Raw genomic sequence first — 70,462 nt, 5'->3', positions numbered from 1 at the left:
CTGATTTTGCACCATGTTTTTGTTACTGTGACCATACAAAAGGAATCTACTAAATATAGCTAAATGATGTTATTGAAATTGTATCTATCCATCATATAGTAACTCTAAGATCACAACCAAGCAAACTTACGGATTGGGGTCTGAAAGTTCAAATTCTGCATGACTGAGTGATTGTGAATGCTCTAGAAAATGTTTGTTGCTTCCTGTCCTCTTCCCATTGAAAATCCTTTGCAATCAGTGACGTTTAAGCTGATCTGAAAGCCTTCACAAGGGAAGTCCGAGAGCTCCAGAAAACTGAGTGTATTCACTCAGTTGTTTAAAATTGCTCTTAACATTGTAATTGGTCTTTTTAAAGGTTCTTAACATTTCCTTTGCAAACCAAATCATTTTGCCTACAGGAAAGAAAACAGCTTACTGTTCCTGGAAATCACAGGCATTGAGGTGGTATTGTAGTTCAGTACTAACAGTCTACTATATTTTGGTTTATCATAGCTGAGTGGAGGAAAACATTATTTGCCAAGTTACTCACCATAAACATGTAAGGCTTCCTCTTTAGAAAGACGTAGATGTGCTAAAGATTTATATATGTCAAGAAGTGAAAACATTTGGACTGGGGTAGAGGTTACTCTATATTATGCCTTGGAATCAACGGCTATGGTGACTTTTTTAATATGTGGAAACATTTGAATGTTGGCTTTTGAAAAGAAGTTGTATTTAAATTAAAGCTCCTTTGACGTGCTCTTCGTATTAAAAAACTTGTTCTGGAAGTGGTTTCTTATCTGCTTGAAGGCTTAAGGGTATTACTAAAAGATATTTAAATGCGAGTGGTTTTTCGTTTGGCTTTCTTTTTCTTTTTTTTTTTTTTTTTTTTAAAGTAAGAGATGTATACAATTGTAATTCTATTTCCACGGTAGCATTTCATTTCTCCTGAGGAAAATGCGTTTCGTATCCAAAAAAATCTGGCTGGCCCCATAATTTAAATTAAAATAAAATTTTGAAGAAAAATGTGTGTTCTTTTACTGTGTTACCGAAGAGGATGAGTTTCTTGTGGATGTGTATCTGTTCTCCTTTATTACCTTAGAGTGGCTCAGCTTTCTCCCTTTTAAATGTGAAATCATTTTAAATCATGAAAAACTCTGGCTTGACAAAACATTTTTAAGGAATTAGGAAAAGGTGCTCTATTAGGGATGTAACCAATTGTTGGTAGCCTCTCTTGCCTGTTTGTAATATTGTTTCTTAATTCTGTTTCTTTTTGGTATGACCAAGGGCAAAGAGAGGAGGTGCTATTTCCTGCATGATGCCCAGAGACAGCAACCCGATAGGGTTAGTGGAAGCAATTCCTTGAAAATTTTTAGCCCTTCACTTTTCTCTAATTTTCAGGAGCTGAAAGTGTTTGCAATTGGTAACTCTTTTTCCTTAGGACATCCCGTGGTCTCTGTGCCTTTGAAGCTGTCTCTACACAGGTAACACCCCAAGTTATGCAACGTGGCAAACATCAGGAGAGGCTGTTATGTTTTAAACAGCGTTCAGGAGCTTTTGATGCAGTTTCTTCAGATGGCTTTTTTTAGCAAAATTACTGAAAAAAAACAGTTTCCCTTCAGGAACATAATTACCTCAAAATATTTGATCTTTGATACCCCCTACAAGAGGCTGCACCTGTGTGAACCTCTGCAGAAAATCTAAGCATTTCTCTTCCTCACTGGCAGTAAAATCACAAGTGAGACAGGGAAGGACAAATTTACACTTGTAGTCAGACAAAGTGCGAATTTTAACTAAGAGTGGTCAGGTTGGGTACTTGTCTGGGTGTTTGAAATGGCCCTGGTGGGAGGAGGCATGGGAAATGCAGGGAGATGTTGCCCTGACTTCTTAAAATTTGTTTTCCTCACAGAGGTGACCAGCAGGACCTGCCTTACAAGCTGCCATCTCTAAGAACGCCAGCAGGAGTTGTCCTTGGAGCCCGTGGGAGCAGGTTGTGGACAAAGCTGCTTTCAGTAAGTTTCCTTCTGTTGGTGGCATCTCAAGTCATTCCTAGCAGGCAACTTCATCAGTTTTCCTTTTTGCTGCTAGCCTATTTTTCCCCCCATTATTCTGGACCTTTGCTGGCTGCTGTGTTGAATTATTTCCCTGTCTGTGTTGCTTCCCCTCCCGTGGTTGTTCACTCGAGCAGGTGCCATCTTGTTGGGTGCAGTGCCTTTATTTTCTGTCATTTTTGTGCTTATTTCTCCAAAGGTTTTGGCCTTTGCAAGGCTGTTTTAAGTGCTGTTCCTTGTCACCATGTTGTAATTCAAGTTGATGGTTAGTATCATAATGAGGAAAAAGTTATCCTGTTCTTTTGCATGTTATCTCTTCAAATCGGTGTTCAGCTTAATCTGAGCACACTGAAATTGTGAAGAGTTGTTTCTGGCATATGGCATCTGTATTTACAAGTGTATTTGGGCAGATCCAGTTTAAATCCCCTGTGACTGGAGACAGGTTAAAACATCCAAAAAAAAAGTCAAAATATGGGAAAAAGTTGAGAGAGAGCAGAGGGCAACATCAATATATTGCATTCTTTGAAGGAAATTGGCTATTTTGTGGGAGAAGAACAATGGAGAGAGAGCGTTTGCAAGAATATGGAGTGACAGGACAATGGGGAATGGCTTTAAACTGACAGAGGCCAGGTTTAAATTAGATATTAGGAAGAAATTCTTCCCTATGAGGGTGGTGAGGCCCTGGAACCGGTTGCCCAGAGAAACTGTAGATGCCCCATCCCTGGAAGTGTCCAAGGCCAAGTTGGACGGGCCTTTGAGCAACCTGGGATAGTGGAAGGTGTCTCTGCCCATGGCAGGGGTTAGGAATGAGATGATCTTTAAGGTCCCTTCCAGCCCAAACCATTCAATGATTTCGTGTTCTGCTTCCTATTTTAAAATATCTGTTGACTCACCTCTATTTAAAAAAACACCACCACAACCCCCCAAGTTATACAGCCAACATATAATCTTTGCTAAGGGTATTGTATTCACAACAGAAAATAAAAAGCAAGCTCTTTTTTAGAGGGCTCACGTTGGAGATTCTGATTCACACAACACAGGTAAGGATATTTTATTTCCTTGCTCAGAAATGCCCTGGCCAAAACAGACTTTCTGCCACTTTCCATAAAGAGACCTTTCAGGCTAAAGGTTTTCTATTGCAGGAGGGTTTTCCAGCTCTCTTGTAGTGGGGCTGTGCATAACTCCAGTATGCAGGATTACATCCACCAAGGAGAGTGTCACGTGGCTGGAGGTGACAGAGGCCTTAGGTGTTCCCAATGATGATAACACTAAAGAATTTATCAAGAGGGAGTGTTCAGAGTGAAGGAAAATAAACAGCATGCTGTAATATATATGTAATATATATAGTTTAGATGTGTTTTAAGAGAGGTGGATCTGTTTGGAAAAAAACAAGATAAATCACTACAACTGGAGTTGTCTGTTCTTCTTGCCTAAAATTAAATCAACCAGTAGATGTTTTTCCATTTCTTCCCTTGCAAATTCCTAGTACTGAGCTGTCATCGAGGATCCCATTAAGAGTTCCCGATTCTTCCTCTTGTGGCAGCTTTTAGGAATGCCTCACATCCCACCAAGGAGAAACTAGGGTGATAAAAATGTGAGTGTTGCTTAACAAGGTTCTGTTAGTGAAACATGTTGAACTGAGTTTATTATTGCATAGTGTTACTCAGAGGCTTGCAGGAAGGATTAGGTTTGCATTTATTTGAGAAAAAAACAAGAATAATTATTTTTTTAGGGCTGTTTTGACAAGTTTAAGAATGTTGTGTATTCTAACATTAATAAATAAGGTTTGAAACTATAATTCAGGGCATCTAAATAAGGGATGCAGTATGTGTTGTACAGTGTTTAAACAGCTGAGGTGTGAACCAGCCAAGCTTTTGGCCTCAGGTCTTTAGCAACCTCACCACATTGTATGGAATTAAAAGAAAAAGTGTCCCTTAAGAGAAATCAGACTGTAACACAGGCTTCTGGGGATCTAGACAGGCTGAGAAATACAGACTGGAGAGACTAAAAGGTGAAAAGGTTCACCTGGCTGTAAAACTTGAGTTGCAGCAGCTGAATTTCCTCATCTACTTCCATCTCTGGAATTAAAGAGTGCTGGGTCAAGCCAACTAATATCCAAATTATATGAAAATAGCATTTAAGGATTTACAATAATATTACATTTTAAAAGCATTTTTTCCCTAAAAATTGTTTCTGAAAGGAGTAGGAGAACAATCCCACAAACCAACCCAGTGTATGGGCAGAGCTGGGTTTTCATGTTTCTTCAGGCTGTTAGAGCAGTAGGGAAGTCCTTTAGGCTGAAGTCTGTGATGGCACACATGCTGCATGTTTGAGAGCACTTAAAACACACAGACATGCAGGGTAGGGCTGAATCTTGGTTGTAAGTCGTATCAGAGTGATGTTCTAGAAAGAAAAGAAACCAAAACAGATAAATCTAACATAGCAGGAATAGTTACAGACCTACAGAGAAGTGTAAGATGAGTTCACTGGAGCTTGTGAATAGCTTGTAAATATCTATTATGGAAGTTAAAAGGTGAATTTTTTTGCCATACTAGGTTGTAGGCCATCAGAGTGCAATACATGTAATATGGTACACACTAAGCAGACAGGCTTGGAATTTTGGCTTCAGCTTATCTAATATAAGAAACAGGTACTTTACAAGGAACAAAGCATGAAAGAGCTGTGACAGGCAGTGGCTGAAAGTATTCTTGCTTCTTGGTGTTATTTGGGAAGCAGGAACCTCAGTGTTCCATCACTAATGCCAGCCTTCCTTTTTCTTGTTCACCATGTTTGGGCGAAACGTGCAGGTGGAAGAGGAGCGACATGGTGACAAAAATGCAAATAGTAAAATATCACACGAGTCATTCCTTACTGCTACTTTGCAATTTTAAAAATGTTACCCCTTTATGTCTTTGATGCGAGAATAACCTTGGGGTAATTTAAACTTTTGTACAGAAACTTTTAAAAGAGCATTAAGTTACAAGTTCATCTCTTTTAGCCGAATGTTTCTTCTGAGCTATGCTTTTTCTTTCAGCCTTGACTGATGTAAACTAAATTTCCCCTGACTACACACTGGGTGTTGGTAATTAGTAACACATGACTGTGATGGCCAGTTGGTGTTGAAGTTTGTGGTGTGCTCTGGTGTAAGGTTCATGTGGGACAATGCAAGTAGGCTAAATTCATGTGCACAGTGAGTTACTGTCAGTTTTAGACATCCCAGTTTCCAAAATAAAGTCCTTCTTTTACTAATAAAGATGCAAAACCCCAGGAATTATTAGTAATTATATTGATATGTTGTCTGATGTTGGCTGATGTCTCTTCACAGTGAGCAGTAAACTGCAGGCTAGTTTTGAAAAGTATCTGCCAGGCAGGTAACAGCCAAGGTGACATATTATCATGTGGCTTGTGGTTTTGGCTCATTTCTGCAGCTCTACAGGCCCTTGTGCCAGCTCCTGGGAGGAGAGTGCTGGCACTGCTGCTGGCACAGCTGCCTCTGGCTGTGCAGGCAGCTTTCTGCAGTCTCCTGTCTGCCCTGGCTCTTCCCTCTTCCCACAGACTTCTTAAAACCTCCAGGAAAAGGAACATGGAGCAGGATAGGACAGTGAAGCAAAGGTTCAGAAAAGATCCAGTTCTGCAGCAGAGCTGTCAGCATTCTTGTGAGGCAGCACTGCTGTGTGAACAGCAGTTTTGTGTTACCTGTCTTTGGCTCGGGTAGCCATGTGTAGTCAGCCTCAGGAGCTGAACTGTTTGTGCTCTGGGGATAGGATGGTTTAAATCTTCTTTATCTCTTCTGGTGCTCCCAATCCTTGCTTCTGAACTTCCAAGTCCATAAAGGATATTTTTTGCAGCTCTGTTTTCTGTTAATCTCTCTCTCACTGAGTCTTCTTCTACACTTAAAAACTCCTGATCCTCTTGGCAAATCACTTCTTTCTACTCTCGTCCTTTGCCTTTTCAGCTCTTTTTCCAAGGGGCTCTTTCGTATATTTAGGGAAATATTCCATAATTGCTGAATCACATCTAAGTGCAGTTATTTATGTCCAAACATTTTTTCTCCAGGTGTAAAGATTTTATCATGCAGTGTCATTGCTGCAGGTAATATTTCCTATGGGAAATACTATTTGTGTGTTATTAGAAAATGTCAAATAGGCAGAGTGAGAGTAGATTATAAGTACTGCACAAGTGAGACTCAGTGCTGTATCTGGCATGAGGATGTTGCTGGTGGTGTGGAGAGGGATGGGAGCAGCGCTAGCACACTTTGACCAGAGTCAAACTTGCTAACAGTTGAGAGGCCACAGGCTTGGCCTGTGGGTTGGCTGACCAGAACCATGTTAGGTGCTATCAACACCCACACACAGCTGCGTGGGGCACTCGGTATCTGGAGCTGGTAACAGATTTATAAAGCAGCCAGTGTTTTACCTCTGCTTTCAAAATGCTGCCCTGTTTGTATAAACACTTAGATTTGGGGTTCTGGTGTCAGGGATGGGCTCTGTCAGTGTGTGAGCTTTGCAGTCTTTCCTGTCACTTCTGGGCTGTGGGTCGGTGACTGGGACAGTCTTCCTCTGATCTCAGGGTAGCTGGCAGGATCAAATGCCATCTGTATCATCCTGGGACTAGACAGCAGTCTGTACTGAATTGTCTGAACTCAGCAGAGGAGATCAGATCCTGGATTTCCTATTCTCTCAGTCCATTAGTCCTAAAAAGACTGTTTCTGCTGCAGCAGTTTGATATGCTGTGCCACCACCAGATGTGACAGGTGTAAGGACCAACCTCTGTCCCTGGTGCCCCAGTTCAGACCGACCCTTTGCAGGCAGTTGTCAGTATATCAGCCAGACTCTTGTTTCCCTCCACTGCTGTCTACCTGGTTCATTAGCACTCTCAGGATAAGAAAAGGCAATTGCAAATTGGACAGTGTTTGGATTGGTACAATGGAGGGACATATGAGCTCCAAACCTTGCCTGAACAACGGTTTTGTGGCCTGGCACGAAGGCTGTTCCCAGAACTGGCCTGGAGCCTCTCCTGGAGGACCCTGGGGGATGATACCCATGTCACTGTTATTTGCTGCTTGATTGAAACTGCTTTTTGTGCCAACATCTCCACACTTCTCCAACCTTATTCTTGGGCAGTTTAGAGCTGTTTGAAGGCTGCTGGAAATAAGTGCTGCCTGGAACACTCTGCTTCCTTCAGATCCTTTGGCCTATAGCTGCTGAGCTTCTGGACATGTGTGGTCTGTTTCTCAGTGGTCTGCAGAGTCTACAGGTTTATCTTCATGGTACAGGGAGGTTTTGCTTTATTTGGAGGGGAACAAAAAAAAAAAAATTCATAGATCAAAAGTCAGAAGTCCTGTGACAGCCAGGTGGTTTTAATTTGAATGTCCTTACGCTGCTGTGTGGCCTTTAACTTCTGTAGGCAGAAGGCAAGTGAGAAGGTATCTATCTCCACCCAGACAGAGTACTGATAGTTCTGATCTGAGGTTCTCCACACCTGAGAGAACACTCCTGTGCTAAAGTGGATGGCTTTTGCCTCCACAGCAGCAGAGGGCACAGAATCAGATCCAGGCCGGACACTGGTTGTTCATGGTGCCATCAGTTTTAGGTTTGGGATCTGGTTTTCTTGGTGTTTATCTGTATATTGTGGCCTGATCCAGAGCCCACTGAAACGTTAAAAATAAAGCTTACTGGTGGCTTAGAGGGTTTAGAGGCCAGACAGTCCAGGTCTCAGGGCATTCCTGATCCGTACTGGGTGGGCAGAGGAGGGGCCTCCTTTTAGCCAAGCGCAAGAGGTTGTGTGTTTGTTTGTTTGTTTTTATAATGCAGAAAGAAATTAATGAAAACCAAGCTTTGGGAATGTTTTCCGCTCTAGGAGAAGCTTTTGCTCAATGAACAAAGGACTGTAGAGAGTCTGCTTTCTAATGGATTTGTCTCCCATCCATGTTTCCAGTGACAGGCTTACAGGTGGGAAGCAGCGTGGAGGTGCCACTGGAGCCCTACGTGTGTGCCTTGCCCAGTTTACTGGTGCCAGGCTAAGTTTGTGCCTCCGTGTGGGTGAAGGCAGCCAGCAAGGGAAGTGGGATGGGGAGGAGGAGACAGCTACAGCTATTTCCAGTGTCAGTGTGGAGCTGCCGAGTGGCAGCAGTCAACAGGGATGTTACTCTGGAGTGGGAGTCAGGATATGAGGAGTGAGGGAGCAGGGATGGAAGCTGAGAGAGAATGGGGATGGGAGAGATGAAGATACTCTCCCTCTCCAGTAGAGGATGTGGTTCCAGCAGAGAGGAAAGGACATGGAGATGGGAGTGCTAGCTGGGAAAGCATCTGGGGATTACTGGGAAGTGCATCCTCCCTCACCAGAAAACCTGTGTTTGGGCCTGTGTCTTGCTGGTGGAGACCCCTGCATGGGGCTGCTGTAACCCTTGCTCTGTAACTGGGGAGGATTATTGACCACACCTCTGCCCTGCACAGCAGTGACCTGTGTCAGAAATGAGCAGTCACACAGGACTGAAAATTAAAGTCACAGCCCCGTCATTGTCTGAGACTGGGTCCTGGCTGGGCTGTCTCCATCCGAAAGAATCTGAAATTCATGTGGATTATCTGGGGCATTGCACAGTTTGGTTAGTCCAGGTCAATTAAAAATTAAATACTGTATTTTGATCCTCTTTACAAACAAACCTTTTAAAATTCTTTTTGGCAAAACCAACTTTTTTCCCCTGCATAGAAAATTCTTATTTTCTCAGAAACAGAATTTTCTTTCTGAAAATCTCCCCTACCGAAAATTTCCAGTGAGCTCCAAATTTTAAACTTTGATGCCAGAAAATATCTAGCAGGCATTAGCAGAGGGTGACTCAGGGTGTAATGTATGATTTAATTCTGACTAGGGCAACATAGCCACATGAATTTGAGCAGGCTCTCAGCATCCCTAACTCAATATGCAGTTGGCAATCCACCAAAACACACATGCAGAACAGGGAAAAAGTGTTATAACTACTTTTCAGTTTTGAAAGTTCAGTTCTACCCTGAGAAAGAAACAGGGAAAATATCATCACATGCACCATATCTGCTTCCTCTTACTGATTTCCAAATCCAACATGTTCGTGTCACAAGAAAATGCTTTTATTTTTTCTGTTTTTACCAGATAGTTTCACCAGCAACCAGTCTGATAGTAAAAGGTTTCCTCCTATTAGAAGCAGTATGCTGCAGAGAAAATGATCCAGCATTTTGCAGACTTGAAGTTTGTTTTGTTGATGCACAAGTAGTAGTCTCCACTCCTCCTCCAACAACTCTGCTGCTGCTTTCCTACTCAGAAGAGAGACCAGCTGGCTTTTCCCTTCAAAAGAAAAAGGATTTGGGATACAAGCCTGTCTCAAAAGGTAACTTAAAGCCTGTTCATGGAAGCATTGCCCAATTTAGCACACATCCTGGGGGGAAAAATAGGCTTCTGGACAGGAAACGTGGCTTTGCAGTGCAAGACAATGTCGTGTTAGCAAGGGAAAAAGATGGAGAAAGGCAGGTGAAGTGCTTCAAGATGTGCCAGCACTTGTGTCCTTCTACAGTGTGTTGATGGGTCTCTCCTTGTTTTCATATGGACTGTACAGGCTCATCTTTAAGGACTGGGGTCACAGGCTGTGATCAGGTATCTCAGACTTTGTGTCCTAAACATTGACTTAGTGTATGTTAAGCCTTCCCAGACACTGGAGTACTTTTCCCTCTCTATCTTCAGTGTGAACTGCTGGCTTGCCTGCCTACCTCTGGTAAGATATGAGCAAAAGGAGAAGCTCTGGTTCAGGTCTGGATACATGGGGTCATGGGGCAGCACTTGCTCAGTAGCAGCAGCCCAGCAGTGCCCCCTCTGCACAGCTTAGGGGCAGAACTTTTGGTTTGAAACCTATGTGGATGCAGGTTTGCTCAAGTCATTGCTTGGAGCCTGAGAACAGTCACTGTTCATTACACAGTCACTGTCCCGCCACTGCTCACTGAAAGTTCACCCCTTACCATCCAGGGGTGAACAAATGGATTACTGCTCTTCTTTAAGAGGAACTTCTTCCAGACACACCTGGAGAGACAGCCAAAATTGGAATAAATATCCAGCCACAGACCCATCAGCATAAATTGCTGTCAAAGGCAATGAAAAGGCATTTTATTTATCATTAATTCCACTTCAAGTAGGAAGGTCAGGTTTCCTCTGCTCAGAGACAGCTGTAAATTTTTGGAGGACTTAATTTTTTTTAAAGCTGAACCATTAGCTATTTAAAGAGATTAATTTTTTCATACCTATAAAAATATTTGTTGCAGCTGAACTAAATTTGTTTGGGTTTGGTTTTTGAATCTTCAAATTCTTTGACTTTCATCTGCAACCTTAAGAATTCAGTGCAAGATGGGCATTAACCAGATGTCCTTACCAATGTACTTGATCCTGACTTGTGCATGTCTTTGATGCTGTTTGCCTCAGAGCCTTCTATTCAAGGCAAGACTTGAATTTTTAATGTAAAAGAGAAGCAGGAACAAAAAAAATCCTTTTGGAATAAGAAAGAACTACTGAAAAACCTTTTTCATGTCCTCTATGCATTATAAAAAGGGGAGAAAAAAAGTAGTCCAAAGGTTCTTTGCCCCCTTTCTTTGAAGGTCTCCTTTCATGATTTGTTCAAGCAATTCTATCCTAGTTTTTTGGGGTTTCTGTAGTGTGAGCCTTCCCCACAAAGAAACAGATCAATAACATTTCTCTTGTTTGTCCTGACATAAAATATGAGGCTTCACATTACTGCCTTTCAGGTGCCATCTTGAGCTGCTCTTTGCACTTTGAAACAACACACAAAATCCTACTTGCTTTTCCTGTTGTTGCAGTCTTGGTTTTGCAGTCTTCATTTTGAGAGTGACAAAAATGAAAGTCAAAGTGGGATGACAGTATTTAGGACCTATTTTGTTTCTCAGAGGTACAAAGTTAGAAACACTCAGCATTTCACTGCTCCTGCAAGAACGACCAACCAGATGCTTCAGGAAGGAAGTTCTGTTTCTGCACAGTTGAGCACAGTTGCAACCTCATAATGGCAAGATTTCCACCTGAGCTGCTGTTGGCAGTTCTGAAATGCTCAGTTAGCCTGTTATCTTTTCTAAATGTATAAATTAGATAGGAATTTAAAAAGAAAAAAGGTAGAAAGTAATAGGAAGTTAAGTCATGCAGGGTGATATGCAAGCTCCAAGTGTTCCTTGTTTATGTTGTATCTTTACACTGAGTGCAGTACTGCATAATGTCACAAGTGCAGAATATTTTCTCTAGCACAGTGATACGTTTTAATTAAATTCACTGCTTAAAGTGCAGTTATTCATTAAAGGTACCCAGTTGTCCTGAAAGGCATGCTGACCTTGGATACACAATCCTCTGAAGAGGACTATTAGGGATATGAACTAGAAAAACTTAATTTCATGTAATTCACAGACAAAAAACCATTTGAGCAGTTGACTGCATCCATGTATACTGTTCACCTCAGCTAGTTCTTCTGACAGTTTCAGAGTGACACTTCACTGTCTCATATCAGCAAATCAAGACATGAATGTCCTTTGGTTTCTCTCTCACAGAATCTGGACTCTGGCTCTTGCAGCTGAGGCTGAGCCTCAGACCCCAGGCAGCTCCACCCTCTCCTTTGGTCAGGGTGAGAACCCTTGGGTGCTCCTGGTTAGTGCCTCACCTCTGAAGGGCGTTTTCATGGTGGGAGCAAGCAGATACAAAAGCTTTGCAAAATTCAAGCTGCATTTATCCACAACAAAGAACATACAGTTCTCAGTTAACAATAAAACATTTATTCATTTCCGTGTTCTTATTTTTTGTTTTTTTTCAGTGCTCAAGTGTTCTCTGTGTTGAGGCTGAATCTTTCAGGGCCCAGTAGCCCTCTGACAGCAGATGTCTTCTTCCCTGGAACAGAGAGGCCCTGTTTTCTCCTAGGATCTTTTGCCCTTGTCTAACCTCAGTGTAAAATATCCTTTGCTGTAGAAATGTGTTTCTTATTTCTCTCATCTGCCCAATGTTCCTTTCTCTCTGAAATTTGTTTCTTCTTTCATCTTCTCAGATCCAGCACTACTAGTTTGATCTTGTTTTCTTTTGCTGGTATTATCCCATTGTCAGCCAATGAGAGACAGACAAGAAAACTGGCTTTATCAGGAAGACAGTTATTCTTTTGTTCTCCAGAATGACAAAGGGCTTGGCTTCTGATGTTCTTTGCTGAACCTGTGTGTGGATAAGCAGGTAGAAGACACCATGGTCTTTACTCAGCGTGAGGAACATGGGGCAATAGGCAGTGAAAGAAGGTAAGAAAGCAAACACTTAGGTTTCTAACAAATAAATTTGATTCAAGGGGTTTCCCCACCTACTGAAAATGTCTATGAAGCTATAACAGCTCACACCACTTTGAAAAGTTAAACTGCAGCCCAAAATCTGGGTGTGCTTCAATGAGGGTAAAGGCTTGAAAAGGTTTTTTGGTTTCATCAAGATAATGTAATCTACTGTCTAGGAAATGGTGATCAACAAAAGGCTGTCTTTGGGGGTTGTAAGTGTCTGCTGGTAAGTAAAGGAAGTGATATTTAAAGGTCAGAGCGCTCTGTTGATAAGAGATGCACTGAAAGGGCAAAAACCACAGAGGACTTCCTGTGTCATTACAGCAGGTGCTGTATGAAGTTGAGGGAATAGCTGAACAAAGCAAACCACAAGGATGACAGGGTATTTAAAGCGAAATGGGGAAATAATGAGTCATCCCTATTTATCAAAGTGGAGGGAAAGAGATTTCTGTCTCAGTTAAATTCTCTGTGGCATATAAAGGCAGCCTTTAACAAAGGGGAGGAAAAAAACCAAATTCCATTTCGTTTCCTTTAGCCCAAGCAACCAAAATCCTTTTAGGCTATGGAAGTAACCAATTATGTAACACTGTTACCAAAAAATCAGTATTTTCCAGAAGTCGGAGGTTTAATCTGCCTCTGTAATCAAAGCAATATGTCGCTTGGTTGTAAACAAATACATCTGTACTCAGGAGCGTTTCTCAGATAGCAGAGTTAAACAGCATTAGTGAAACCCCACAGCTGAGGGCACGTCCTCAGCTCTGTGCAGTGCTGTGTGAGGACACCTGGACTCTGGCAGTTATGTCACCAGCAGTGGCCTCATGCTGCTCTCCTGGTCTGCACAGCTCGTGGGGCAGGGCAGGCTCAGGGGCTGCTCTGCTGTGCCCCACTGTGAAGAACTGCTTGCAAGACCTCGGACAGAGAGCAAGCACAGGTTTATTTGGGATAGATCATCTCCCTTTAATAGGTAATGTATTGATATGGGAATTTACTGGATTTGGTGTTCCATATTGGAAGTTTGACTTCCCAAAAGGAACACTTCTTTGGGGGAAGACCATACCAATGCACTTTCCAAGACATTCTTGTTCTGTGTGGATTTATGCTTCAGACCCTCTGATATGTTAAGTTGACCTTTTGACCTTTTTGACCTCTTTTCCAAAGAGCCTTTAGGCAAGCTCTGTTGCTACTTACTATTCTGGTAGTGAACCAAGTTGTGCCCGGTGGATACCTCAGGTGCCCAGCTCTTACACGGGGGATGCTCTCTGAAATAATCGTTCTTAACAGGGCAGGCTGGTGCTGTGAGGAGAGCTCCCTCCTCGTGGAGACTGTCCACATGGTCTGTTACTGGCCATCTGTTGGTAGGAAGACAATCATCTTGCAAGAAGTGGAGGTCTGATGATGTGCACAGTGTGAGGTGTGTGTAGGGATAGGTTAATGTTGGCATCATTAGCGCTTGGTTACCTAGGTGATGGATCCTGCTGCTATAGTAACCTGCAGGCTACGTTGCTCATCAAAGATGAATTTTAACAAACAGGATTGTTTTAAGGTGTCGGTGCCCTGTCTGTAGCTCTTTTAAAATTTTTACAGATGTTGTAAAATGAGACTTTGGACTACAGGTTTTATTCCCCATTTTTTTTCTTGGAATTGTATCCTGGAAAAGACACGATGTTTATGCCCAATTATTGAGCTGAGGATAGAGACTTTTGAAGAAAAGTAATGCTATTGCTTATCACCTTCTGAACTCTTGCCTCTTAGGACCATCCCTCACTATGGAAGATGATATTTTGATGTGTATCCAGAGAAGTTTGAGCCAACTCTCTCTCTCTCCCTCTCTCTCTAAAAACAGACTGTAGTATGTTCATCCAGGGATACAACCTTATATGCTGCTGGGTGAGAGATTGTCATGGGTTCATACAGCAGCATGTGGTGGTGTGTCTTACTGAGATCTGTGGAAGATGACTCAGAAGTCAGGAGGACACCGAGTAGGAGATCAGCTCATGAGACTACGGGTTTTTCTTTTTGTTGATGATATAAAAGTTGTCCATGTGTTTTTAGGAGCCCCACATTTATGTGCCATCCGTTACCCACATTGTGTTATCTTTTCCACTTGGACAATGTAGATGATAGGAGGTTTTTTATTCTACATGGTGGTACTTAATACAAGAGATTTTTAAGTTCCTTGTGGCAGAGCAGGATGGGACAGAGGGAATAGGTCCTGATGACTTGTGGAGGGACAAAATGTATATCCTTCACAATCTGACCTGACTGAATAGACTTTCTGCTTTTTGGAAGTCTTTACGCAGGAGGAATAAAACTCTGGAAAAACAGGAATGAAATTAAGCCCACAAGTGATTAAAAATGAGACTGCCAGCTTTCTGTCTCACCTATGCAGGGCACTCTAGGCTTACCATGAAGACAGAGCAGGGCCAGTCTGTGCACCCCAGACCCCCATGCACCACCAAGACAAATCTCAGTGTAAATAGGGAGCCACAGAATACAGCAGCCCATTCATCAGAGACAAACCTGTGGAAATACCCCAAAGGGTAACTCCAGTTATACTTGAAATGTCCAGGACAGTGTTCTGATGTCCTACCCTACAGTACTGAAGCTTTGCCTGCTCCTGGCACAGCCAGCTGAGCAACTGTTGATGCAGCTGTGTTAGATGGTTTGAAAAAGCCTGAGAAGAATATATCTTCATGGCACTCCAGCAGTAATATAACATGAAAATATTGCCTCTGGGCATTAACAAGACTTTAAATGCTCTACAGACCAACATCTTCACTGGCAGAACAGGACTAGCTGTGTCCACATGTCTGCTAGCTGATGGTTTCTCATATGTGGGATTAAAGTAGAATACACATTCTTAGGAGCAGTGGTGGTTGGTGGGCAGGGATACAATTTGATAGGCCTTGAAGCCAGAAACACAGGAATGGAGGCTGCCATTAAAGGACGCTCTGTGCATAAAGTCATCTGGATTTGCCATGCACCACTACAGACAGAGAGTGCCTAGAGAAAGATTGCAGTGTAGTTTGGGCATTTTCTGGTGAACTGGGGCATCTGCTTCTAATTTGTGTTGCCCTTATTCCTGGACAGAAAGGTGTCAAGCAGTGTAGGGGACAAGAACAGAGTGTAGGGAGCTTTAGTTGCATGATTATTTGGCCCATGTAATTAGCTGGATTAGAGCTAATCTAAGTATATTTTTCATTGCTTCTCCATTGACACTGTTGGCTTCTAAATGTGTTGGAGTCCAGTTGACCCCATGAGCCTCTTCTAATCAATGAGCAGCTGCCCTCCATGTCATGTGAGATTAGGCCGGTTTTCAGAGAAACGCCACCGTTGAACATCATTGTAGGGGTCATCTTTGCTTCCTCTGTCCCTGGCACCTTCTGAACAGGAGCAGGGCAATTACTACATGTGGTTTAATTTGCTTGCTTTGGCTTTTATTTCATTTGGGCTGCAAAGCAGAGGGTACTTACATGGCAAGGGTGGATCAATTTCTGCCAATTGCTGACTCTGAGCTTGCTTGAACGTGTGCTGATGCTATAAATAAGAGAGGTTCTGTCTCTCACTGAAAGTTCTTTGTCAGCCATACAATACTGAGATTTGTTAGGTATTAACTGAGTTACAGGTACGTACAGGATGCCACGTGTTGCTTGGAGGGTTGGCAGGTTCTTTCCATGTGACCTGATTTGCAGTAGTTTTGGGTACAACAAACCAGATGACCGAACTAAAGGATTATTCGCTGATCATCCTCCCAAAAAGAAGGCAGAACTGAGGGTCTCCAAGCAGTTGTTTGGCTTGGGTTCTCAGTGGCACACTTGTGTCTGCATGTCTATCTAACGTGCTGGCCATGGTTTTGTTGTTCTTGTTTTTTCTCATCATCTTGCTATGTATTTTCAGGAGTGCATTCAAAGGCAAGGCACCAAAGGGAAGTACCAAATCTAAGGAACCAGGGCAAGGAGGAGGGTGCCTGCTGGGCAGATATTTTGGGCAACAATGGGGCATCACATAGAAGTTTCAATAGATAGAAAGGGAGAAAGGGGTAGAAGAGATTCAGGCTCTTTCTTGCTCAGTCCTACACCGTGTTAACATGAAGTCTCCATCTCGTAAGGATTATTAGTATTACTGTGGTGTCCTATGATTCCTCTTGGGTTCAAGATAATGGCAGTTTTCTAAGCGTGCAACATAAAATCCTGAGATGTTCATTAAGATCTGCTAATTAAAAGAGACAACAGATTCATTTGGAGGATGTGGATGTCACGGAACACCACAGCTATTATCTCTGAGCTTTAAAAGCAGTTCTTCAACAGTCAAACTGCTGGAAAGAGATGACATTTTCTTTCCTCCTTCCCAGCCTAAAATCTGCTGGAGAACTGGTACTGGTATTCAGTGTCATGTTCCTTTCCCTTCAGTGTGTTCTCCTCTTGCCAGAGAGCATCTTATTCAGGCTGAGTCAGGTCATTCACTCTCAACAAACCCTGAAGAAGAGGAATACTGATAAATAAGAAAAACATGGGGCCTTTGCTCACAGCAGGTTACTTGCATGATGGATGGGCATGAGCTGGTGAAAACTGGGGGCTGCTGGTGTAAGCTAATACACACCTCCTGAAACTCCCCAGCTCTGCTGTAGCTGACTAAAATAAGCATTTGTGCTCAGAACTGTAATTGCAGTTTCTGAGCACAAATTTCTTGGAGCCAGGCACCTGACACCGGAGAAACTGGAGTCAGTGGTGCTTCACTCCCCACATCTGGGGCTGGTACTGTGTTGTATCTGCAATGAGTGACCTCATGTGATAAGCCTGTTGGTTCAAACACTGCCTTGGCAGAGCTCATTATGAGGGAACTCTTGCCTGGCCCTGCCCAAAGATAGTTTTTGCCATGCCTACTGACTTTGATATATTAGTCCTTATGGCGACAGGGATATCAGCCAGCCTCCCCAGTCCCTTCCCACTCTTTTGGTTTTCAGGCCTCTGGCAAGGAGGAGAGGGCTTTAGTTTGTGCTTTTCCACATCAGCTGGCCTATTTTGATGTCAGACAAGCTGACTGTTTCAAGGTTGGTCCAGGTACAGCAAAAATCCCAGTTCATGAACACAGAACTAGAAATGAGGTGACACAAAGGAAAGGGACAGCAAGAGCTCAGATTAATTCTCTTGTACTTGGGGCTCTTTCCCTCTTTGGGGCTTTTGGGGAACAGGGGAAGAATACAGCTGAATTCTGTGGGGCTGAGACCTCACACCCACTTTCTCCAGCAACTGCTTGAATCTGCTCCCAGCCTTTTATTTTAAACCAGCATCTCCCCTTCATTCCCTTTCTCCTGCTTTTGAGCCTAATCTGTGTTTTTAACACTTGGCATTCATATGTAAAGATAAGGAATAGAGCCCTTCCCACCTCCTGGGCTTTCTTGGCTTACAGGCTTGTATCCTGTTCTTTTCACTAGTGCTTTCCCACCAACTCGAATGCCCTCCCTTCTGATCCCAGCCTTTCCAGAAGCCATACAAAGTCAAAGTATTTCGATTTGTGGAACCCCTAACATGTTTCCAGGTAAACAGTGGATACTGCTACAGTTCTGGTAATTTTGTTATGCCAGTTATGTTCCCTGCTTATCCTATGACACAAAAATCCAGATTGGGTGTTGAGAGTGCTGTCTCCAAGCCACCTTTTCTCTTCTCTTTCTCACTATCCCTCCCCACTTTTTGGCACATCCTGTGAGAGGGTTTTGGTGCCACAGCAGGCAACCAAATGCTAACAAGCCCCCTGGTTCTGGCTTACAGCAGTCCTGCCATCAGCGGTTAACTAAACGTTCAGGTCAAATCCACTGTGCTTCTGGTTTGTGCCTACCTTTTGAAATGTGAATACTTTTTTTAAATACTGACTGAACGGTGCTAAGTGCTGGCCTTTTATAACTGAGGTTACAAAAGAGAGGTAACTGGGATACCTGGAGCTTGCGAGTTTCCAGGAGGGAAGTTAATCCAGGATAATTTTGACTATTAGGAGAAAATTACTTTCTTGTTATTTTTGAAGTACATAATGGTAATAGTTTTCCATTTACTGTCCTAGGTGGCTCAGGGCTTCCTGCTGCTGCCAAACCATCAGGTTTTTTTCAAAGAAGAGAAAAGAGGCAACAAAAGATTCAATCCATGGGAACTGTAGCAGGGATTGACAGGTTACCCCAGCTGGTGCAGCATGAACATCCAGGAGTGACAAGAAATTCAGCTCAGTTCAGCTGGAGATGAAAGCTGTAACTTTCCATGGAAACCACTGGATTGATTTCCTATATTTTGCTACAGGTAATTGCTTTACTTCATGCAATTATGTGTGGTAATTAGAAGTAAATTATAGAAGGAACAGCAGAAACCATGAGTGGCATTCTCCATGTTTGTGGTCTGTTCCTTTAAGAGTGATTATGATTTTTTTTAATTGTTGGGTTGGGTTTTTTTAGCCCAACCTGTCACTTGCTTTCTATTCAGTTGATCAGGCATAAGAAGGGAAAAGTATGTTACAGAGTTCTGGTCTTTTTTTACAGCAGGCTGTCTAATACAAGCCCTTACTGGAACTGCAGTAGAAAAGCAGAATGATTTAAGGACTCTAAAATTCACATTTTCTTCCACTCTGATATAGTGAGGGACTATTAATACACCAGGCAGACCTCTGAAATAGATGCAGCTCAATAAATGACAAACACATTTTGGTTTGCTCTGTCTTTAATATTTGGGTTTTTTCCATAAGGTGCTTTTTTGCAAGGTGAGAAGTGGCAAGGTAGAGGACAGTCTAATAAAGCTTTATAAAGGTCCCAGTGATCCATTATTTGAGAAGTGCTATCGTGCTGCTATACTTAATGAAAGATCAGTCAAGTAAATTGTTCCTGGGGTTCAGCTTAATTACATGCAAGAGATGGAAACTTCGTTGTCAAGGACTAATAAAATATCAGATGGCTTTAAGGAAGTCAGTAAGGTGGCAGTTTTAAACTGAAACCTGCTTGCTTAAAAATAGAAAAGACAGTAAATTTGATCAAGATGTTCTATAAGCAGCGTGTCACTTCACTGCAGGGTAAGAGTTTTAAGCTGTGTTAGAGATAAATGTTGAGTTCATTGTCAGTGTTTATCCTCTAAGCCTCAGACTGAAGGGCCTGTAGCTGGAGGAGATTTCTTATTGAAAAATTCGTTTAGTCTGAAACTTGGCCTATGATGACTTGGGTGATTTTTCTTAATGCTTGCAAAGCCATTTATCCAGCTATGTAATTGAAACCCGGAGATGCCACAGAACGACGTGGCTGACTGATACTGAATCCTGAAACGTAAAATAAGTAAAGGCGCTTAACAGTTTAGACCTTTAATGCTGACCCATTTTATAATTATTTGGATGTTTTCCTGTACTTGTTCTGGGTTCATTGTTACACCGACAATAACCTGCCTTCCTTGTCAGTCCTGCAATTTTTTTTTCATGGTACAGTAAAAGTAATATTCCAGTATTCCAGCTGTATTCACAAATACTGCAAACTGGTAGATTGTTTTGAGGCGCTTGTGCATACTACCATTTATAAAAGAAAAAATAGTTTTAGAAAAGCATTTTTTGAAGTGCATTAACAGCATCCTCTGCAGGTTTCCTGCCCTCAAGAGGAGCAGTTTTTACTCTGCTTTTGGGGCCCAGTTCACGTTTTACAGAACGCTGTTGTTTAAGCTGTGCCCAGGCACGAGTTGCAGAACCAGCAACCAGGGAGGGCCGTGGGCTGTCAGGTGAGGCTTCCTGATGGGGAATAGCCAGGCTGGTCTGAACAGGCTGCTCCTGAGTTGTGAACAGGGGCCTCCCCCAACACCTACCCTTTGATGTCAGTCTTGCATATTTGATCAATACTGCTCTCCACTTAGAACAGTTGTGCTCTGGAGAAGACCCATGTTGATTCAGCAGTTGACAGGCCAGCACCTGAGCCACTGTCACTGCTGCCTGGTGCTGTGCTGCTGCCTTGGCATGGTGTGATGCTGCCTTTCAGTCTATTTGCCTCTGAGAAAATCAATAGACTAGTTCTGTCAGGAGGTCTATGCTTATTTCCCTCAGTCTCTGTCACAAATGACCTAAATATTAGCATAGGATTCTTTGCTCTCCTGACTGCAGGATTGTCCCACCAATCCCACAGACAGACTGATTGGGGATGGAGGGTTGGAGGCATGTTCGCCATAAATGGAAAGAGCAAACCCCAGCTTTATACAACTTCTGCTTGTCAACTGAAGATTTTCGTGTCAGGCTTCTCTACTGTTTATCAGATGTATTGAAAGACTGCATATCACTTTTCCCCAGCTGCATCCTGGCTTTAGATTTCCTCTCTGGGGTGAGAGCTGCCCAGTGGACCACTGGACTGGAGACAAAGGAGGTAACACAGCGTTTCTGGTGCAAAGAGCTGTAGCCAAACCACCTAAAAAGGGCAGGGCCCAGTCTGTGCCTGAGAGTGCCCAAGAGGGTAGAAAACAGGATAACCTGGTGGTTCAAGAGGACTGGGGCACAAGGATTTCTGCCCCTTTGCTCCTGTTCTGGACATTTGGAAATGCAGCCCTTTATCTCTGTGTGAGATAAAACTTGCAATTCCAATGTAACTTTTACCCGCAGGTTGGGATGCTGGGAGGACCACAGGGCTCCAGATATTGAACAGTGGCAAGTCAGCACTATGAGCAATTGTTGTTGTGAGTCAACATTGAATCCCTGCCAGAGATGCCTTTTGCAAATAAAATTTAGCACTAATTTATCAATGGGTAAGTTTAAAACATGATGTAAACTACTCAGTACATAATGAATCCTTCTGGATCAGAAGAAAATGCTCATAATGACTTTATTGAAAATAAATACTATGTTTAAGGGGACCAAATCAATGTAAGGGTATTGCTGTGTTTATCCACTCATAAGCTTGCTCCTTTCCTTACTACCGGTGGCTGATAGAGAGGGTTTTGTTAATGGTTTTTTTTCCCGTTTTGTTACCTTAACAAAACTGTCCACATGTATTCTTTAGCCTTGATTCCTGCTGTTCAGAGAGCCTTCGTGTCCACAGACACAGTTCTGCTTCTCAGCCGGCATCCAGTGGCACAAGACCAGAATCAGTGGCAGAAAAGCAACCCCCCCCAAAATTCCCTTCTGCATGCCACACACTGCTTCTGTCAGACAGGGCGTTTTCTAGAACCCTGTTCCCATGGTGAACGCAGTTCATCTCTTCTGCTGCCCAGAGCTGACCCTGGGGGAGAGACCACCTGAAGCGCTCTCAGATTCTGGTCTTGAGACAAAGAGCAGCTGGGTTTTCGGAGCTTTCCCCAGAGTAACTTCTGCTCTCTGTGTGCACTTCAGCTCCAGGCTGATGCACCTTCAGGCTTGGGGGTGGGGTGGGGGGGGTGTGCTTAGTTTTGTTTTATTTGTTTTACTTGTTTTATTTTGTGGTTTTTTTCCTCTTCGCTGGCGCGATTTCAGCAGTGCCGATGGCAGTACTCTGGTGCCGCACCCACAGCCGTTGTTCGGGGGCTGCCGCTGCACCCGCCGTGTCCCGCACCGAAGGCCGTCCCAGTGAGGACCGGCTGTGGCTCCGGGGGCCGAGGAAGGGGCGGCCCCGGGGGTGCTGCTGGCAAGCAGGTCCTTAAGGTCGGGGTTCGGCCGGGCCGGCCCCGCGGGCGCGGCGGAGCTCAAGGGCCGGGCGGGGCGCGGCTCCTCCCCGGGGCGGGGCCGGGCCGGGGCCAGCGGCGGCGGCGCGGGCGGCGGCGGAGCGGGGCCATGGTGAAGATCGGCGTCCAGCAGCCGCCGGCGGCGCTCAAGCCGGACAAGGAGAAGGAGAAGGCGGCGGGGGGCGATGGGGCGGCGGGCGCGGTGCTGCTGCCCCCGAGTGCCGTGAGTGGGGCGGGGCGGGGGGAAGCGGCGGCGTGTGTGGGGCTGGTGCGGAGAGGCACCGAGACAAGTGGGCGATCCAAGCGGGGGGGTTCGTGGGCAGACGGAGTTTGGAGAAGTGGGGAGCGAATGGGGCAGGGCAGCGGCGCCGCTGCCATCCTTGGGCGCCGGAGGGTGCGGACAGTGGCATCCGAACTCATCCCTCTGGGTGGTTTGGCCTCGAGGAATTATGTTTGGGATTGGGTCATACGTGGGTGGCTTAGGGTTGGCATGGAGAAGAGGCAAGAGGGGCAAAGTGGATGGTGCTGGAGGATGATGAGAAGCAAAGGACTAAGAGCACACACAGCCCCCTAGATGCTTTACAGATGGGAGTTGACATGGTGATGTTGAGCTGCTCTGCTGACTTCAGGTGGTGGATGACAGAGGGGAACAAGCACTCACCTATGCCTGTGGAGGCTGGGATCCTGACAGGCTCAAGGGGAATGAAGGTGCTGGGCATCCCTTGCAGGTGCAGAGCATGGTTGGGGCCTTGGGGTGGAGTTGTGTGAGTCCTGTCCAGACTGTGAGTCATGGGCAGGTGCTGTTGGGCAGGGCTGGACACCTGCCAGGGGTGGTACAGTCAGTGCCCCTCGAAGACTGGAAGGTGAAATGGGCACTGTTATGTTTGGCTGGGAGTTGACTGTTTCTGGAGTCTCTTGTGGCAGAGAACCCCCAGCTTGGCAGCTCTGCTGCCAATGTGGACCCACGGGTAAATACCACACTGTGCAGTGTGAAGGGTGTTGTCCTGAGACAGGCCTGACCCACAGCATAAAGTCTGCCTTGTTATGGTGCTTCCATTTCAGAGGAGGAGACTTAAATGGTGTTTCTGTATTCCTCATAAATGCCTCAGGATGTGTGTGCAGTTTGATCATTTATTGAACCCTACCATCTCCCTGACTCAAAAAATGATGGGGGAGCTGCAGTTCTGCTCTGTTCCTGCAGCAGTGCAGAATGTCCCTCCTCATATGCCTCTCTGAGTGAGTGGGAATTACCAGTCCAGGAGAGCTGCTCTTCAGCAGGGCTTTCTGGAGACTGCTCAGTTCTGCAGAGAGTTCAGGGAATCACATCCTTATGATCTCTCATGTCACGCACAGATGTGCTCACAGCTCTGGCTGTGCTGTCAGGGTCTGAATGTGCTCAGCCCATCATGGTTGCATTATTAATCTAGCACATAGGAGCTGTATAGAGACCTGTAATGGGGGAACGTGGCCAGCTGTGGTCTCCTAGTGATTTCCTGACTTTATGTTGCCTAATTATAAACCAAGGTTTATTCCTGCCTTTGATGTCCAGCCCTGGAAGTTGGCTGTCACACTGGACTTCCAGCTCATTCTGCCATTAAACCATTTCTGCAGCTGGGAACTCAGTTCTTCTGCTGATCCTGCATGAGTTCAGGCAGGATTTGTCTTCTTCTCATGAGCACTGTGAGAAAAGGAGTTTAAAAAGGAATGAAATAAAAGGAACAGAAGCTTATTTCTATCATTAGTGCTGCCAGATCCCAACAATCAAAATTATTCTGATTCAGGTCCTGCCAGATGAATGAAATTGGCTTACATAGCAAATCACGAATTTTGGATTCTTTTTGTTGCCTTGGGCCTTTCTCTGACTCCTGGGAGTCATGGTGGTGTTCTTTTAAGCTCACATGAGCTACAAAAGAACTTAAAAACATGGATTTAGAACAAAGACTCTTCAGCAGTCTCTTAATTCCAGCAGACATGTATGAACATCAACATAAGGCCCATGAAATAAGGGCAGGAGTGGTTTGCAGTAAGTCAGTGCAGCATGAGTGTGTCCAGGGAGCAGCACATCCCCTGACATCAGGTGGCCTTTTCCTGATGCTGTTTTTCAGGTTATGACACTGGATTCTTTGGTGTAGTTTGTACTTAGCTGGACTGAGGGGATGTTTATTAAACACCCAACTTGTGGGGTTGGGTTTTCCATAGCAGGGCTTTCTTGCCATGCTTGCCTTCGTGCTGCCAATAAATTCTGACTGTGTGTGTCTCTAGCTGCCTTGCAGCAAAATGGCATTGGTGACATGTGAGCAAGATGCTCTGCATTCCTTTCCTCTTAACTTCAATCCCAGTGATAGGAGCCAGAGCTGGGAAATGATTCGGGGGCAGCTTCCACAGCCCGTGAATTTTGGCAAGTGCTCCATGAATGCAAAGATGCAGCAGCAGGAAGATGTCTGTGATGCTAATGTGTCCTGAAAAGTAGTAGGTGAGGAGTCCTGACAGCAGGCTTGTATGTGCTGAGCCTTGTTTCTCCCCTGTGCAGCTCAGTTTGAATTGCAAAGAATTTTAGCTCTTGTCATAAAAATCTACATAATTCTGAAGCTGTTGCAACATTTTAAGGGCTTATAAAAGAAACAGTCTTCTTGTTACTATTAGTAGAGCTGCAGGGATGTAGCAGCCTTGAGCAGAAGGCAGTTTGAGGTTATGTAGCCAGTAAAATAACTTGTTGTGTTCATTGGAAAATTGTTTTTTCAGATGCAAAGTAGTATTCAGTGAGTTTTAATTGAACTCCAGATTTACAATCTGAAATGGAAATAAATACATATCCTGTGTCTTTAACTGCTCTTGGAAGTATGGTCCTTGCAATTGTGATGGATGTTGAAATCCACAGGAACCAAGTAAAACTGATGGCTGGAGCCTCTCCAGTCAGAATTTGGGTTGGGGTTTTTTTGGTTTTTTGGCTGATTTCTTGTGAACCCCTCTAGCCCTAGCAAGTTATTCAGCAGAGACAGTGCAAGAGCCAGAGGAGAAGGGGTTTCATTAAAATCTGCTGCTTCACCAGGTGTAAATGATAAGTGTTGGAGGGAGGAGGCGCCTCCCATCCCTCTCACTGGGAGCTCAGCAGACACTGACTGCGGGCTCTGCCCAGCGCTCTGTGCTGCTGGCCCAGGGTGGATCCCACCTTATCCAACGCTGCAGCACCGGGATGGTTCACAGTCAGTGGGAATCTGTGTGATCCAGAAACCTTTGGGGAGGGAAAGTAGAGAGCAAAACCTGTTGTCCTGCCTCTGGGAAGGGCTGTGCTGAGACAGCACGTGCAGCCGCGTTTGTCTCCAGCTTTCCAGCAGGATGAACGTCGAGGGCAGGACAGTGTCTGCTCAGCCCGTGGCTCAGGTCTGGCTGCTGGGAGAGAAGGGCTTTACAGGCGAAGCAGGAGACTGGGAGAGCTCTTTCTGTACCCACAGGCCTGGCAAGCCTGCTGGAAACACCTTGGCAGTGGCTCATAGGCACATAGTGGTGTCTGCTGGGTGCGGCTGATGTTCTGCTCTTGGTTGGTTGCAGTAATACCAGGCTTTGGTTTTGTGCTTTTCATCCCATCCACACATTCACAAAGACTTGACAAGACTCAGTGGTCTTTGGATCACACCCTTCCTGGTTGTATGGAAAAGTTTCCCACAAGGATCTTCTTGCTGCCTGGCACTGGATCCATCCAACCCTTCTGTCTCTCTGTGTGGTCTCTTTGTAGGCTGCACCTCAAGATGACTGTCTGGTGGGTGTCTCAGCCTCCTGGCTGCAGGGCCACCCTCCCTTGGGGGGCTGACGACTGAGCTGCCCCAGCCCTCTCTTTGCTGCCAGCCCTGGGCTGCAGCAGCAGCTCCCACACTGAGTGAGGTTGCCCTGTTTAGTACAAATAGCAGGAGAAAACCCTGAAGTTCATGGGGAGCATTTTCCCTCTGGTGCCCAGGAACATCTCTTTGCTGTGACTGCCACTGCGAAACTCCCCAGCAGGGAGCAGGTCTGCCGTGGATGTGGAGCTCTTAGCAGAGATAGGGTGTCTTGATGCTGGGGCTGTTGCTATGTCCCTGCTCCCCTGCCTTTCCCAATGCTCTGGTGAGCACAGTGAGCTGGGACTGGTTTGCACCTGCCTGAGCAAGCCCAGGAGGATGAGTGCTTCATGGTGGCAGCAGATCGAAGCAGGGCAAGCAGCAGTGCCACTGCTGGCCTTCCCAGGGGTACCAGTGCATCTTGAACAGTGATGCTCCAGAGCTGGATTCCAGCCCAGGTGGCAGGTGGGGGAGCAGTGGCTCTTGCTGGGCACGTGAAGCAGTCACACCAGCTCGTGGAAGCTGTCGAGCCAACACAGTGCTGGGTTTTGTGATCGACTTTCTTGCAGGATGCTGTGAGGTGGAAGACACATGGCAAGGGAAGGGGATGTGAGAAAAAGTCTTTTAAACGGGGATTTTCACAAAGCAAGCTGTAAATTCAGAGAGAAGGAGAAAAACCAGCTGGCAGCGATGTGGATGGATTAAGCTCATTGACATGTTTGCAGGCTTGAGTCCAGGCTTGATGTGCTTGAGCTGTGGGTGTTCTCACAATGTTAAGGGCTTGATTTAGGAGTCTGAATATGGCAGATCCTAATTTGAAGAAGCAGCCTCCTGTAACATAAGGTATTCCTGGCCTTTGCCCAACCTTCCTGTATCCATGTGGGCTGAAGTGATGACTTCTTTTTGTGTCCTTTATAGAGTCGTCAGCTTAAAAAGAAGCATTGTCATTGGTTCTTGGTTCTCTATGGTTTGGGGATGCCTTGGAAGCAGAGGGAAAAGGAAAAAAAAAATGTCTCTGGACCTTACAGGATCTGCTGTAATGAAATACTAGACTTGAGTATCTTAACAGACTCTGGACATGAATATTTGATATTCCAGCTGAGCATGACAAAGGATCTGGCTAAAACTGGCAGAGGGATTGGGACAGAGAATGTCTGTTCCGAGCAGAAATGTTATAAATGCAGTTGAATTTTGAAACATGGAGCTGTCTTTCACCAGAAAGATGTAGACTGAAGAACTGGAGACGGAGAAACTTGTAATGTCTGTCTAGAGGTGAGTGTTCTTCCAAAGCTGGGGGAGAGCCAAAGCCAGTGCAGCTTTGCATGGAGGTGCTCTTTACACGGGAAGAACTTGTTGTGTTTACCTGCTTTCGGCCCAATATTGTTTTTTTTTTTTTGTTTTGACAAAACACAGAAAACCAAGAAATACCTTTAAAAAGCAGTGTTCCAAAGGGTACCGATGAGCCAAAAGCAAGTACAAGACGTAAGCTTTGCTGCATACACTGCACGTGTCCCATCTGTAGGAAGGAGCCCGCCATGCTCAACTGGCAGGAACCCTGTGCTGTGCAGTGATAAGACAGTTCTGGTTTCACCCTGTTGTTGCACCTTGCTGCTCGCTGGCTGTCTGGGAAGAGGTGGCCTGGCAGGTGTGTGAGGCTGCTCAGAGCAGCTTAGCACTCTGGCCAGGTCTGGAGAGATGGAGTATCTAGGGAGGATGAGGTGTTTGTGCTACCAAATCTTTGCTCATTAACAGGTTTACAGGAGATGGAACAGGCATTTTCACTTCTGGACAGGTATTTTCTTCCCAAGTGGTGTGTAGGAACCTAGGCATGTTTTGGGTTTTTTAATGCCAGTGTTGCCATTTGAAGGAAGACAATGTGAGGGTGTTGGGTATTTTAACTCATCTCTCTGCACTTGATGCCCTACCTTTGAAGTCAGTTTGAACAACAAAGAGAAGGGTAAATTTGCCTCCTCTCTCTTGCTGTTGTTCAACTAGACACCATTTCTTTGTGGTGAATTTTTAAGCGTAGGATTGACTGTCAGAGTTTTCCTACGCTGTTGCTGGGAGAGATAATCACTGTCAGTGTTCTGAAAGGGAGCAGCGACTTCATTTTATGGTGTGACACTGTATAAGTCCTGATTTTCAGGGAAGAGGCAAATGCTGTAACCTGAAATGTGATTCCTTGTTAAGGTGATTCAGCTTGCACTCCAGGAAACTCTGGACTCTGATCCCTCTGCTCAGAGTGAACAGTACAGATTTGCAGCTGTGGTTCCCTTTCTTGTCTGAAGAACCAGCAGAAGGCAATACCTTGGCTGTTCCAGCTCATAAGCGTTTTGGGCATGGCTGTGCCCTCCTTTCTAACAGCCTTTTGGGAATCAGTCACATCTAGAAGGAAGAGTGCAGTGGGACAGTGATGGCTTAACTGGCCACAGCCACATCAGCAGTACTTGGCTTGCTCTTGGTAGGACCCAACGTGGCTAATTTGACCATCTCTGCCTGCCTGACTGTAGAAGCTCAGAAGTGGGTGCTGTAATTTTTTTTTGCACCCCAAAACCTTCCAGACGTGGAGCTCCTTGGGGGAAGCAGTGGTTAGAGCACAGTGGTAGTGTTCAAGGGAGTCCTGTGCCCAGCTGTTGCTCTGCTCTGGTGCTTCATCCAAAGCCATTACTAATATTGAAAAACTGCAGGTGAAATCGTACGAAATCTTTTGATGTGCCTTTTCCTTGTCACGTTTTCTGCTTTCAAATGCATTGAGACAGCACCTAGTCCTTTGCATATCTTGCAAAATCAGCCTCCAGCTCTCTTGGCTTGTGCCCAGGGCTCCCTGACTGGCATTTACAGGTTGGAACGGGGGTTTGTTTAATGTTTAATGGCACTGTCATGCCATGGGACAGCTCGTCCCTTTAGTGGGGCTGCTTCTTCCCAGGCCCCACATGAAGGTGGAAGCAAGACTGGTTTTTGTAGCAGCTTCTCTGCCCTTCACCTGGGAGGAGAAGGAAGACTTAGCTGCACCAGGAAAAAACCTGAAAACTGTTGGCATTTCCTTACCTCAGTGTTCCTCAATATTTTTGGCATTTGTTAAAGGTCTTTTAAGGAGGCAGGTATCTGCCCACCTGAATATGTCTTTACCTTTGAATCCAGTCTCTCTTTAACTTCACCAGCCTCTCGATTTAAGAGCTTCCCCTGTTCCCAGAGCAGCCACTCTGCTTCGCTCTTGCTTGAGCTGCCTTTTGTCTTTAATGGTTTTGAGACTCAGTGCCAAAGCTTAACCTCCATTCTTCTCCTAGAGAAAATTCCTGTTATTTTAATGTCACCTCCCACTTCAGGGGTGCAAAAAAACCCCCAAACAGCCCTGGCCTTCACATGGCTGTGCTTGCTCCTTCCCTCTTCCCAGGTGCTCCAGAGCCTTTAGCTGTGGTGTTGGAGCTGTTCCGTGGCAGGGACTGATTTTCCCCATCGTCACAGTGAGTGTTATTGGATTTCTGGAAATCAGGCCATGTTTATCAGACTCTGTATTTTGGCAGTCAGGCTGTTAAATGCCCAGGTTGGGATGTTTATTTGTCACTTCATAACAGCTGTTTATTTTCTCTCTGCCTGCCTGTCTGTTCAGTGTGACACTCAGGGCTTTAGCCATGTGCCTGGTAAGAATAGCCTTATTTTTACAAGGGGCTTTGTTGGCTCTGCGAGTGGTCTAAATGGCTTTACTCCTGGGAAAGAGGAGAGGGAGGCTGGAATCATTCCAACTGGAAGTTGTTGTGCCTCTGCCAAAAAAAAAAAAAATAAAAAAAAAATGTATGGAAATGAATTCCTCACCCCTGTGCAAAGAGGGAAGAGGAGCCCCTTAGTTCCAGAAAGGGATGGAAAAAGGAGAAGAGAGGGGCATTTATATCTCTCTTGCTGATGAGGGAGAAGGAAAATATGATTGCTGAGTGCTTAGGTCCCACATGCTAGGCTGCGTTTTTAACACCCTGCTGTCTTTGTCATATAGCAACAAAGCTGGGGGGTTTAATTAGCCAGTGGTTGGTTTTGATATTCTAATTTCCAGCGCTGCAAAGTGACTCCCGAGGCAGGTGGCTTTGTTGGTAGTCATGTGCTACGGTGTCATTTAAGGGTGTGATTAGATTCATTTATTGCAACCTTTTTGCCTTTGGCTGTGATAGTCTCTTAATTACAGGTTTGGTTTAGGTTTTTTTTGCTTCCAGGCATCTTTTGAGTCCAAAAGCCATGAGTTGTATTCTCCGTGGAAGGCCTGCACAGGCACTGCTCAAATACTGTATGCAGGGACTTTGGTTGCCTTGGAAACTGTGTTCCATATATATGTGTGTGTGTGTGTGTGTGTGTGTGTATTTCTCTCTGTCCATGCATGAACACGTTGTTTCCTTTTCTGACCTAGAGCACCAGAAATGCTCTTCAGCCTGGAAGGACTCTTTCTTCCAGGTATGGGATCCTTCAGAGGCCTCTCTTTGCTAGTGCAGAGCATTGACCCCTGTGGCTCTGCCAGGGCATTGGCACAGGCACTCCTTCCTTCTTGATATCACCTGGTATTTCTCCTCATTTTGCTCCCTCTCCTCTCTCCAAGCATAGCTGCTCTTGAGGACAGGACTCACTTTTTGTTCATCTGGCAAAAGAACCTTTTTTGGAGTGTTGGAGGTGCTTTGGTGGATGCCAGGATGAACTGCCTTTGCTGTCATGCTTTCTCTCTCTCTATTCATTTCCCTCATCTCGTCCTTTGTCTGCCTTTTCCCTGTGTTTAGTCCCTCACTTTCCATCTCCAGAGTGATCGCTTGGCAAGGGCTCCAGTCTGGACCCCTGGCTGGCCATCCCAGATTGTTCTGGCCATCCCTGAGGGCTCTTCACCACTGAGCCCCCATGTGTCTGAACTCCTAAGTATGGGAGTAGTTGTTTCTGGATTTCTTTACCCTACGATTTATCCCACCAAGTCTCCAGTGCTTTTTATGGAGCAGAGTAGTGGCAGTAAGCACCTGCAGGTAGTAGGGATGCTGCCTGTGGAGTAGGTGGATGAGAAGGCTTTGCTTTGTGTGGAGGAAGAGCAGTCTGTGTTGGTGCAGAGACAGGAGTTGCTTTCCCAAGAGGTGACGCTCCAAGCCAAGCCAGCACATGGGAGGAGAGGTCAGTGCATTCCAGCTTATGCCAACTGTGGCAGCACTGCAGTTGGCTGTGGGGTTTTTCCACTTGAAGTCAGTGGAGGTGCCATTATTGCAAGTCCTTACATTTTGTGAAGCAGTAACTGATTTTGCTGTGAATGTGGGACTTAATGTGCTGGAGTTACAGACCTTGAACTGATTTTTTTCTTGTACCAGAGTCCATATTGGCCTTTGGTTACCAGAAATGAGAAAAACAGCACGTTAAGTTAGATTTTGTGATGTGAGTATCTCAAGTTTTGAGCCTGCATCCTTTGAGGGAGCCGTGGCAGTGTCTAGTTATGTCAGTACATCTAACATTGAGAACTCAGGCTGCTGCTTCCTTGAAACCAGCAACATCCCAGAGGGGGATGACATACTTTGCTGCCTTTCAGAGAGCATCCTCTCCAAACCACATCCCTTTGCATCGCATTGCTCTGCATCGCCTTTCTCTCCTCATTTGTCAGTCATCAAAATCACATCTACTATTTTTAGTCACCCCATGCTTCTTTTCGTGTTGGGGGTGTATATTTAAGGCACTTGTCCCTGTTTGTCAGGCCCTGCGACACCTAAAATGAAAGATTTCAAACCTGTGTTTTTCAGAAATGCGGGAAAAATGGTGTGTGGAGGACTTGGAGCTGTTTCCAAAGCTGAAGAAGCAGAAAAAGGCCAAGAGCTGAGCCCATCTCTGCTGAGGTGGGGTGTGACTTGGGAGGCATCAAGGCATGGCATGACACCTCTAATTTTCTCACTTCTGTTTTCTTCAGCAAGGGTGATAAAGGCGCAATAGAGTGACATTTCTATTTTTACAACCTTCTGCTGTACGAATAACAAATATCAAAGGCCACGCCTTCCCGGGTATGGTTCTTGCCACCAGCTCCTGCTGGTGGTGTGTGTCCAAAGGCTCGGTGCCATGAGGCCGGGAGGGTTTGCTCGGCAGGAGGTGCCCTCAGCAGTGCCTGGTAGCTGTTGGTGGTTTCCCTTCTCTGACTCACTGGGCCCTTTGAACTTGATTTCCTTACCTTGGACCAGACACTGTGCCTGTATAGCACAGCCAGGCTTCTGTTCCCCATCCCCTTGTAGGAGTGATGTTCCACAGTGATTCAGTGCCAAATAGGGGTGACAGGACACTGGACATTTTCATCATGTCCTGAGAAAGACCTGAAATTCTGAAGAAAATCCGCGAAGACTGAATTAGTACTTTTTCCCCCCTCAGGCTACTTTCAAGCCTTTTCTACCAAATGGTCTGTATCATCACTCCATCCTCTGCCATCTGGGTATCTGCTACCTGTGCTCTGTCCCTGCAAGCCAGCAGGGCACTGAGTCGTGGTGAAGAGCCTGTTTTATCCAGGGGAAGGAATTCCTTTTTATACTCCAGTATCCTGTCTGCTGCCAGGCACGGAGTTGAGTGTCTGAATGCAATCATGCCTGCAAACTGGAGCCAAGTCAGCGTGTCTGGTTGCTCAGGCATCTGTGTGCAGCTGCCTCTGTCTCTTCCCAGTGGGATGAAGTATTAGCAGGATAATGCGTGGCAAAAAAACAAGATGTGGACCCACATCCTTGAGAGGTGGGTGCTTTCCCCCATTGCCTATGTGGAGGAAGAGCGAGCTGGTTGCACAGAGGAAGGTGCTCTGCCCTCTGCCTCTCTGTTTCTCCACTGGAAAGGGAGCTGGCCCAGCCCTTTCTGTAGGGTCAGCAAAGTGGCAGCTTCCACTGCCTGTGCCATCAGTGAAGCATGTGGTGGTGCCAAGAAAAAGGGAGCAAAGAAAGGATCATTGTATGGAGTGGCAGCATTTTCCTTCCCTGAAGTGAAGAGTGGGTTACTGCAGAGCTGTGCATCCTCCCCGTGTAAGCATCTTTAGTGTCAGGTCTGTGGACATTGTGCCACTGCTGTTGCTTTTCCAGCTGCTCATTCATGGAGAAGCAAATGAATGTTTGTCTTCTGCACAGCCCAGAGAGGGGAGGGAGGGCCTAATGTTGATTTTTGTGTAAAAAATGCCCATCTGTTGCATTGTTGTGTTTAAAACTATGAAAAGAGGAAAGCCCATTTGCCCAACTGAAATACTTGTCCCTGCCTCTGCCCAGGGATGGTTTTGACCTCAACCTTTCCCATTCCTCTTGGCCAAAAAAACCCCAGGCTTGATGAAGGCAGAAAATTAGTAGAATGGTTTGTTGCAAGCAGTGTGTCTGGTTAATGAATTATTCTGGAATATTGTCAAACGTCTGGTGAACATACAGCATTTCTATGTGTTAGTATTTTGATCTGCTCTTCAGGAAAACCCTGCTCAGAATCTGACTGTTTTCCCCCACCACCAGAATTCATGGAGTCTGTCACTGCTGCCAGATCCTCCAAGTCTGCCGTGTGGCACGACTGCGGTGCACGGTTTGGTTTGCTGGCTAGTCCTGGGGGTCTTTCTGCCAGAGATGACATTCCTGCAGCTTGCTGCTGGGACCACCTGCTTCTCTTTATGATAAGGTTGGCTTAGGGGAAAAAACTGCTCCCTTGCTGGGAAGCCAGGCATTCCTACAGCAAAAACTGATGGAAATCAGCTGTGATGGATTTCCTGTTTTGTAAAATACCCATATTTCCACTGCAGGGAGCAGCGATCCCATGGGAAGGAGGTGCGTTGTGGCATGAGCAGGGCAGCAGCCTGTGGAAGAAGCTTCTTGGATTTTTCCAGCCTGGTGGAGATTTGTTATCCTGGGTGAAGTGCTGTTAAAGCAGGTTGTGTGCTGGCTGTCAGCACTGAGAACGCCTCCAGCCTGGAGCAGAGGCACAGACTAACATAGCTGCTTTTAAATTGTAATTTACTTGTATTGACAAAGGCTGGTGGCCTTTTCATCTGCTGGGCTGGGGGATGGAGATGCATACTTTAGTGAGGGTTTTCCAGATGATTTTTGTGCAGTATTTTGCAGGACTGTGGTTAACTGTTCCTCTTGGCCTGGCTGGCAGTATTTTTAACCTCGCTGCCTTAATTTCTGCTCCATCAGAATGCTTGCCGTTGATTTTTTTTCTTTCCTCCCTTAGAATTTGAATTTTTGTTTGAGATTTTTTTCCCCCAAGTGTTTAGTAACTTCTCCCAGGGCAAAGCTCTGCTTTGCTTCTCCCACCTTCTCCCAAAATGCAAAGCTTGGGCATTTTTCCTAAAGCCAGAAATGTTTTGTATGGAGCAGAACTCATCTCCTTTGGCAGTGAGAGAAGGGATGTCTCTGTGTCTTTGGTTGTGCAAAGAACAAAGAGCTGCTCTAGCAAATAGTAAATCATGGAAGGCTTATTCTCCCCCTCCCTACCTTCTTCAAACACAGCTTTTCCTTTTAGTGGGAGTATTTTTTTCCCCTTTGAGTTGCCGTGCCCTCATGAACCTTCTCTCCAAGCCCTCCATGGAGTTAGCACTTGCAGCTCACTGAGGAAGGGAGCAGTGAGCCAGTGATCACAACAACCTGGCACCTTTTGGATATGGTTCACTTGCAGACATTAAACATTTTCTCAACCTTGCTTCAGTGTCAGTAGCAGGAGATCTCGTTCCTCTTCACCCCCACTGTCTGCACTCTTTCTCTGATGACAAGTGTCTAGGAGAGCTGTTTTTGTGAAACACTTGACATCTAGCATGACTTTTGTGTCCTAGCAGTTCATGTCAGAGAGCCTTTAAACTTCCTCTAGTAATGTGATTTTTTTGTTTCTTTTATTCTGTTCTTTGTGGCTTGTCACAGTTGCTGCCCCTTGTCTGCAGAAGGAGAGAAAGGGAAAGATTGGAAGTAAACTTAAAATATGATGTTTTTCAGCTTGCTCATCCCTTTATTTGCTGAAGGAGCAGCAGCAAACTAATTACATTGGTTCTTCAGTGTAGGGAGCTGGCAGTGAGCAGAAGTGATGTGGGTCTTTCAACGGATGGGATGAAGGAGAAATAAAGACAGATTAATTTCTTCTGGAGGTGTGCTGGAGTTGTAGCTACCTCAGAGCAATTTGGTCTTTGCAGTTACCAGTCTGAATGTGGCTAGGGAAAAAAAAGTCATGCTGGCTGGGAGTGGAGCAGGTAGCAGGTAGCAGAAGGGCTCCAGGATCCTAACTCTGCCCCTGTTTTATGCCTCGATGGAGGCAGGGGAGGGAGGGAATCCCTACCTGGCAGGGTCCCCATGAGGGCATCAGTGGTGCTGGTGTGACCTGGTTTTGGGGCAGGAATGATGCCTCCAAGGCTGGGACTGAACTGCTGTTCTCACAAGGGCTGCTCCAAGATAGGGAAAGGGGAAAAAGGTGTTTGCTGCCAGCTCTGCTAGGCAGAGCTGGTCTGATGCCACCAGAGGGTGGCAGGGACCCAGGGACATCTCTCCTTGGGGCTTCAGCACCTGCACCACCCACAGGGTTTTGGTCATAGTGCCCTGGAGAAACATCTCTTCCTTTAAGAAGTGATGGATCTTAGAGAGACTGTTGCTCACTGTTAAATCTGTTGTTCACTGTTCCTCCTGTTCATACTGATCTCTGACTAGCCATGGAGGGAGTGTCTTTCCAATCAGACATGCCTGTGAACTGCACAGAGGGAGTTAATCTGCAAGAGCCCTCTCTGGTGCCTCTCTCCCCTTCCTGCCTGCTCAGCTGAGGGCAGCTTTCTGTGTGGAAACTGGGGCATCTCTGAACCAGCTTCTTTCATCTGCTTCTGAAAGGCCTTACATCCTCCTGCTTAACATTTTGAAGGGTTATTTTGGTAGTAAAAACAAGAACATCATAGGTTGGGGTGAGTGGTCTCCCAGGAAGTAACCGTGCCTTTGCAAGGCCCTCCCTTTTCAAGGCTGTAACAAAGTGAGCTGGCTACTGTCTGTATGGATTGGGCTGCACTCTATAAAGGACAGATATGTTTTATTTTGATGTTTTGTTCATGCTCCTGGAAGGTGTGCTGGAATGTGCTTGAAAATGAAGTTGAGATCAGCACATCTAGTTGTGTCGGCTCACCCCAGCAGGGCCAGGAGGTAACTCTCCGGGACCAGTAACTTCCACCCCAGAAATTTCCACTGAGAAATTCTGCCAAAAGTGGCAGCATTTCAACAAATATTTTTGAGTATAAATACATAAATGCTGTTACATTCAGTAGCCAGGAACTCTTAGTTCCCGATTTTCTTTTTTTTGTTTGTTTTGTTTTGTTAATCTTTATCGCCCACTGAAACAAAGCTTGGCTTTGTTCTGAGCAGTCAGTGGGGAGCAGAGTATACGTGTATGTGTGTATGTTCTCACACAGATATGTTTATATATAGATATATATAGATATATATACCTGGAGTGCGGGGGGGGACACACAAAATGCACAAGTGTTTTGCTGTTGCCAGATGTGAAGTTGTTTTGCCAGACACTTCCTTTCTTCATTGCACACCACAAACCCATGTGTGGCCTTTGCATTAAAGACAGTTGGTTTTCTGCCCCCTTGCAGCAGCAGGTGACAGTGCTGTGGTTTTTCCTGGCAGGAGGAGCCGGCTCCAGCCGTGCAGGGCCGGAGGTCATCGCTCAGCGGGGTGTGTTACCTGACCATGGGCCTCCTCGTGCTGCTACTGGGGCTGGTCTTTGCGTCGATGTACGTGTACAGATACTTCTTCATCACCCAGGTAGGAGAGAGTTGGGAAGGGCTTTTGGCTCATCAGACGAGCTGCTCCAGCCTTTGGAAGATGTGGTGCTGGGTTTTTTTGTCTTGCACAGACAAGACATTTCTAAAGTGGTAGGCTCAGGCTCGCCTTCATCCCCACTGCCAGGAAGGGCAGTCTGAAAGATTTCAAAAATCTTCTTCTTCCCCTCCCTTTTGGCTTTGTTTTGCCCCTTTTGTTTTTTAACTCCATAAAACTATGCTACCAGTTCTACCTTTTAAACCTAGTCACTGCTGTCAGGGGCAGGCGGCCTGAAAGCATGGCTTGTTGTGAGAGGAGAGCAAGCCTGGAGAGAGCAAGGGGAGAGTACAGGCAAAGGAACAGCTTTTTGCAGTAGGCTCTGTAGGCTTTAGCACAGCAAAACTCTGTAGGTGTAACAAAAATAGGTGCTGCTATTAATAAAGCAAGCAGAGAAGTAAAAAGTAAGTGAGAAATGGTACAGAACATGAGCACTCAACCTCCATTAAATTCAGCACCTTTTCTACCCCATAGTCTTTGCAAAGCCTGGCTTGCTTGAGGCGCTGGGCTGGCAGCATTGTGGTGGGTCAGAATAGAGGGAATGAGACAGGGCAGAGCTGCTTTTTAGGGAGGAAACTGCTGAGCTGTAGCTTGCTGAGAGCGTAGCCAAGAAACTCCAAAGCACTGATTTGCACTGAAGCCCTTGCTCTGCTATGGAGTGGCTGTTAGTGAATGAGTTCTCCCAGGACCGCTGCTGCCTTCATCTCTGTAGCCAGCACTTATCCTCTCAGCAATGTAGTCTTTTTATATACTCCTTTCTCCATAAATTTCCTTGCTGTCAAATTAATTAGCAGTCTTTGTCTCAAGACTCATCAGCGCTTTATTGCCTGTTCCTATTTATACCTGATCTGGATGCCCTGTGGCAGCTGTAGGGCTGCTCTGCCGTGGCACACACTGCTGTGTCACTGTGATCACACCCTATTGGAGGGCTTTTGGTGCGGCCGCTTCCTTATGATAAGAAGCTCTGGCACTGAGGGGAAGTTATCAGCCCAGTTATAGACAGCACTCAGTCCATCCCCCAGTCAGTAACCCACCTTGGGCCGTGCTGCATGGCTCTGAGGGACGCCCACCAGTCTGCTTGGGGCCACCTGCTGTCACCCCAACTGCCTGTCTGGGATACCAAGTGGCAGCTTTTATCCAGTCACAATGGGAAAGCCCATTCAGCGTGGTCAGAGAGGCTTTGGAGACCAAGGCAACAAGGCCTTCATGTCTCAGTCTCTCATGGCTGCTGTTGTCCCTGTGATCCTCATGTTCTACCTTGATCACTCACCCTGCATTAGCTTTCTTGCCCATACCTTGTGCTTCTGGAGAATCATAGAATGGTTTGGGTTGGAAGGAACCTTAAAGATCATCTAATTCCAACTGCACTGTCAAGGGCAGGAACATGTTTCACTAGACCAGGTTGCTCAGAGAGCAGCAGCTCCTGTTTTGCTGTGAGGCAAAGCCACTTTGTTTTGCTGCATTTGCCACATCCAAGCTACAAGTGCCTTTAGAAATTATGCTCTGCTCCCCCCAGCCTTTTATGGCTTCTGTAGAAAAATGCAGTTACTGGAAGCCATGGCTATGGAGGGACACGAACAGTCTGTTTAGGAAATTTCAGAGCCTGCAGGCTGTCAGTTTGCCTTTCTGAATTACTCCTTGTGAAATCCCAGAGGCAATTCTTTATTCTTTTTGGACCTGGCTAGCATGAAGTGAGATGTGGTCATGTCACAAGGGTGTTTTGCACTGTCCTGATTGAGGACATTTTCTGGTAAAAAGACTGATCTTGGAATACCTTCAAGCATCTGTTTTACCCGGAGTGTTTTACCCAGAAGGGATGCGTTTTTTTCCCGTGTTTGCTGTATCTGGGTGTGGGATGTGGCAGTGTTGTACCCCTGCCTGGGTCTTGTCCCCACAGCTGCCCCGTGAGAGCGTGTTCCACTGCGGTGTCCTCTACGAAGACTCGCTGTACTCGCCGTTCAAAGGGCAGCTGGAACTGCACGAAGACGTCAAGATTTACATTGAGGACAACTACGAGCAAATCAATGTCCCAGTGCCCCAGTTTGGAGGGAGTGACCCTGCGGATATCATCCATGATTTCCAGAGAGTAAGGAGCTCTTGGGGGCATAGCATGGGGCTGAACTGGGTGCACCAGCACTGTGGTCGTGGACTGGTGCTGTCACTGTTGTCACATAGGTATATGGTTTTCTTATTAATGAGCTGCCCTCCTACCCAAGGCCCTCTCTGTGTTTTTCCAACCTGTTTGACTTGCTTGGTAGGGAGGTCCTTAGACGGGTTTGTTTAAAGCAGTTTCCTGTCTTCCCTGAACTCCCTCTTTTCACCCATTTTCACAGTCACATTTCATTGCGAAGGGCTCAATTCCTTACCCTCTGTGCTTGGAACGCAGGGTCTGACAGCTTACCATGACATAACACTGGATAAATGCTACGTCATCGAGCTGAACACCACGATCGTGATGCCTCCTCGCAACCTGTGGGAGCTGCTGGTCAACGTGAAGGTACAGCTGCAGTCCTGCTTGTTATGCATGCTTTCCTTGAGTTGGCTCGTGGGTGCCAGCTGGAAGCTCATGGGAAATCAAAACTGCTGTATCTGAGGAAGTTAGCCTTGGCCCTGACAGAACTGAGTCTGCATGTAGAGTGAAGGCTTCAGCACGTTTAGCTGAAATACTGATTTTGCAGACAGCACAGTAACACTGGCACGGTGATCAACCTGACTGGGGAGACACAGAGAAGCTGTAGATTCCTTCACTGTGGTGGTCACTGATTGTAGAAATCAAGGGAAAAAAAGAAAAAATTTCCTCCTGTCGCTCCTGCCACGGTTACCACTGTGGTTTGCCAATTGCAGATCTCTCTGTCCTTTGGGGAGTAACAGGCCGTCAGCTTTCACCCCTTTTTGGGGGGATTCTGTGCTGCTCTCCCTGCTGTGCTGAAGCACTGGATGTGGGCTCGTGCAGTTGTGCTCACAACCAGCACTAAGCGGGTTTAGTACCAGTGGTTTTGTTCAGTTCATAAGCCTATGCTGCCATTGCAGTGACTGAAAGCAGCTGTCTTAAAATGGAGTACTCCTTAATCTTAACAGCAGGAAGAAAGCACAGGATTTTTCAGAGTGTAGAAAGTACATAAATGTTTCAGTCTTCCTGCAGGTAAAGCAAGGCACTGAGCCTGGGTCTTTTATCCATTCTGTGAGGGTCTGTTTAAAAGAAAGGGAAAGAAACCAAATGGAACTGTTACTCTTTCTTAAATTCCCTTTGCTCACTTGCTGCTATATGTGGTGTAATGAACTCCGGAGGATTAAGCTCAGAGACAAACAGTTATGCCTGGAGAGATGCCTGATCTCCAGTCCTTGTCAAACTCCCAGTTTGTTTCCTAGCAGTCCTCAGTTTCATGCACTGTGACCATCTGGCAAATGTGCTGGAAACCCCGCTGGGGTACAACACACATTTACTGACAGCTCTCTCCAAACCTGTCACAGCTTCTGACCATGGCAGGTGACCAATCCCTGGGGCAGAGGGAAATGGAAAAGGCAGGATTACACAAGATGACAGAAAAACCCCCCAGAGATTGGGAATGCTGCTCACATCCTAAAATAACAGATATAAACTCACAGTCAATGAAAATGATGGATGATCATTGAATTTAAAAAGAGGATAACAAATAAAATGTTCTTATGTGCTTGAAGAGCCCAAAGCAGGTGTGGGTTTAAATAACTTCCTGATTATTGATATTGGCAGATATCCAGTCTGTCTGTGGAGGTTTTATCATGCACCTTAGAGACATTGTTTTAAAGTGTTTAGGTTGGTGTTGAGCTCAGAAAACATTTTTCACCATGAGGACAGTGAAGTAGTAGAACAGGTTGTCCAGGGAGGTTATGCTGCCTCCTTGAAATCCTTGAAGGTTTTCAGGACCAGATGGGATAAAGCCCTCAGGTCCCTACCCAGCTAAATCATCCTGTAAGCCTGTGATCTTCATGGCCACAGGTGGGGCCTAGCAGAGAGGTCGAATTCCCTCCTGCTGCAGAGCCCTTCGTGACCTTTATGACTTGCCCTGCTGCTCAGAAGTGCTCCTCTTTGGATGCTGGATGAGCTGTGTTGGTCCTTGGACTTGGAGACTTTAGCTTTCTCTGCATCTCTGAATCCAGTCAAGTCCCTAATGAATAAGACTACTTTCAGATGAAACTTTAGTTTTGGAGCTTTTCAGTACTGCAGTCCTGTGTCTAGGGCCAAACCTCAGTCCAGAAATAATACAGGTAGTTTCCTCCAGCAGACTGGGGCAGCACAGGGGGTCGGTGCCTGTCCTCTGCCCTTTCCTCCCTGGGCAGCCTCATGCCAGGGTGCCCCTTTGCAGTGTGGCTGCCATATGCCCTGTGCCTGCTCTGCAGTCCCTGCTGTGTATGGGAATAGCTGTGCCAAACCTCACTCAGACCCTAATGTATGCATTCCCAGGCCTCTTCTGTCTGATTTTATGCCTGTAAATGGCAGCTCTGCTGCTTCTTGCAGGCTTTATTCTGTACGGGTGTGACAGTTCAGTGAACAGGCCTGATCAGTGTCTGAGATAAAAGGATGGAGGAATGCTCCCCCTGTGCAGCAGCAGGAAGTTGGAGGTGACCCAGTTAAATGATGGATGATGCATACCCTTTGCAGAACACAGGATGCTCAGAGCTTTAGCTTTCTTAAAATTCTTGGCAGGGAATTGAAGGTATCGTCCTTGTTGCACAAGGGGAAGTGATGATTCCCACCTCACCTGCCACAGCTATTTCAATCCAAAACAGTGAAGAAAATGGATCGTGTGCCTGTGTCTGTCTCTCTGAGCCCTCTTGCTGGGTCATGGATATGGCAAATCCTGTACCCCAGCCCTGGCTGTTTCATGACAGCTCATACCAGTAACTGCACGTATTGCATGGCCTCTCCTGCCTCCACCCCCTGAGAATCAATAATTGAATTTCTTGCAGAACTGTTGTGTTAGTGTAGTACAAACTTCCACTAATAGTCTAATCCTGCAGTGTTAGGGGACAGCTTTATCGATCCACTAGGCTGTGCCAGCCCAGCAGCACAACACCAAGTTCAGATAGTGTGTTTCCAGTTTCTCTGTGGAAATAACCCCTCCTGGGGTGGAAAGTGAAGAGTTTGTATTTGAAATGGTGCTGCTGTTCCTTGTTTCTCATCTTGATTATACTTATATTGGCCTCAGGTCTGACAATTGTTTTATTTCTTTGACTTTCTTAAGCACTAGGGACCAGAAGTGAGTCTTTGCTTCATGGCCTACTTACCATCTAGTCTGCTCCCAAGTGCCCCCCAGCCCAAGCAGCACTGGTAACGCAACTGTTTGTTGCCACAGTGATGCAACAAATGCCCTGAGAACCTGGGAATCAGTGTGCAGGGAGTCTCTAGTGCTGAAAGAGGTGGCCTCTGTCCCTGGGGTGTTCCCAGGTACCCCATTTTTCCATCCCCCCATGGCTTTCTGCTGTATACCCCCACCAGGCACCCCAGTCATCACCCTGGTCTTCATAGTGGCCTCCACCTCAACAGCAGAGACGTCGCTGTCCCAGATGTTCCTGTGGCAATGGAAGTACGCTGAGAGCTCGCTTTCCCTCTAAATGTGGTGCCTGTGGCCCATCTCTCCCTATTCCTGTGTGCAGGAAGGGCAGGACATCATTGTGGCTGTGCTGAATGGACCAGGGAGGAGGCAGAAATGTTGGAATCTGAGTAAGGCTGGTGGTTTTGGGTTTTGCCCTTTGAAGTAAATGGAAAATGCCCATTTCAGTGGAGTTCCTGGCAATTTGGTTGGGCTTTGATCCCCCTCCAGATGGGTTTGTTGTACTCTCAGGGTTTCAATGTTGTGCATCCTGCTTTAAAATTTGGGTTAGTTTATAACAGGGTTGATCCTACATTGACTTAATCCCCTACATGAACATTCCATTTTTGGACCTAATCTGTTTTATGTGCCCTGTGCACAGGACAGTTCACTGCACAGACAGGGAAACGTTAACTGGCCTCAGTAAAGAGGAGTTTGAGCCTTCCAGCAGTGAATTTTCTGCACTTTGATTGCCCTTGGCGCTCTGTGCGAAACAGTTGTGTTCGATGAGGAGATTGTGGCAGTGTTCGTGCTTTATCCTGGTGGAAACTGTGTCATTTCAGAAAGGGACATACCTGCCTCAGACATACATCATCCAGGAGGAGATGATTGCCACCGAGCACATCAGTGACATGGAGCAGCTCGGCTCCTTCATCTACCGCCTGTGCAGCGGCAAGGAGACCTACCGGCTGAAGCGGCGGAGCGTGCGGAAACGTGAGAGCCTTGCCTTCTCCTCACTCAGCTTTCCCCCCCGTCACAATCATATTTTGGCTGGTTTAGCCATGCTGACCTCTTCATGGCAAGAAGGGGGTCTCTCTGTGGGTGTAAGCTTTTGGGGTGTTTCTCATCCAGTTCGTCTAAACCCAAATCTGGGATGACGCTGCTGTGGGTGGTGCTGACTGCTGTGTTTCTCTTGCCTGTCAGCCTGGTAGAAACACTGGGAGAATGGTTGCAGGAGCCAGCAATTCATTTATATGTGGACTCCTGGGGCTGAACTAATAGTGGTGCTGTTGGGAACCATTTGGGAAATTTCCCTAATGGAGGTTCCCACTTCATGGCAGCTATTTGGAGCAGATTAGATCAGCAAATTGCCTTTAATTAATTGCTAATAATATGGAAAACATTATGAAGAGGGAGCACTGGACTGTGTTAAAATGATTTTATGGAAATCAGCAATATGGATCTTATATACAAATGGTAATATTGCTGCAAAAAGCTCCTTAATATCAGTACTTGTGTTTATTTGTTTTTAGATACTGGTGTAAAGGCTCACCTGAAAAATGAACCTATAGTCAGTGTGGATTTGGGTCTCTGGGGAAGCTGCAGGGTGCAGAAGTCACCATGGCTATAGTTCATGGTGCTTTCCCAGCAGGAGCTGCTCTGATGTGCAGGAGCTGCTGGAACACTGACTGTTGGTCTCATGGAGCCCTGGCACAGTCCTGGTTGTCATCAGGGCACCACTGGGTTTGCTATAAGAGTGGAGTAGCTGCCTGGCAGAGCTGCCCAGAGTTGAGGTTCTGCAGTTAAAGGGCATGGGGAAGTACTGCTTGCTTTCCATAGGGGCTGAGGCCATAGCAGGATCAGTGTGTGCAGGGATATAAACAGCCGGAGGGGAAGTGGCTATGTTTTAAGCCCTCCTTGGCTGCATTCAGGGCTGTGCTCTGTACCAGCCTGTGGCTTCTGCTGGTTTCTTCAGGCTTTCTGGTCTCTGATATAACACTGAGATGCTGTCAGCTGAAACCAGCTGTTTCCAGCCCATGACAGCTCTTAATACAGGACTATGGCCCAGAGAACATGGTTATTCTTGCTAAGACCAGATAATGTTGCTTTCCATATGGGCTGTGTTTTTCCTGCCTTTCAGTGTTCTGCAGTTTTATCCCATCTGCTTTCCTTCCCCTCCTTGCTTCAGTTCCTAGAGATTATCATCTGTTGAATCTCCTCTCTCCTCTCTTTAAATCACTTCTAGGTATCAATCGACGTGAGGCTGGAAACTGCCATCATATTCGTCACTTTGAAAACACTTTTGTGGTCGAAACTGTTATCTGCCAAAAGTCATGAAGCCACTCTCCAGATGTAACCTTCCGTGGCTTTGCTTGCACACACATGCACACACATGCTCTCAGCCCCCTCTTTAGACATGGTAATCTGGCTACTTTTTATACTGCCCTTTGGCTTGTGCAGCTCTAACCTCTTGGGTCCACTGGGTCCTCTCTCCCTGCTACCTACCTGAGACATTTGCTGGGCTTAAATTTACACAGTGGTCAAAGATAGCCTAGGAGTAGATGCAGTTTTTTCCGCACACCACAGGATGGGAGTCTCTTTTAGGGGCAGATTTGGGTAGAAGGGATGGCTGAGAAATAGGAGCACTGGAAATAGGTGACTTTTTTCTGCCTCAGCAGTTTCAGGCTGGAGTAGTGCTCTGAGGCTGCCTTGGCACCAGGACAGGGGGTGTATGAACAGGGAGGATTGCCACTTTGATACTGATGTAATGACCTAAAATCTGTAACCAGATGCTCTTAGGAAAAGAATAGTTGTGACGCTACAGAAGCAATTTGGAAAGCTCAGCAGAGCTTTCCAAACCATGCTGTGGTGGTCCCAGCTTGCTGTGTGCTGTCCCCTCGAAGACCAGATTTTCACACATTGAAAGCCACTGCTATGTGTTGTTTTTGTGACTGACTCCTGCACTCACCTGTCACCACATCTCCTCCTGAACGTGGCTGAGTGTGACCCACTGAGCAATGCAAGGTGTCCTGAAGGGTGTTCAGGTTTGGCAGGAGCAAGGCCAGTGAGGAGGGCTGGGGCTGACACAAATGACACAGCATGCCCCACTGTCCAGCCACAAAGCAGAGGGTGAAGTGCAAGGCTCTGTAGCCCTTTCTCCAACACACAGTTGCAGTTGCTGTGGGTCCTGGGCAGATCTGCTGTCACTTTGCCTGAGTAAACAGAGGTGTATCTTTTGATGCAAAGTGCCAAAGCCCCACTGATGTGCCATCTATAGGCTGTGGCTGCAGGTGGAGCCCCGTCTGTCCTGGCCAACTCTGTGTGCTTGAGAGGGTGAGCTGTGTTCACACAGGTCTGTCTTCCTGCATTGTCGAGATCCCATCTGTGTGTGGATGGGCTGCCATGCCCACATACGAAGCGTCAGCAGCAGAACTGGGAGTTACTGGCAAGTGGAGAAGCAGATTTTTTGAATCTTTTTTTTTAACAGTGTGTCTTCTTGTATAACTCTTCTGATGAAAGCTGTTTTGATAGTAATTACTATAATCCAGCTGTATATCACATTATCTGCAGGCACCATTGTAATACAGATATTGATACAAGGCTAGATTCAGCTGATCAATATACTGCAGAAAAACTGTGTGAACAAAACTGCATTTCTATTGATCATCAGACAGAAGAATTGCAGAGTAATTAAATATTCTTCCCTCTCTTCCATAAATGTAGTTAAAACTAATTAGGTTCTTGAAATGCAGGCAGTTTTTTGGCTTGAAAGAATGGGGTGAGTTTCAACTTGGCACATTCTTGTTAATTGGTTTCCAGCAAATCTGGACTTGTTCACCATCTGTTAAAATGAGCTTGTTGTTTTAGAAGAGGAAGGATAAAGCAAATGCAAGTACAATCATTAACTCAGCAGAACCAAAAAAAAAGTGAATATACTTTAAACTTTTAAGTAGTAATACTATGAATTAATTATGTGAAAACAAAACAGGATCTCAGAATGGTCATGCAGTGCAATAGGAATTAGTATATCCTTAGAGGCTGAGAATTTATTTTTTTATATAAACATGAAGTTTTAAGTAGTGGAGGATGACACATTGGTTTCATTCTGCTTTAAGCTTGATGTAAAATGAAGAATTACGTGCACTTCATGCAGGTTGGTAAGGAAGGTTTCCCACTGCCAGAGGGGTGTTTACTTCTCTAGCATTGTGTTTTTCTAGTGATGACTTGCTGTTTGCCCCAGCCTTTAATTGCCAAGAAGATGACAAGAATTGGGTCAGAAAATTGGTTCACTTAATGGAAGTGCTGCAAACTGGTAAATTTAAGCTCTGCGTTTCTCTTCATTTCTAGAAACCTAAGCCTGCACTCAGGTGAGCATACAGACCTTTTTCCCCTTCCTTCTGATTCTGCATGATTTAACTGGTCATTGAATATGCTAACTCTGTGCAACCCCCCAGCTGTAAGGGCAAACCTCAGTTCTTTAAGGTGAACTCATGTGGTCACTGTTTCATAGGATGAGAATGCAGTTGTCTAGAAAGAAAACATAAGATGCTTTGTATATTTTGTCTGGTAGGACTCTTACTTCTTAGGAAAAACCCGTGGGATAATAAAATCTTTTACCTCTGATATGTAAAGCGTGTGTTTGTTTGGAATGAGAAGCACATGCCCTCCACAGAGCTGTTGCTGCTGAAAGGCAGCAGCTGGACTGCCCTGGAGGGTCCAGCCCGGTGGCATCGTGGAGCTGGGCAGTGGGAGGGTGCTGCAGGGGGGAGGCTCTTCCCCACAGTGACAGGAGAGCTGCGTGGGGACATGACTGAGCAGCCTGCTAGGGAGCCTGCCCCTGCCTCCAGGCTCTGTGGGACCCTTCCCCTGTCCTTGCACATCCCTGACAGACCCAAGGGCTGCCCGTGTGGGAAAGTTGCTGCTGAGGTCTGTGAAGCACCAAGATACCTCTGCTGCTCGGGTGGCTAGTGGCCATTTGATCCATGTGCTCAGCCTTGCCTCTCCAGCTGCTGGACTTCTGCATAGACATGTGCCTGTCTGCGTGTGACCTAAGCCTGCTGTTGCCTTCTGGCTGGCCAGCTTTGGGGTCTTCCCTCCTCTCCTTACTGCACACAGCAGTAGGGGTCCCTTAATGCTCTCCCGAGCTTTCTCTCCCAGTATTTCATCCTGCTGGTAGGGAAGTGTCAGAATATTTTTTCCTGAACTCGACTGTTCCTCTTTCCACAATTAAGTCTCTGGTCAGTCAGGGAGGAAGTTCCTGTTTCACTCGTTACAGTCATTTTTGCTGCATTTTGCGTTTAGTTCTTCAGTATCTGGGTGCTCTTTCTATCCTGGGGGTTCTGCTGAAGGGAGCTGCATCTTACAGTAACTGTGTTTGCCAAAGCCTCTTCTCCCTGGTGGCCCAGTCAGCTCTGCCTGGCAGTCCTCTCTTACCCTCAGCTCTGGGCTGAGGAAGCAACTCTGCACCACCCTGAGGGGAACCTGACCCCTTCAGACATGCCTTTTGAAGGCTGAAATGCTGATACTAAGAAAGGGACTGGTACATTTCAGTAAATCTAGTTAACATCAAGTCAGTCACCTGGAGACTTGTCCACTACAAAAGAAAACCAGCTTGTATTGTGAAACTTTTTTTTAACGTTTCCCTCTTGGTTCAGTTTTTCATTTCACGAGGTTGTATTCATTGCCCCTTGCTATTAGGAGACTTATTTTAAGTCAGTTCTACTTCCTAATCTTGCTCACACTCTGACAGAAGGCTGCTTTATTTGATTGAACAGTGGCACATTAAAAAGCTTGGCAATAAAACCTGCTTTAGGAGGACTGCGTGACAGAGATGCAGTTGAAACCCTAAGATATGGGTCACTGTGATGGTGGTTGGCACCTAATATAATTTACTTTCTAATACTTGCATATTGCAGCTTGGCTCAGAGGCTGTTGTTTAGCTCTGCCAGGCAGTGTTAAATAAGTCAAAGTTTTGATCTAGCTGTAAGAGCATCTGCTTCCAAGCTCTGGACTTTTTAAAAAAAAAAATGTGCTGGAAACCTATGAGCTTAGCAGTTGAGGGGAGGAACCTCCATATTTCCTCTAAAACATAAATGAACTCTTTATTTGTTACAAGTCTTCTACAGCTACATTTATAGTCCAGTCCCATCCCATGAAGTGCAACCCACTGGGATCTCTGCAGCCTTGGGACGAGGAATGTTCTGGCTGCAGTGGACCACAGAGGTGCTCCAGAAAGGCACCTGGAGGACCTGGTTTTCCACCAGCATGATGGGGAGCCCCTTTTTGGTGGGAGAATGGCTGCATCTTGTTGATGTGTTGCACGTGCTTCTGGGCAGGCAGCAACTTTGAGATGACCTTACTGGGAAATGACTACAGCCCAACATAAACAGCTATCTGGTATATTATGCTGATGTCAAGCTAATGAAAGCCTGTTCTCTCTCTTATACATACTTATGTATGTGCCTTAGGAAGTACAATTTGTTCCCAAGCATTTTGCTGCCATGGTTCAGAGTTCCACCCGGGACATTATAAGTGTAAGTATTGTGGATGATGTCATGGCTTCCCAGAGAAGAAAAGGCATGTTTGGGCAGCTGTGTAATCAACAAAAATAGCTTCTAAGGTTAGTGTCCCAGGTCTCAGGTAAATGGCCCGTTTCTTGCTCTTTTGGCAAGTACAATTCCTGGTGGGGGCATTCGTGTCCCAGTGGAACCATTGAGGTGCTGCAGGGAACGTTTTCTGGATTAAATGAACAGAAAGCAGTTTGAGGGGACAGTCTCTAACACATATGGGTTGGGCTTTACTGAATATTTTCAGCTAATAAATCATAATGTAAAAAGGTGGGTGGAAGCAGGTAAACTTCCTGATGTTAAGCTGAAGCATTTGTTTTAATATTTTAGTAATTAGGTTATTGTTTCTTGTTTTGAAACAATTTTTATCTAAAAATGACGAATTAAAATGGTCAAGTGACATGGGAATAAATGAAATGCTGTTTGTTTTGTGTTAAACATTTATGTTGACCAAAATGTCTACAAAACAGCGTGCAGTCTTACTTGCCAGCAGGGCCTAATGAGACTGAAAATGGGACTGGAACTTGAAGCAATGTTTGGACCATGCACCTTGTCATACTTAATTTAGGAGCCTTTGATTCCTAGAGAGTAATGGCATCTCTAGAGAATGCCTTTGATTGCTCAGTTTAGGAGTTCCTGCATACCCGAGTCTCCTGAGTTAGACAGCGTGGACACCCTTGTTTGCCACTTATTTTAAATGACTCACATTTTTTAAAATGAGACTGACTTTAGGACAGGGTGACACTGGCTGTTGCTTTTCCTGTCTGCTGTGTGCACGACCCCTTGTACATTGGACATTTGTGCTTCTCCGCCTGAGAGTAGATCTGCTTCCTCTGGAACACAGCCGGCTCTGACTTACTGTGTCTGCAGGTGAGGAGGTAAGTGCTGAGCAGAAATCGTGTCCCTGTGTGCTGGCTTGTGGCTGCTGCTTTTGGTCTCTGATGTATCTGAGGAAAATCTCTTGATATAGGTTGGAGCCTCCTCCACAGCAGCTTCAGCTGATCACTAAGTGACCTTTCCTATGCCCATAGTCTCCTTTCATATAGTCCCTTTTCCACAGGGTCCTTACAGGTGGGTCTCATGGGGCAGAGCTTTCCCCGCCGCAGGGGAATATCCAAAGCAGAGCAGGGAAGTGCATCCCAGAGCCTCGGCCCCTGCCCTGAGCCATCTGCCACGGGGCTGTCACTAGTGGCCTGCTGGAGGCAGCAGGAGGATGCTGCAGAAGTGATACAACATGTACAGCCTTGCCACTGGGACTGATTTTATAGGCTTGGGCACCTCTTGTGTAGGCAGGTCACATTAGAGGCCTGGCAGGAGCTGGTGCATCAGGCAGGGAGAGCACATGGCACAGGGGCTGCCTGACAACTACCAGCACTTCAACTCCTCTCTTATTAAAATCTTAGACGAAATGAGTGGGTTGAACAATCAAGAATAACCTGTTTCCTCAAGTTTACTGAAAAAATTTGCTCTGGGAGTATTATTATTCACGGCGAATATGGAAGATGTTTGTGCCAGCTCTAATTAACTGCTCTTGGTAGCACAAAGATGTTCTCCAGTGAAAGCCAGTACGTTACTCTATTCATTTGGATTAATTAATGTGAAAAGGCCAAGTATGTAATTTCATACTTGAACTTTTAGATCCATATTTGAATTGAATTAAAATCAGGTTATGATTGAGTAGTCTCCTGGTTTGACTGGGGAAAGCAGTTTCAAAAAAGAAGACAACTTACTGTTGAAGAAAACCTCTGAAATTAAAATTTATCTTCTTTTCATGAGATTTCACTCGGATGTCACTCTGTTCCCCCAATTGTTATTCATGGAGTAACTTGTTCTCAGTAAAGTAACAGGGAAGGCTTTGTATTAGGCCTCAATTCATTTCTTCTCCCCCTTTTCAGATGGTGATTGTGTGATTGCCACTGCTAGAACAGCAGTCAATCCTCATGAGTCATTCTCCCTTTTCCAAAAGTTGGTGCACATAAAACTCATAGAAGCAGCCATAAGCTGACTTGTTCTGTGCCATCTGAAAATGTCTCTGTGTCAGCAGTGTTGTCAGAGGTTTTGGGGGTGCAGCCTGCTCCTGAGCCTTAGGTATCTTCTCCTGCAGTGTGGTTGGGTCTGATGGAAATGAGGTGGTCTGGGAAGTGCCTGTGGGCTAGTGGGCACTCACTTAGCAATGCACATCAAGAAATTTGGCAAGCTGGATTTGAGAAATAAAAGATTTACAGCTCAGTGTTATTAAACCAGCATCATCATGTTAATAGTCTCTATGGGGGTGTACTGGAAAGTACAGACCAATGTTACCCTTTAGGGACAGGCTTGGACCTGACACAGATTTGGTTTGGGGTTTTAAGTGCTGAAAGTAGCAGCTTGAGGCAGCATTTTTTGACTTGGCAGAGTCCAGTTTGGTCTCCAAATGAACTGATCATTTTGTAGGTCAAATATTTGGGAACAGACTAGTAGATTGTTGTGGTGTTGTTATACAAGCTAAGAATAAACACTGGAGGTCACTACAAAAACTTCCCCCAAAAAAGCCTAGGATGGAATAAACCATGCACAGACACCCACACGTACAGGCTGGCTTTGCAATCAGTTGTGACTGGCTTTGCATGGGCACCTGCAGCCCCAGCTCCTAGGGAGGGAGGCGGGAAAGGTTGTGTGGGTTGGCAGACCCATGCTGCCAGTTTGCTCCTGTCACAGGTTGTGCAGCCGATTGCTTTTGGTTTTGTAATGACTTAAGCAAGACCTCAGAGTGAGATAGGACTGTCAGACCAGCTGTGGGGAAAGGGACTGGGGCGGGGGAGCTCAGTGTGTTGAACTGGATGCTGGCTCCAAACTTCAGAAAGCACTCCCCACCCTTGTCCTTCCCCAGCGCTACTGAAGGCTCCTTGCATTCTAAGGAGCTTTGAGTATATATTCCAGATGCCCCTCTGGATCTGGCATGGTATGTGGGCAGCTTGCCATAGGGCACATACCACAAGGGGTTGCAGTAGAATGCCTCCGAGGCTGCCCATGGGGTAAGAGATGGTAACACAACCTCCTCCTGAAAAACTAACAGCACACCCAGCTATTGAGCAATGCTGGAAAAATCCCACGGCACCACACTCAGCACCTGTTTGTGCACAGGTCCCTGGGATGTGAATGTGGCAGACACGGAGCAGGCAATGAATGTGGCTGGGAACAGCAAACAGGTGATTTGCCACTCCATCGCTGGCAGTAAATGTTTAAAGGTGTTGTGTTTCCCCTTGTGGGCAGCGTGGTTGTGAAACTGTTCCCCAAGTCAGGGTCTTGGGTCAGGGCAAATGGTGAATGGCAGCTGTTTTGGGGCAGACTGTTGCATTTGCCTCTGTCATGCTGGGTGGTGACTGTTGGGAATGAGCAGTGAGCCCCATCCAAAGCCCTGGCACCTTGGATGGCTGTGTGCTGCCTCCCTCGCCTGCCAGCCACAGAGACTTAAAGACTTAAGTAGGTCTTTATCAAGCACTTTGTTGTATTTTGGGGACGGGTGCCTGTTCAGAGGGTCACAGCTGTCAGTCTCGCCTCTGCTTGAGCCTAGGACCTGGGAAGGAAATGTGGGCCAATTAAGCACATTCTGTCTCCTGCCCTATTTTAATTTCCATTCAGTTGAAGACATCCAGGTCCCCGGCACTGCCAGGAGGGGCTCCTCTCGTGGCAACAGCAGGCTGGGGAAAAAGAATTGCCTAATCAAAGTGCTTTGAGAAGCATTTGCTTGGAAAGGAGGCATTTAAAACTGACACTCATCCACCTCTCCAAGAAAAATGAATGCTACAGAAGTACAGACAGTTGCAATGTAGCTTGAGCCCCTCTGAAGCACAAAGCAGGTTTGCAATAAGCCTTTTGGACCAGCTCTTTCTGAGCTTTATATCAGCTTTAAAAAAACATTTCAGTTAAAATGTCATGGATAGAAAAGCTTGCTCTTTCTCCTTGACCAAGTATTTTAGTGTTAGCCCATGAACTGCGTGAGAAAACAATGATGAAACTCAAACTGAGTTGCCTTTATAACAGCAGGTACCAAATATCAAATGGCTGCTTGAAATGTTAAGTCGGGAGAGGAAGGCATGGCAATTCTCTAATGAGGTTTGCAAAGGAAATGCACTTTGCTTTCATTCAGTGCTTTTGGTGAAGTTGTTTAATTGCAATAAAAGGTAAATATTTGGTATCAGTCTCCTTGACAACATGAGTTCATGTGGTATAGCTGTTCCTGAAGCACTGTCTCTGCAAGAGCAGCATGTTGTGCTCACCCATATAGGGACTTGGTGGGTCTTCCTGTCTTCAAGGGTCTTCCCTTCTTTCCCCAGATTTTTCATTAGTAGCAAGTGCTCCACTGTTTTTGCTGGAAGGGCAGCGCCGTGTGGGGCTGTTTGCAGGAGCTGTAAAATCAATTCATGCCTTCTTAATATTTACAGCTCTCAGTGTGTTCAGTTCATTTGCTGTGACACCTGTGGGCAGCATAATCTTAGCCCTGTGCAGCTGTAGTGGAGTAGCCTGGAGTAGGCTTGGCTAAAAAGAGTGATTTTCCAAGCAAGGAGAAGGTTCTCAGTGTCTGCTGCCTGCTTCTGAGGGCTTGGTGACTGCCTCCATCCATGGCTCCAGTGCCAGGCAGCGAGCAGGGCCGAGGGCTGCCCAGCACGTGTTCCATGGTGTGTGTGGTTCTTGTTGGAATGAGCATATTATCAGCTCATCGAATGATGCCCTCACTCGGCAGGTTTCCTGGCTGTGCTGCTGCCACTCACCCCGATGGAAGGTGCTGGATGGTGACTGATGTCTACAGCGCTGAGGGGAGACCAGAGCAGCTACTGGGACCTGCATGCCCACACCTCCATCCTCCCCTCATGGGGGTTTACACTCACTTGTGTCCATGTCCTGGCACTCACCCGAACACACAGTAAGTGATGGAAGCTTAAACTGATATTTTAATGTCCAATGCCACGTTGTTCCCTCACAGAGATGAGGCCCCAGGGGCAGCCGTTTGTCTTTGGAGCTGTGAGTTTTTCTGTGGAAAGTCCTCCCTGGGCACAGGGAACGTTTAAAAGTAACACTGCTTTTCTGACCGAAACTGGTTTGAATTTGGCAAATGGCTTTGAGGAGAAAAAAGTTAAATTCTTTGCTGGATAAAATAAACCCTTCTGCCACTGCATTGAGGCACAGCCTGCCAGCGGCTGGGCCTGCCCTCATGGTTCCCTGGGCTCCTGTGGGGAGTCACTGCAAAAACAAGACGCCAGGATATCTCATCGAGCTGAAATCCTGAATGTGGTGGTATATTTAGGGAAGTATTTAAGAGTGGTTGGGGCTTTTTATTTTATTTTATTTTGTTTTGTTTCTAAAACAAACCAAACCAGCCTTAAGGGGAGGGAAGCACTGTAAGGTCCTCACACCATGGCAGCGGGAGGTGGAAGAGGATAGGGCTGGGGCTGCAGCCTGTGCTCAGGGATGTGTGGCACCACAAAGCGTGGCAGTGCTTTGTCATTTGTCATCGCTTTGTCACTTAAAAAGATGTGGTAAAAGAAGTGGCTGGCATGGTTGGAGTCAAACCTGCAAGCCCTTCCTGATGGCAGTGTTTGATTTAATATGCTCTTGCTGTGTTCTGGTGTCAGTGGAGCAAGAAAGCAAAAACAAAACAAAAGAAAAAAAAAGCTCTCTCTCATGTCATCATGATTTACCTAAAAAGCCTTCACTGTATATACCTTTTCCTGGGGTTTTCCCTCTGTGGCAGTAGAAGGCTGGATTTTCCCCCATAGATGTAGCAATGCTCTGCACAAGGCCTTAAATTCTCTCCCCTTTCTGCTGCAGGTGTGCACTGTGCCCTGCTGCTTGTCAGTTCACTGTGCCTGTGCCAAGGTGCTCCCTCAGGCTTCTGTTGTCTCCTACCACAAGCCTTTGCTGGTGCTTGCTCACCTTGAGTCCAGGGTGCTGTTGCCAAGATCTTCCAAAGGAGCTTTTCACAGCCAGCACCTGCCAAGGAGAGCTGCTGGCATTGCCACCACTCTTCTTTTCAATGCATTTTTCTTTTCTTCTTTTTGTTTTTATTCTTTCTTTCTCCTTTAAAAGCTTAGTAAGAGATGTTGAAATTTGTTCCCCTCTGAGGGTGTGAATAGGAGCTAAGTGACAATAACAAAGATAAAGGATTGGATTTTTGATTGGCAAAAAGTGGGAGAGAGATTTGGGATTTTTTCCAAAGATGTTTTGTGACAGATGTATGTGGGCATCCCAAGGCAAGTGACACAGGCTAATTTGAGGGAGCAATAACCCATAATAGCATGGACTATAAAAATTATTTTAATGATGTGATTATGTCCAGAAATGAAATCTGGGATAAGACTCAGTGATACTGCTCGATCTCTGCCCTGTTTTTCCAAAACTAGGGAATGTATTTTTCTAGCCTCTGTATTTTGTGTTGCAAAGGAGAAGGGCATTAATGGTCTTGCTATTGCTACTGAGTGTGGTGTTAAGTTCTGTCTTGCCGTTATAGCATGGAGTGGGTTACAAATGCAAATGTGTCCAGCCCCTTGCTTTATCTCTTCCCACTCCTGATAGCCTAAATGTGTTTTTTTTCTGAGGAATCATAAGGCATAAGGTGTGACAGGCTGTGGGTTTGAATTAAGTGTGATCTGGCTCCTTTTGTATGATTTCTGCAGTGAGAGATGGGTAGGAGTGAGATGGGCCAGGAATATCCCATCCCTGTCCGATTCAGCATTGGAAGCTGGGTGAGATACCATAGGGCACCTCAAATGGGAGCAAACAGCCCCTGTCACACAGCGGGGTCCTGCCCAAGGTCCCACAGGCAGGAGCAGCAGCAAGAGTTGAGCTCAGAGTGAAAGCTCAGGCTTTCTTTTATCTTCTCCCTGATTACACAAAATGGTCTATGGAACATGTTTATTATTAATACCAAGGTATTTTACTCTGCATGAGGGAAACAAACCTGCAGGGTTTTTACTGCCATGCCAACCTTGCTCTGTCAAAAGTCACAGTCCTTTATTTCTGCCCCCTTCCACCTGCAACATTTTCAAGCCACTGCACTTCCTATTAGCATGAATGAAGTCAGATGAGCCTCTGCTATCTGCAACGTCTGGTGCTTTCTTTCCTAAGCTCCTCTTTAAACTGATAAACTGTTTCAGACAGTGTCCTTCGCTGTCTCAGTAATGATGGCTGGCCCAGGTTGTATGCTGGTCTTTGGGAGGTGGCTTTACTTGTAGTCACAAAGTTAATACTTAACCCAGGAATGGTCAGGATTGCGTTGGTGTACTCTGAAGTGTAATCTAAACTGGATTTCCTGGGTTTGTAACGCTTAGTTTTGGATTAACAATTGCCTGGCAGTGTTTATAACTCTAAACTGCTGATACTTGCTTTCAAATATAATCCCAGTTTAATGCCCTTTTTGTCTTGGAATAGAGAGAAGGATTAATAGGAAACTAGCATGCAGCAGACATGAGGTTTTACATCGTTTGGTGTCTGCAAATGGCACTGATTCAGCTTTTCTTCCTGGGAAACATTTCTGATTACTCATAGATTTTTGGTTGTGTCAGTATCCCACAGCAACTTTTTTATCACATTAGAAAAATGTGGTAAATGCCATTCGTATGGAGTGGCAGTATGTAAGATCAGAATAAGAAGAATAAATGAGATAAAATGAAGGAGGTTGTAGGTGCCCTTTGCCTTTCAAGGTAGCTGAAGACACTGATTCGTTAGAGTTTGTTGCTATGGTAGATGTTTCTCAGTAGCAAGAAACCTGATGGAGGGAGAAGTCTCAGCTTTGCTAAAGGATGCAGTTTCTCCAAAAACCTGAAGACAGAGGCATGTGGAAGGAAAGGAAGGATGAAGACAGGGATGAGTAAGGCAAGCTGGAGCACTTGATTGAATTGTAGCTTTGCACTGGCCCACTGCATCACAGATGTGATAATGCTCATGGTAAATAATTTGTTCCATTCGCTGTATGTGAACATCTTTCACAAAACATAAAAAGTGAACTTTTAAACTTTTTTTAAATTTCTAATATAGTGAAATGTATGTAGAAGTTTCTGCGTGCCTGGTACCTGTGCTAATTCTTTCTATTTGGGAGATGAATGCTTTGGTTGGGATTTGGTTTGCCTAAAGGGTGTAGTTCCTCAGCAAAGCAGCTTCACCAACTCCCATACCCAGCTTTCAAAGCTGTTTTAAACCTTTTCACTTTCCCTTTTCAAATGCAAAAAGAAGTGCAAGTAGAAAAAGTGCTCCATAATAGCTCTCTAGCCCCTATTGTCATTCTTTCAGAACAAAGTAATGATTTTAAGCTTAGAACTGTGTGTTAGGAATGAGTCCTCAGTTCTCAGGCGTGAATAATTTCTGAACAAATCTTTGGGTTTTGCTTTCTTTTTTTCTTAATATGAATTTCAGGTTTTCAGATTTTTCCCTTTATTTTTTAGCATTTTATTTCTTTAATATTCTCTTGGTGCAAAGAGGAGTCTCTGCAGTCTCACTGGATACCCCATGTCAAGATTTGGGTATAAAGCCCTGCAAATGAAAAAGCTGTTGCAATTACCCACCTGAGCAAAGAAGGGATCAGATCACACCAGATTTGACCTGAACAGTGACTGCTCAGAGGCCCAGAAGCAATAAGATCCAGCAGGGAACTTCTGAGTAGAAAATGTTGCCTTTGCAGAATTATAATTTATCCCAGGAATCTAGAATGAAAGTCATCTCTGTGCCCTGATAATTAGTGCTCTCTTAGAGCTGGCAGAGGCACTGGGGGCCATGTGTAGGCAGAGGCAGGGAGCTCCAACAGTGGTTGTCTGTGGTGGTCAGGTACGAGCTTTTTACGCACCTCAGCCTGCTTGTTTCCAGAAAAATCAATGGCCAGAATCATTGGAGAAATGGGAGAGGCTTGGAAGAAATAAAAAGAAATATTTCTTTTTACCCATAAATAGCAACAGAAAACATTATGGAAGGAAATAAAAAAAGTTAGGAGCAGTCTCCTGGAAATGGATTTGGTTCTATTTTTTTAATGAAATATTTTCAGAACTGAATATTTCAAGCAAATGGCTTAGGTAGGAAGTTCAGGACCCTGGAATTTCCATGAAAGCCTCACCACACATCATCCCAAGTAACTAACATGCAGTAAGTAAATCAAGGCTTTGGCATGACTCCTCTTTCCGTGTTTTGCGATGGTTCTTCCAAGGACTCCTTTAAAACAAAATAATAACACACGCCATCAAGACAGCAGTTCAGGTTTGCCCAGCAAAGGGTAATCTGAACGACATCTCGCAGCACTTTTTGAAAACTGATGTGGATGATGTTTCTCTTCACCAAGAAGTACATGAAGTATGCCACGTGGTAAGGGGTGAAGCAGACCAAAAACGCCACAAGGTTTGTCACCATGATCCTCTCTGCTCTAGTGATGTGTGTCTGGGGGTTGTCTGGATCTCTGTGCCTTCTCAGGCACCTGACGGTTTGGGCAGTGCAGAACGTCATGGCTGCCATGCTGCCAAAGAAGATGGTCTCCAAGGTGCTGAACAGGCCTATGTCCGCCCATGTCCTCGGGGAGAAGTTATGGAAGCAGGATAAGATGTCTTGGCCCTTTTCATGCAATTGGGATGTAGAGACTGTCCCCACCGAGGTGCCCAGGCAGACAACAGCACAGACCATGGCAGCTTTCCTGATGGATCTCAGGGAGGGGGCTGTGAAGGGGTGCTGGATAGCGATGTACCGGTCCACGCAGATGCAGAGGGAGATGAGAATGCTGCCATACATGTTTACGAAGTAAAGACTCTCCAAGATGGAGCAAAACACAGACCCCAAGTTCCACTTGTCCTGACGGTGGTAGGAAATTATTTTAAAAGGAAGAGTAAACAACAGCAAAGTATCCAGGAATATAAGGGCTATCATGTAGACTGTAGATTCTGTCAGCTTTTTAACCTTAAAAAAGAGTAACAACAGAGCCATCACATTGAACAGCAATCCCAGACTAAATGTGGGGATGTACATGATGAACTGGAACCATTCCACGGTAGCGCTGATATTGCTCTTGTCATGGGTGTCATTCATAACTCCAGGTATGCTGGAAGAGAAGAAAATCACCTTCACTGCAAGGAAGGATGAGGACACGGTACAAAGGCCAGTGAGGTCTCTATGTGTCCACAGACTTGGAGGTGCTTTTTTTCCCCTCTCAGAGTGCTCTGTACTGAATTGCAGCTCCCGGTAACATGGAGCTGCTCAGTGTCAAGGGGTCTTGGGGCAAACCTGTGCCTGAAGGAGGAGCAGGGATTTCTGGGGTCCAAGCCTCACTTGCACTGTCACCTGTTATCCCTAACTGTGCTATGATTTCATCTAGGCAGAGTATAGATGTGACAGCACCATCCCCTTGGAGTGATATAATCTCTTTGCAGAACCGAGGTGGCAGCCCCCGATTTTGGTGTTTTTTGGATTGTGAGGGTGGAGACAATTATTTGGATCTGGTTTCCTGCATCAAGCTATCATAAGAGACCTTGGGAAGCCAAGACCACAAGGGTCTCCCATGTTTGTTAATGTGAAGATCCCACACAGCCATTGCCATCCCACACCCTCTCCCACCACCCCTGGGCAAAGACGGACTGTAATTACCTTTGACCCTTCTACAAATTGTCTAAAAGCAGCAGGCAGGAAGCTTCAAATAGGCTATTTCCTGCAGAAGTTAAGTCATTAGTAGAAGGATGAGATTTAAGAACCCAAGCTTTTGTCTAAATCAGCCAGAGCTACCACAGCAGAGACAGGGTTGCAGGAAACATGCATCTGGATTCTCCTCTGCAAAGAGGGGACTTAAAGTGTGGAGGTACTTACTCTCTGAGCTGGGATCACGGAGCAATTATCTTCTTTAGAGGAAGGGTGCTGGTTTGATCCTGCACTCAGACTCTCCTGATAAGGACTGGGAAGGTGCTCATTGGTTTCTGCCATGCTTGTCTCAGCTGGAATCACAAATGCCCAGGAATACGTCGTCCTTTTCTCCAGCCGGTTCCATGGCAGCAAATGTAACCTGTGAATAAAGCCTGTCAGAGATCTTTCTGTCAGTGCCAGAAATTGCTTTTGACTGCTGTTCTCTAATTGTTATTACTTCAAAACATGAGTTACTAATTTTGAGGCAGTTCCATTTAGGACTTGTCAAGCAGTTTTCAACCGTGCAGTCAAAGTTTCTGTTCTGCAGATCAAGTCATCTGACTGTTTCAGAGGTAAGCAGTTCCTTGCTGTGGTTTGAGAGAGATTAGTATCAGCAAAAAGGAAATTTATTTCTTTGCTCCTTAAGGACACACTCATGCCGGGTAAATGATTCTGTGAATTACTAGCTCACATGACAGAAGTAAAAAAAACAGCTCCAGAAACCCAGCCTGAGGAGGAGAATGGGAGCAGGCAGGGCTGGGGGTGCAGGGTCAGGTGCAGGGATCCATCTGCAGCTCCTGTTGTGCTGTAGCAGGTACAGGTTTCATTCACTGTGAAGCACAACCAGCCTCCTTGCAGAGCACCACTGCCTGTGAGGTGTGGGGAGTTGTGGCTCAGTGGGGCAGCAGCCTTGTCAACAGGGCCTGCTCTGCTGCAAGGGACTGAGGGGAGGCTGGAGGCAAATAATGACATTTCCTCGCCCAGATAGCAAAGGACAAGGAAGCCTGAGCTTGTGAAGCACTTGGGGCTCTGACTGGCTGGAGAGGAGAAGCACTCCTTGCTGTGCTGCAGGTTGTTCAGCGTCTGGGAGTTAAACCCGCAGAGCTGTAAAGGTTTTGGGAGCTGAGTTGGGTCCCTGAACCTCAGAACTCAGGTAGCCCATGACAGACAAGGGGTGACAGTGATACTGCCCAATATAAAAGCATCACCAAAACCTGGACAGACAATGTGCTGCTCTCCTGCTGAGTCACCTTCATGAAGTGAGTCTAGTGCAGGGTGGAAACCTATTACAGAGAGCCAAAGGGAGAAGAATTTAATTAAGGAATTATTAAAAAGTAATAAATGCTGACAAAGTTCTTTACTTCAGTGCCTCCGTAGGAGATTTCATTAGTACTTTCCTTTTTCTTCAGACTTGTTCTTAATTTGTTTGTTTGATAGTGTGTCCAGGAAATTCTGGGTCTAGAGAAATAGAATTTCAGCTTCTCACCAAGATGTTTAGCTAAGAAAATTCTAGTTATGATTAAAAGCATTTCAGACTAGAGTCTCTTGTGTAGATTTAAAAAAAAAATCCCAAACAAACAAACAGAAAAAAAATGTTATTTAAAGCAGAAATGCAAAAGGCAGCTTTGTCCAGTCTTTAAAAAAGAGTAGCTATGCTATAGCAAAACAAGTTATGTAAAATATACTTAGTTTTCAGATCTTGTAGCAAAAGGAAAGCTTTTAAGGCAAGGTTTTGCAATAGTGAAATATTCTCTCTTGTCATCTTACCTTTGGACTGTCTCTAGCTTTGGATGTTGAACTTTTCTCCTTCTCAGCTTGTAGAATTCTGGAGTCTTGTGTTTTCTTTCAAGACAGTGGAGTGAACTGCATATAAAGCAGCTGCTGGTCAGGATGTCAGAAAGCACGAGGTGCTGCTGCTTTTTGTTTTGTCGCAAATTTCCATGACCACATTGACCTCCCCACACTGTGCCTGCGTGCACATACTATGTACATAGAATGTCACACAGCTCATTTAAGGATGCAAATACATGGCTTTGTGGGTCTAACCTCTGAGTCACCCATTAAAGTGAGTCTCCAGTAACAGAGAAGGAAATGCTGGCCCTACGGACCTTTCTCTGTTGTTTGTTTGGTTTTTTTTTCAGCAAGACATGATTTTATTGATTGTCTGAAACATCCATGGGTAGTGCTGGCTGTCAAAATGTGCTTTAAGCTAAATCCTGAGCTATCACTGTCATTGTTTCCCCCCCTTTTCATTATATCAAAAAGGAAAAAGAAATTGTTGATTTTCAGTGGTAGGTTCAATTCAAGCTGATATTTTAAAAGAGTCCAAGAGTTACTCTTAAATCTGTTTGTACTCAGAGGGAACAGGGAATATACCCATGGAGAGTGTCAGGTGCTGATTTTGTTCAGGGAGGAAGGGGAAAAAAGATATTTTTTCCCCATTGTATGTGTGTTTGCAATGTTCTTACCAAAAGGGGAAAGAAAGGCCAGAGGTGTAGTTTTGCTTGATCCTCTGCATGCTCCTTAAATACTTGAAAACTGAGGATTATAGTGGCTAAATTAAAACTGTGCATCTGTGAAAGAGATGGGGGATGGGAGATGTGAGAAGAAATAGTACTTGGGGTTCCCCTATGATATTTTAGTTGCAATTATCCTACCTAAGGAATAAAAAGGAACATCACCAAAAGGAAAAAACAGAAGGTTTGGGTGAATAATACCTTATCTCATTCCTCAGCTAGGTTTCACTTCTGTGTATCTAGTGGTGGTTTTGTGACCATGGCTGCTTTCTGGATATTAACAAAAAACCCCACAGAGCACAGGGAGGGACCACTACCATGAAGAGGCATGTTGGGGGCTGAGCCACACTGAGTGGTGGGAACTAAGGTTAATGTCAACATGGACATAAACCCAGCCGCCAGAGCACTCTGTGTTCCTGCCCTGGTCTGGGGTTTGCAAATGCCAGTTCTGATAGTGCCACCAAGGCTCAGAGTGGATGCTCTCTCTTCCCCATTCAAGGTTTTCCTCTCACACACTTGGAGCTTTCTTTTCTGTTTTACACTCATATTCTGATGCCACCTAAGCACTGCCCCCCTCACCAGGGGCTGCCCTGGGTGTGCTTGCTGCACAGAGCCCTGGGTGGCTGCACATCTGGAGAAAGACGCTTTGAAAAAGAGAGGATGAGGAAGCAGCAATGCCAGGGTTAGCCTAGCCATCATCAGCAATTGGTCTGCTTTTTTTCCCTAGCAATATGCTTGTGAGTTTTTTAGGGAAGAGGATGAGGAGAAAGGGCCAGGAAGGCATGCAGTGGGTCCAAAAGCACTTGGGACAAGGTGTGAGGGCTTCTTTACCTTCAAAATGGAATGGATGAAAAAAGTGTGATGCTGAGAGCCGATAGAGAGGGTAAAATAAACCTGAGTGTGCTGCATAATGGAGAGGCTGGGATAGCCCATGAAGGGTTCTCAGTCTGCTCATTAATAGCTTTCTTGGGATGCAGTGGTGAGAAAGCAGTGGACAGCCAAGGTATCTTTCTTTTCTCGACACAGGGCCTACTCTGTGCTAATGGAATGTGTCTCTTCACAAAGTCCCCAAAACCAAGGGTGGGTCCTTTTTCTTGGAGATTAGGGAAGAGAGAACCAACTCTACAAACCCTCCTCTGTCCTTGGTGCCTCTGTGCTTGTCACCAATGCCACCAGTGCGTGAAGCACCTTCTGCTTTGTGAGATTGCAGATGTTGAATGCATCATTTTGTGCCTTTTTCCTGATGAAGAAGAGGGTTCACATGCATTTTTTTTGCTAGTATGGAGGACTTTGCCATATTGCTGCTGCCACACAGACCTCCCCTTCAGGCCACACACACATCCCTGGGTGGCAACCAGTGAAGCTCTGCTGATTCCCTGTGCTTGCCCTTGAGGCAGATCTAGTCCTTGCAGTGCTGAGCTGTGCCAGCCATCCCTGGGCACTGCTGGTCCACTGCTGTGCCCTGACACTGGACTGCACCAGAGAGCAGTGCTGTGTCCTGGTTCCCCTGCTGTCAGTCCTGGCTCTCAGGAACAGTGTCAGCATGGGGCTGGTGCTGCTGTCATCCTTCAGTTTCGTAGGTAAATCAGTAACCACCACACCACCCAGGGTTGTGCAGTGAAGACATGGTGGGTTTTTTTCTTGATCTAAATCAGAGTCTAAACAGTGAGAAAAATATTTGCTCTGCTTGAAAAGAGAGAGCATCCACTGCTGTGATCCAAGACTGCCTGCAGCCTCTGGGTGAGCCAGAACTGGGATGAAAAGTCCCATCACTTAAATCTGGTGGCTCTGCAGAACTGTTTGTAATTGAGTTGCTCCATCTCGTGGCTACAGGAGAAATGAGAAATACGGCTTAAGCCCTGCAATATCTCTGTCTCTATCTGTGGTTAGACAGTTTATCCCAACCTGCCCCCACCAGCTGAACACCAGGCTCCTTGTCCTCACTGGCTCTCTGTTCGCTCCACCATCCTCACTGTGGACAGCCCAGGAGTGACGAGCAAGGGAGAGCCAAAAGCTCTGATGGTTATGGGCAGAGAGGGCCAGAGCACAAGAACAGCTGAAATGGAGCTTTTCTGTAGAGAAAGTGACCACAAGTACTGCCTGTATGTCGCTGGTGGGGCTGAGGGGCTGGGGGCAGGAAGCTGCTGTGCTGGTACAGCGATCTGACCACAGGCCTTCTCACTTGTGTTTAGTGTCCTCTGGATAGACCTCGCAGGTTGAGGGAGGCATCAGCAAACCCTGGCTGTTTACCAAGGCCAAGAGTGCTCCAGAAGACAAGGGTCCTTTCAATGCTGGAGGAGCTAAATCTGCTGCCTAGCAGAACAGGTGAGCTGGTCTCACTCTTTCTCACTGTTTAGTGTTGAAGTGATTTAGTATTTATTGAGCGACATGTCTCAGTTTCCATAGAGAAATCAGCTGGGGATGCTCCTGAGGCCAGGTCAGCAGGGCAGACATTGCCTTGAGACTGGTGAAATTTAAAACTGCTGGAGATCTCTCTCTTATATTGCTTCTTTTGCACTTTCAGTAGTTCTCCAGCTCCGCACAGCAGGTGTTCAAGCAGGGCTCATGCACCCCAGCCAAAGGCCCTACGTAGCACATCACAGCCTATGCCTCTCCTCTGCCTAACGACTGAATAATTTTGACAGTTCTAAGGTATTTTTATTCCTACTCAAACCATTAGCTACGCTGGTCTTCAAGATATCATGATCTTTGGAAGACTTGAGGCAGCAATTTTGCAAATTATTTCCTGACAGATCATGCAAACCTCGAAACCATAAGACCGCCCTGTCATGACGGGATGGGTACTTCAGCTGTAATTTTTCAAGGTGGGAAAAAAATCAGTTACTGAAGATGATCAAGATTTCATTTTATTTTTCACAGTTCTGAATCGCACATACAACTCCAGGAAAGTAACTGTGTAACTGGACCTTCTTCCCAAAAGGCACTTGTATGCATTTTGAGCCAATTAGGCTGCTGATATGGTCGAGGAACTGCATCCTTCTGGGGTGCACACATTCTTCTGTGGGGACCACAAGAGTCTCAGACCCCACGTCTCATCGTTCCGTTTCTTCTTAATGGGAAAAGTCAGTTTTCCTTGCCTTGTTTCTGGGGCCTGTGTAATGGCACAGCGTGTTTGTGAGAAGCTGTTAGACATATTTACAGCAGCCCTCGTGGCAGGAAGGGAAGGTCCTTGGATGTCATTATGAAAAAATAATAAACTGAAGAGGAACATAAGCATTGCTTTAGGCAAGAAAAAAGGTGTGTCTAAAGTGGCATCCCGTCTTTGACTACAGCCAGCAATGGATGTTTAGGGGAGGAGTGTAAGAAACTGTGTTAAGAGAAAAATTCAGGTTCCCAGCTAAATTGTGGTGTCTGGTGTTCCTACAGTAGCAGAAATTAAAAGGTGGCAAGTCTCTGAGTTTAGTTAATTAGCATGAAGTTTAAATACTTAGAAATGCAGTGACAGCAGTGAGAATTTGGCAACATTGCTTTTTCCTGAGTTTATATTGATATGATATTCCTCAAAGGAAATATTCTTACAAAACTATATGTTTTCAGAAGGCTTGTTTGAGGGGAAAAAAGGGAAACTTTTAAAAATCATTTTTTATTAAAATGCATGTTACTTTCTCTGTGTTCTGCTCTATTACTTCGTTATGTAAACTGTGTGTACCATGGTTGTGCCAAACATCAACTCATGGTCTATTACAATCTAAACAGGCCAGCAGCAATGCATGTCTTTATGATATCATGATGTACCAGTAAGATTTAATTTTGCTGTGGTCAGACGTGGAGAGCACAGAGGATTTTGCTGCTAGTGAGAATCTGTCTCTTCTTGTTTATGCGTAGTTAGAAGCATCAGTTTTGTGTTTTGATAACATTACAACCTGTTTATCAAGTATTATCTCTGCTGAGCACTGTGCTCATGAGGTGTGGTGTTTGCTGTGCCTGAACACACTGTTTTAGGGTGATTTAGGTGCCTGCACAGGACATCACAAGGTACCATGACAGGCTTGCCTGTTTGGCACTGTCACAGTAGAGTTGTCTGTCCTCTTCTAAATGTACCTGTTCAGTGTTGTCCTGGTGGCATAGGCAGGGTCTGTTATTTTTTTCCATTTTACGTGTGGGGAATCAAAGCAGAGATAATCAGAAGGACTTTCCAAAGGTTATACAAGACACCTGCAGTGGAGTGCAGTTTCCCAGCTCCAAATATCCAATGCCAACACAATATTTTTAGCCAGTTCCTTCCTGGTGTCCAGCTCCCTGTCTGCAGCCCAGGAGAGACAACATTGCATCAATCATGACTGGGGTTCACACCCTTCTAGAAGTCCTAAATTCTTTCGAAATAATTTCTCTGTCTGCACTGTCATATTCAGAATGAACTATTCTCAGGTGGTAAGGGTTGAAACTGTGTTGAAACTATGTAGTAACATGTAAAAGAAGTAATTAAGTATATGACTAAGTATATATCCTGTCATTTTCTGTATGTACACGATCACTTAATTAATTTGAGTCCTTCTGTTTAATTTTGGTAACATTTTAGTTAGAGTGAGACTGTGTGAACTAGGGCAGGGAGAGGTTTGTGTCACCTCTAATCTAAGGGAGCCTTTGTATCTCTATTATGCTACAGTTTGTGTGCATAGTTAGATATGTTAGTCCCCATAGGAAGGGGTCCACATGGCACCACAGCCTGGGTTTCAACCAAAAGAAGAGCTGCTGTTCCTGCCCTCTCCTTTGTGTCATCTTTCCCCCTCCTTTTCCCGCTGCCCATCTCTTGCTTTCCTCAGAGAGTTGGTGTGTGGGGGCTGAGCCTGCACCGTTCTGTCCTCTTTTTAAATGCTCCTTCAGTGAAAGGTTTAAAGGGCTTTTAGTGGACAACATTTGCTGTGAGTCTAAAAATATCTGTCTTGCTGCCTGAACATGGAACTCGTTTACTGCTCATTTGGTACCGCGAACTCTTCAGACTTCTCACCCTTATTAATTTTTAGTGAAATCAAATTCATATGAATAAATAGATGACACTGATGAAGATGTCACAAGCATTTATCAGGCCACATCCTTTTCCTGTTGTTTTCCTGGTAAGCAGTTCTTAAGCCAAATATCTAAATATTTTAGCTTGAAACTTCTCGGTCTTGAGCATTTCTTTGTGAATAACCACAACCGCTGAAGCAAAATGAAGCAGGGCTATAACTGTGGTGCTGATTTAGCAGTCAGGTTTGTGATTTGAATTAAGTGGGGAGGGGGAGAAAGAAGATCTATTTCTTTAACTACAGGATTTTAATTTTTTTTATTATTTCTAGCATAATTCAGTTTTTGCATAGTTGATGCTTGGTTCATGTTTTGCAGTGCTGACACCTGGTTCTTTTGAGTAAATTGTTCCAGGATTCAGAATATTGTTTCTCCAATCTTTTTGATTTCATAAACTTGTGAAAAGTCAGATCAAATTTGAGATCAAAAAGAGCCCAAGCCTCTAGAGCTGCAGTTTAATAGCATATACATAGCCTGCTGCATCGCAGCCAAATCTCTACCTGAAACTATAATTGGTGGAACAAATTTGAGTTCCTCAAGAGTAGTAAAAAAGAGTAATTATTTGTTATACTTGCTTTCTTCTTTGTTTAACCACACTTGGTTTATCAAACTAAGAAATATTGACCATTTCTGTGTAGGAGAACACTCGCTTATGATTCTGGATTGAGGAGAAGGTATGTTTGGAGGGAAACCCACCCATGTTAATTTAATTGTAACCCTCCCCCAAACAAATGGCTACACTATAAAATTATGTCCTTACCACTCTTCTGCTCAGTAGCACCTTCCACACCAGTGTCCAAGTGACCCCTGGTAGAGGCAGCTGCTGCTCAGCAGGACAGAGATTTTCAGCCTGGTCTTAGCATCACATAAGCAACAGGGTAGGAAAAATAAAAGAGGCATGCAATGCTGTTGTAAAACCATTTATATTCATTAACTTGGTGCTGGTTACACCAACACACTTATTTTTGTACAGACTGGGACCACAAAGCGAATGTGAGAGCTGGGTTTTTGTTTGTATTCAGCTGAGTTGCATTCAGGCAGGTCAAGCACTGCCGTGGTGCGCAGGCACAGAGCAAGGCCAGTTTGCCTTTAGCTCCAGCTTGCAGGGAGTCCAGGGCAGGCTGTGCCCAACAGAAGGGCAGGAAAAGCAGGCAGGCCCCAGTGCTGGCTCTGTGGCAGGCCATGCTGGAGATGGCTGATTTCCTCTTCAGAAATCTCTCTGCCTGTGGTGAATGGCTGTATTTGAAAGTGTTTTCATTATTTAAAGGTGTTTTGTTTCACGTAGGTCCATCTCCTATACCAGACACCCAGGCTCCATCATGCTTCTGAAGGCAAACCTGGGCTAGTGATTAAGAAGGGTCTGGGCGCCATGCAGTGAACCTCTCAGCAGGAAAGAAACCCAGGCAGGGTTTTCATGTTCATGGGGTTTTTTCATGTTGCATCTCAGTCATTTCACACCGCCTTCAGCTCTTCACTTTTTACCATGTGCTCCAGCTTGAGGTGTACACAAGATCTTCAGGTCTCCCAGCTCACTGACATGAGAAGAAAGGGAAACACGTGGGTTACACAACACGAGAAGAAAGGTGACTCAATCCCACAGCTTTCAATGTACAGGAAAAAGCAGCCTTTTCTCACTGCTGAGAGAAATCTGGGGCAGATTCTCAGAAGAGTCCCAGCTGTGGCTTGCTAGCAAGAGTCAACCCTGGGAAAACTGCCCCATGGACGAGTGACTGCCAGGGTGGGTCACATGAGGTGGAAGAAGCAGGGGCAGGAGGAGGGGGATGGCTGCTCAGGGTGACCACTGGGGGTGCTAGAGGGATTTCTCTACTTTCCCTGGCCTGGGGGATAACTTCCTACTTTAGGAAGGAAAGAGGACTTAGAGGACAAGCAAAGTGGGAAGTTTGGTAAGGAACCTTGTTCACTTTAAGCAACTGAGCCACAAACCAGTTTTGAAAATTGAAATATGATGTTAAGGAGACAAATTTTAGGTGAAAAATTCAGGAATGGAATAGGGTTTGCATTTGAGCCGAGACCATGCTCAGGGACAGAAACGTGTTGCCCAGAATGTTAAAATTTAGAGTAATTGCTATTATCTTAGAACCTGGAGGAGGATAGTGATGTATTTGGTACTCTAGATGGTACAGCCACTTGAAAAATGAAAGAAATTTTTGTCGAAGAACATAGCTAGCTCAGAATTTGGACTTGCTGAGAGACTTGAGAGTGCTCTGGCACACTACGAGTGTGCGTTGGTGCGTTGTCTGCCTGTGTGATGTGGAACAGGCAGTGGTTTATTTATATTGTATTTTTTTGACTTACTGACCTTTGTAAAGGGATTAGTTTGAAGCTGTGTGCCAGGTCATGTCAATGCAGTGAGTGTGTGGTAAGGACTCTGTCCTTTAGGGACCAGCTTTCAACATGCCTCAACTTCAGTGCTGCCCTTCAGGCCTTGCTTGTGTTAGTATAGAAGCACATCACAGAAATAGAGGAGGTGAAATCTTTAATAACTTGAAAAAATGTCAGTACCTTATGATTCATAAGAGCCTGCTGTTACAGAGGTTTTTTGCCACAGAGGTAGTCAGGGATGACATGACCTCTATGTGATGCACTCGTGGGAATGTTTGAAAGAATCACAGCTCAGCTGTGAGTGTCACTGTCATGGCCCAAGGGGCTCTGCAACTTCTTCCTCATCTACAAACCTCTTCCTCAAATGGCACTTGACATTGGGTGCCTGAGACGAGCTGTAACCCAAAATCAGGCTGCTGTGGAGGAGCAACACAAGGCAGAGCTGGGAGACACTTGCATCCAGCCGCCTTCTTTGCTGCTGCTGCCCTGAGTGCCGGGCAGAGCCCCAGCCCTGGCTGTGTCCCTGCAGACCTGCCCAGGCAGTGGGGCTCTGGCTGTGCCTGGCTCCCACACTGCTCGCCAGGCACAGGCACAGCAGGATGCACCCTGGGGGAAGCATATGGCCACTGGTGCTCCCAGGTGCAGCCACACTGCTACTGACAGCCTGCCCAAAAGGAAGTAACCTGCTTATTTAATGATGATGCCTAAAATTTGGCTGTGACTTCATGTTCAGCTAGTTAAAAAAGCTGAGTGGCACTTCTGATATTGGTAGGTGATTGTACATCTTTGGGCTAGATGTTTGGTTCCTGTGTTCTAGTTAGAGTAAGAAAAAGCAAAAAGCCTAACGCTGTAAACACCCACACTTAAAAAAGAAAAAATCAACTATTTTAAAAATTCCTCAGAAATTACAATAGTCTGAAATTACTTTAAAGCTGAGATGTCTCCTGATAATGTATCTGATCTTTAGGCATTTACAGATCTCACTGAAGCTCATGTGTGCTCTCTTCACCTTCCAGTCAAATGAAATGAGAGAACAGCTGACTGCTCCTTTTATAGTGATGACTGAAAAGCAGGGACCTGAAGACTGGACTAATGGTGAGTCCCTGGTGTGGATGTAACTCTGGTATTGGCAGAGATTGGCAATGGAATCTGCCACACTGAACTCTAATTAATTTTTAAAGACATTTGATATTGGCATTGATAAAGGTTTCCATCAGTGGGTGGACTGGGTGAAAACAGGATGAAAGCTTTATCTGGTGATATCTCTTGATTTGTACAAGGGCCAAACTGTAGGAAGAGTGCAGCGGAAAGCAAGAGACAGCAACTGGTGACAGAAAAACCAAACCATGGCTTGTGTGGCCAAGAGTGTTTCAAGGGCAGAAGGCTGGAGGCAAGATGGGAGACTGTGTGTGTGCATGTTCTTTGTTAAAAAGTTATATATTAAATCTTGTCAACATTCCATAGCGGGGAATTCTCACTGACTGATTTGCTGGAGTCAGGCTGAAGGTGGTGGTGGTGAATTCTGTCCTA

General features: G+C 45.6%; 3 protein-coding genes across 5 annotated transcripts in view; 2 read left to right on the top strand and 1 right to left on the bottom strand.

The window, feature by feature from the left end:
* The window catches only part of CAB39 (calcium binding protein 39), a 41,948-nt gene extending 40,943 nt beyond the window's left edge, over positions 1-1,005 (top strand). For all 3 annotated transcript variants that reach the window (XM_017825572.1, XM_017825575.1, XM_017825574.1), the window contains one exon: positions 1-1,005. This exon is cut by the window's left edge and continues 1,578 nt beyond it. The gene's annotated coding sequence lies outside the window, so the exon portion shown is untranslated.
* Positions 1,006-22,047: 21,042 nt separating this feature from the next.
* Positions 22,048-46,493, top strand: ITM2C (integral membrane protein 2C). The gene is made up of 6 exons (XM_017825576.1): positions 22,048-22,198; positions 36,380-36,517; positions 38,469-38,657; positions 38,958-39,068; positions 42,705-42,855; positions 44,108-46,493. Exons 1-6 carry the CDS (start codon positions 22,085-22,087, stop codon positions 44,197-44,199), a joined length of 795 nt encoding a protein of 264 aa, XP_017681065.1. The 5' UTR covers positions 22,048-22,084; the 3' UTR covers positions 44,200-46,493.
* Positions 46,494-57,482: 10,989 nt separating this feature from the next.
* On the bottom strand, positions 57,483-60,917 carry LOC108502517 (G-protein coupled receptor 55-like). The gene is given in 2 exon segments (XM_017825531.1): positions 57,483-58,496; positions 60,816-60,917. Coding segments are annotated over 2 exon segments (1,053 nt in total). The 3' UTR covers positions 57,483-57,545.
* Positions 60,918-70,462: the final 9,545 nt, after the last annotated feature.

Source organism: Lepidothrix coronata, unplaced genomic scaffold (genome assembly GCF_001604755.1).
Source record: "Lepidothrix coronata isolate B3197 unplaced genomic scaffold, Lepidothrix_coronata-1.0 Scaffold120, whole genome shotgun sequence".
NCBI classification, from domain to species: domain Eukaryota; kingdom Metazoa; phylum Chordata; class Aves; order Passeriformes; family Pipridae; genus Lepidothrix; species Lepidothrix coronata.
The sequence above is the reverse complement of the archived record's forward strand: the minus strand, read 5'-3'. Positions and strand labels throughout refer to the sequence as shown.

Excerpts from the sequence above, each read along its gene's own strand:
- ITM2C (XM_017825576.1), top strand. The coding sequence starts at position 22,085 with ATGGTGAAGATCGGCGTCCAGCAGCCGCCGGCGGCGCTCAAGCCGGAC. Across the intron at positions 36,518-38,468 it reads GATACTTCTTCATCACCCAG|CTGCCCCGTGAGAGCGTGTT; the intron begins GTAGGAGAGAGT and ends TTGTCCCCACAG. Across the intron at positions 42,856-44,107 it reads GCGGCGGAGCGTGCGGAAAC|GTATCAATCGACGTGAGGCT; the intron begins GTGAGAGCCTTG and ends AATCACTTCTAG.